The following is a 72,089-nucleotide window of genomic DNA, read 5'->3' as shown; positions in this document are numbered from 1 at the left end:
CAATTAATAATTAATAAATATATATACATAAATAATTAACACTTAATTATTTATTACAAAATTAGAATCATATTCTAAAACATTTCTCTCGTATAACCTAGAGTTTTAATGTACATCTTATGCACATTATTTTTAACATATAGTTTTAATATGAATCTTATTCATATTAATTTTATTTGAATCTCATTCAAATAATATCTCTCATAATATATAGTTTTAATTTACAATTAACTATATATATTATAATGTATCAAAATACATATAATCCCTTAAGTAATTTGAACAATTCAAATTCTTCCAAAAAAAATTTGATTCTCGTTTTACCCGTTATGAGCTAGCAAGGGGACCTAATGGATCTACAGATTCGAAACTCCAACGATGCAAGATTAATCGGTCAAACTCATTGACCGAGTTAATCTAGATTCGTTAACTACGGGTCATTCCACTAAAGACCCGTAGTTGCACTCTTTTCACTGCAGAATGTTTTCGTGTCCAGGGATATACGACCATTAATGACGAGTCAAACCTTCACGAGTGTTCATACCTCAAGTTGGGTCAAATTACCGTTTTACCCCTGAGTTATATCTTACTCCTTAAACACCACTGTTGCTCTAATGAACAACCCGGTTATGGTCCAACCAATAACCGGAAGTCTCTCTCGGCCAATGAGAGGGTGTGGCCCCTTGTTCAAGTCCCGGAGTCAGCATTTAAGGGAACACTCATCTACTCCCCTAAAGTCGGGGAGGAGTGAATTCCATCTTGTGAAATTATGTTCCCAGCTCCCCACTTGGTCTCGTCCCCAAAATGGTAGGAATGTTGAGTCGGCGACTCGGGCCTTTCTCACCCATACAGATCAAAGAACGAGCCTTCACGGGTAGGAGTCCGTAACTCACTCAGGATTGAGAATGAGTTGCCTGGTCATCCTAAGAAATGACAATCTATTAGTTAACGGTGTTACATCTAAAGATTGCCTATTTTGCGGTCCTGTCTTATACAAACTCATTGTATAGGATACCCCCACTCGCATGTCTCCACACGAACGACTTGGATCGAGTCGTCTGTAACCTTTACAGAGCGGGCCGTATCCATAGTGTTGCCAGGATAAGGTACCCAGCCTTATCCATATACTATAAACCCTTTAAGTTATTCACGGGACATTATCCATTCATATATCAGGGGTATATCAAATATATACCCCGTATATCAACTATATACCCAGTATATATACTGTCTGGATTACATCAAAAATAACCTTGGATGTTTAGTTTATTGGATTTTGGACAATGCAAAGCTATGATTCAACAACAAATTTATTGAATAAAACTTTATTAAATAGACATTTGTTTTTACAAAATACAAACTACGAGTTTAGGGCAACACACCCAACAAGTTTTTACTTGGTTATTTGAGAGCCTTTAGGTGTTGTGAGATTTCATTTTCTTATCTACTATTTGAGAGAGTTTTAGTGTGTGAAAAATTCTTATTTCTACGCTTATTTGGGTTTCGTTCTTGAGCTCGGTAAAAAGAACAGAGTGTGGGTTTTGATCTTTATCCCAAAAAAATGTTGGGTTTAGTAAAAAGTGCTGTTTGGTCTTGATCCCGTAAATGAATCGAGTTTGCAATCTTGAATTTGTAAAAGGATCGTATTTAGTGGAAAATCTCGGGTGCTCAGAGAGTGGAGTAGGTTAGGTGTTGGCCGAACCACTATAAATCTCTAGTGTAACGTTTTCTCTACCCGTATACTTTTTATATTTATTGCAATTTATTTTTCAAGTATATTTTCTTTTGTTGCAAATAATTGTTGTGCTCATTTTGTTTATTTGTTTTATCATATTTTGGTTAGTATAAATTATTTTTGTTTAAAAAGTTTACTTAATTATTTGATTTGTGCTTAAATTTGAAAAAGTTTAGTAAATTAATCTGCAATACCATTCATCAATCTAGTGTTGTCATATCGATCCACCAGTGTGCGCGACCACACAACTACGTGCACAAAAACTCGCACAGCTAAACACATCGATCATTAATCGCCCTTTTTATTAGGCAGCTTATACTTGGGCTGATAGCTCAACTTCAAGAGATTAGCTCTGCTCAAGGTTAGCCCATTCATACTACCACCTCTCCTATGAATATAAAGGGCCCACAACCTTTTAAGTTACGTCATTTCCTCTCAAGTCACTGTTTTACTTATTTCCTCTCAAGCTTATATATTGATTTAAGTATGATAGGTCGACATCACGCCAGTATCCACCCACCTTCTCGCTGTGTAAGTCGCCTTCGCCTCAACTTCTCGAGCCAAGATCCTGTGTAGACTATCAACCCCCTCGGTCTTCCAAACAACAAAATCTCGTCCTTTTCAACACCTGTTGAATCACAACTTCTCCCATCCAAGACCTATTGTCTTTTTTGATCATCCGACAACCAATCCACTCCAATTATCCGATTCGGTTGACCTCGACTTTTGGTCTCACCGGGTTCCCAAAAATTGCACCAACCTAACTAATTATTTCAATATGATTATTTGTAACCTAATTTTAAAAATATTGTAATCTTCTCGACGACGACATGATCCTCCACGTAAAGAGCAACCTAGTGTCGAAATATTTATTCATTATTAATTTTCTGATAGGATGTCGTAAAAATAAAAGTTACAATTATTTTTAAAAAATAATATGTAAATAATTAAGGAGTTATATTAGTTCTCAAAAAAAAAAAAAAAAAAAGAAAAAGAAAAAAGAGTAAAATATAATATTAAAAAGGAAATTTCCAGAATCGTGCCGCTTAGGCTTACAAGTAAGGAGAAGCGGAAGGCGGCAAAAATTGCGAGGCTAATCTGGAAGCAGCCGATGCCATGGCCATGAGTTCGAGTTCGAGCTCGAGCAACAACCCTAATCTGTGTTCATATCCTGACGATTTGTTTTCCCAATTCGCATTTCGGGGGAATGGGTGTTCCAGATTCCGCTCTACTCCTGCCAAATCGGATCAACGAAAACCAACGGTGCCGGCGGAGGATTTTACCCAAACTTCAGAACCAAATCATCAAGCCTCAGGGCACGAGATTCCGATTTTGACTCTTGAGGATCTTCAAGATGTTCACCAGTCTTCTAAACCAAACCATGAGATTCCTATATTAACTCTAGAGGATCTCCACAATGCAAAACCATTCCGTCAAACCATACAAAATCCTCGATCGCCTCGTACAATCTTAAATCTTTACCGAAAGTTCGGATTTGATATAAAATTGGTGCAAAAAACTTCACCTCTTGTCCGACATTCAGAAGCAGTTCAACACGGGGTACGTAAAGGAGAACCAATTGTCTCGCGCTACTTCCAGAGCTCGGAGGATGAGGATTTGGATTCCAATGTCACAAACCGCTCAAATAAAAGATTAATGGTGGGAGATTACAGCGGAAGGGGGAGGAATGACGTAGCCCCCACCTCCGGTACTACAAAAGCAAATCAACATTCAGTGGGAACAGATTTACCCTCTTTCCAAAACTCAGGAAAGAATCAAGAAGGAAACTCATTCAAAAATTCCAAACCAAACCAAGAAGGAGAGCGAGTAGTTTCGCGTTTCTTTCAAAAATCAGCAAAACAACAAGCCGTGAACAATCAGGAGGGTGCAGAGGAGTCAAATCAGTGTGCAAGATGTGTTAAAAGAAAACGTAAACGAGCCAAGGAAAGGAAACGGACAAGTAAAAGAAATTCTTCAAGACCTAGGACCACTCTTTCTGCTGCCGAGTTGTTTTTGGAAGCTTATAGAAGGAAATCCTCAGATGACACATGGGACCCTCCTCCCTCTGAAATTCGCCTTCTCCAACAGGATCATGCGTACGACCCTTGGAGGGTTCTACTCATATGTTTGCTTCTTAACCGGACAAGTGGGCGGCAGGTATTTAGTTTACGCTTTTCTTTTTCTTGATCTTCTATGCAATTCACAATTTCCAATTTCGTACCCTGCTATCTTGTCCCCATAGCATATAAACTTGATTTGCTTTCATTACAGTTTTGCCACTCCACGACTATGTAGCATGACTTTCATAACGATATCTTTCATACAAATAAACAAGAAAAGTGGATAAATATCATTTCATTTCAACCAATTCAATTTCCATATTCGCTCTATCCTTTGAAGACGTTTTGTTAGGTATCCCCAGTATTCTTTACGTATGGAAATATATCAAAAGAGTTGCAAGCATGGTACCGAACTCCCAGTCAATTCGAGAGGGCCGGCTGCTCTCTACACTCTTCATACTGGGCAAAAGACACACCATGACTAACTAACGGCTCCCCCAGCCCATATAAACGCGGTATTGCTTCTAACTAACCGTCAGAGGCTACACTACCCATTCTACCCCTCTTCTCATACACCGTACACATTCATAGCAGGGCATCTAAGTCTCAGGATCTCGTTGTTTTATTTGGTAGTTGAAATAATTGGGGATAATTGTGGGGATTTAGCCCGTGCGAATCAGAAAATATTAACATGCCTGACTTCTTGACAGCATGTATTGGAGTAAGGAAATCTTGTGGATTTATCCTAGCCCAAGTAGTGATTGAACATCCAAAAGAAGGAAGAATTGAAGCAAGTGGTGGTGGTCAACCCCTTTAAGATTTCTGGCCAGGAAGTGCTACAATTTTCAAAGTTGCTTTAGGACCATCGTGTAGCTCCCCACATGCCAAAAGCAAAAAAAAACCCGTGTCTACTTCGAGTGCTACTTCTAATGAATTTTTGTTCTTGTTCTTCAATTGTGAATCGTGATTAACTCTTTTTTTCTTGTTTTCATGCAAAATTTTAAAGGAAATTCTTTATATTTGTGTTGTAACTCTTCAAATATCAATGAAAATGTTAGACCTTAGGTGGCAGCCACGTTTTAAATTAACCGTTTTATTTGGTTTCTTTATGTTAGGGAAGTTACAACTTCCTTAGGTAGTTATATGGTTTTTGTTGCTGTTTCTTTATTATGTTGCTTTTGGTAAAGACGGGGTTTATGTATTTTGTGTGTTTTGTTAAAGAAGTGTGGAGAGTTAGATGACCCTCTCGAATTGGTCATCCACTAGTTGATTTGCCTTGTGTTTGTAAGGTTGATTTTGATAGGGAACCCTATTAGAAAACTGTCTTGTGATTAAAAGAAAATCTAAAAAATTGTGGTCCTACATTCTACGAGAGCTAGAGGGCTCAAGTTTCTGATATGTGTATCAATCATACAAATGTAAAAATTTGTAATACCATCGTTGATGCACATGTTCATTGCTTAAAGGGTGAAGTTCCTATACCTGGTATTTGGTCTGCGGTCGTGCCAGTATGTTGGAGCTATTGGCCCTGCATGTATATATAAATGGTGGGGAAATAAAAAAAACGATACAATGAAAATTTAGAGCAAATGTGATTGCTACATTAACTGTTGTCATTTCTTGTTTCTGTTCCAACTTGGTAACTTATAATTGATCATTTAATTTCTGTGGACAACAGACATTTGGGTAGGTCAAATATTTAACTTTTTCTTAATAGTGGGGTGATCTCAATGCAGCCTTTTACTCCGGTCTCAAGCCAAAGAAAAGATGGTTCAAAGATGGCTGCTCTTCCCTCTAGTATCATTGATTTGAGATTTTTTAGGGTATTCCAGAATCTATTGGGGTTTGTGAATGAGTTCTTAAAGGGGATCCATCCCTTTCCTCATGGTATTGTTAATTCAACTAATGATGATGCTATTAAAGGTGTGCTTTCAACAAGGAAAATTTGAATTTGAGTGATGATTCGGATGTTAGTGTCAGTATCATTGATTCAGATTTCAAAAGGATTCTAGATAGTCCGAAGATCTAAGTGAATAATAGGGCTTTTTCATCCTTATTCAAGGGGCAATTCCTCCAGCATAAGTTATGTGCTCAACCCTATGGAAGCTGCAAATGAATTTTTAGATACTATTGAAGACCTGTCACAATTTTTCATGTAGGGGTTTGTTTTCAAATGTTTCTTGTGGTGTTTAGTAGCTTTTTTGAAGGGAGTTGGAGCTGCCTCTGTTACATGTGTTTTCTTGGCTCTCTCTTCCATAGATTTGTTTTTTTGGCAGTGGTTTTAGAGTTCTTGTATTTCGAGGGATATGGTTTTTGCGTCAGTGGCTCTTCAGCTTTGCTGTTTTACTACTGGGATAATTTTGTTTGATTCTCCATTTAGATGCTTTTGCTTAGTTCATCCATGTTTTATTTTGACTTTTGTAATTTTTTGGGACATTTTCTTTATTGGTTTAGTTGCTTGTGATTTTCACTCCTTTCCGTTAGTACCATTGAACTTCTTTCTTCATTTTATCTATAAAAAGAATTGGTAATTTCATCTCTTTGGTTTCTGATTTCGCACTATTTAGTCCTGTAGGTTCCACTTTCCTGAAAACTTTCAGTTCAACTCTTAGTCTGACCTATCATTTTGAAATTTGCAGGCAAAAGATGTGATACCTAAACTCTTCACTTTGTGTCCCAATCCAAAGGCTGCTTTGGAGGTATCACATGAGCAGATAGAAGATATTATTCGACCTCTTGGTCTACAAAGAAAAAGATCACGAACAATTCAGCGTTTGTCTGAGATGTATTTAAAAGAAAGTTGGAGTCATGTCACTCAGCTTCCTGGTGTTGGCAAGTAATTTGGACTATCCTTCTACGCTTTTTGGTTTATTTTTCTGTCTCTTTGGTGCTTATTTTAGTAATATTCCAAAACTCAAATGATGAATCCATCCATCATTAAAGCCTTATGATGGTGGTGAAACACAAACACAAACACCTTCTCAACTTACTATGGATGGCTGCTTGATAATATGTATGCTTTCTCTTAATATGTATGGAAGAGGGTGGTAGTGGTTTTGGATGGCATTCGGTGCTATTCTTTTCCCTTTTGGGTCGAAAAATCGTATTTTTCTTTACGGATACACCAAGACAAAAGTATTCTTTTTTCCTCAGAAACTGAACCAGCCATTAATATTTCCATATTTAAGCCATGTTTCTTTGGAAAAAATGAAAATGTTTGAGTGGTCAACCTTATTTTTTGGAATTGACCACACAAGCAAATTGTGGAAGAACTTGGTGTTAAGCCGCCCATTGTAAGAGTGTCTAAGAGAAAGGGTAAGAAGGAAAATATGGCCTCAGAAATAGCCTTAGAAGTTAGTTAGGGCCTAGGGGAGCATAGACTGATATATAGTTATGAAATGTGCAAGTGAAAGTAGGTTAGTTTTTGTGTGTGGGTGGGAGAGAAGTTAGCACTCTCGATTGGACTAGCCTAGTGGATGTTTTCTGTACTTGTTATCTGTTAAAACATGATATTGAAAATTCTTGTTTGATTCGTACCAATTTGGTATTTGAGCTTGTTACAATTGAGGAGAAGAATGATACTGGAAGTAATGGACAAGGAGACGAGGGAATTGAAGGAGAAACTTCAAAGATAACTTGAACTGGAACTTGCAATGGAACAACTCGCATAAATTGCAACTAGGATGTATGTACTTATAATACTGTGGCTAAAATCATTTTAGAGCCCATCTTTAGAAAGCAAAATCAATTATGGAAATGAAATTGGAGGGATCAGTGTAGAAGAGGAGAACAGTTTGAGGAATGAAGATGGTTGCATAAAGAAGGGAAGATTGTAGAGCAAGAAGTATTACAGATTATATGGTGGAGTCAAATATGTAATATTGCACCGAATACTTGATTGGAGAAAATTCATGAAGGTTGAGCTGCCCTTTATTTCACAAGAGAATTTGAAATTCTGGCTTTTTCGTATGGAGCGCTGTTCTAAATAGGCATGTTAACAAATTTGGAAAAGTCGTTTGTACAATTCATACATGACTAACAATGATCTTAAGGATGCCCCAAAGCTTCACAACATTCTTCAATAACAGTCGAGCTGTCATCTTGATAGAGCATAGCTTGGTCGTGGAAATAAAACTAGTGTACTCCAAAAAGCCGTAGGGATGTGAGTTATGAAATCTAGAGATACAACTCTCCAAAGGCCTTTGATAGAACTGGTAATGGTTCAATGTGATCCACAGTTTTGGTTCATTTAGCTTTATTCGGGTGGAAGACAAGACTGAAGACACACGTCCTTGCATACTGCATCACATAATCACGCATGTTAGGCCAATAACATCCCTTCAACAATGCATAAGTTTGTTACTAACCCTGGACTTGCCCACTAGGTATCATGGCATTCTGACAAGTCTCATGTGAATAGGAGATCCTCTCCCATCCAAATCTTGCACGTTGTTCTCTCAGCTAATTGTACAATGACTTGGATGGTTGGGGTCTCCCTTGAGAAGATCTTTGATGGATTCTTGGATAGCTCATTTTACTTGCTGCATATGAGCTAACATGTCTAGGGCCGCATGGTCTCTTTTGACTCAAGCTCGAGGTTAACTTAGGTTGGTTGGAGAAGTGCCACATACACTATTATTATCTCTTTCCCTATAGTTTTGTATTGAGCTTGGTGAATTACCTCGATTTCTCTATTTCTTATTGTATTTCTCATTGTTCTATAGTTCTTAAGCCATAAAGATATGTATGCAGGGATTTAGTAAACAGAAAGCTTATAGTTATAGGTTAGAAGAAGCTAACTGTGTCGCAAGACCTGTATAGTTTTCTCATTGTTGATAATTTTTCCAAACCAGTTTTATGAGGCTTTCCATCATGACTTTCTACATTGTATCATTGAGCTTATGAGGTGCGTGTTTAAATTGATTTGAGACAGGTATGGAGCTGATGCACATGCAATATTTTGCACTGGGTATTGGGACCAAGTATTACCTAAAGATCACATGCTTAATTATTACTGGGAGTTTCTCCAGAGCATAAAGGAACACCTCTGATCTTATCCTGACTGTAGATGGTTTTGTACGAGAGCACACAAGTTATAAATTTCAGGGCCTACTTGTCCCCATATCTATATATATTTTTGAGTGTTAATATTTTAGAAAACCAAAGTTTTGTGCTCTGGGTTTTGTTTTTTGTTGTTAGAAGGAAGGGAGGGGGATGGGAATCTTGTCTGATTATGGATGATTTTGTTATGGTGACCAGGTCTTGTTTTACTTGTTCACTTGTTGGAAGTTGTTGGTAAATGGCACCAAGCAATTATCTGTTTCAAGCTAATCAACTTTTGAAAACAAATAATGTAATAATTATTCATGATTTCATGTAGAATTTGACATAGGTAAAACATGATTTATCTTGTTAATAATTGATATAGATATAAAATTCTAGAATAATGGTTCCATACAAGAAATGAACTCAAAATCATATAAAGCTATCAATAAGCTTGCTTAATGCGAATAATTTGCAGAAAACTTCTATTAATAGGAATGTTATTTCCCACGGTTTGAATCCATACTTTTATTTAGGAATGTTATTCCCTAGACTCTATATATATATATAATTAAGAAAATACACATATATGAATAAATTTGGGTTGGGTTGGGTTGATCCGATTTTTAAAAGTTGAACTCGAGATCCAACCCGCCCGATCGGGTTGGGAAAATCACGACCCAACCCAACCCGAGGCTTCATCTAACCCAACCCAACCCTTATGGTTTGGGTTTGATTTATCGGGTTCGTCGGGTTTTTTGAACACCCCTAATCTATTTGTTATTGTTTTCTTCATCTCTAGACTCATCATTCACCATTTTATTATCTTCATAAAACTGTGTCATTCTTTTAAAGATTTGATGAATTATTAAAATTCAAATGTCAATAAATGTATATATAATTATTCAACTCAATTATCAAAATTAGAAGGTCAAATTGAAGAATTATGAAATTTAGAAGGGCAATACATATATATATCACTATGTAACTGAATTATTAAAATTAGATGATCAATTCATGTATATAACACAATGCAACTCAATTATCAAAACTAAGAGATCAGTGTGTGTGTGTGTATGTATGTATATATATATATATATATATATATCAATGTAACTCAATTATTATAAATCTATCAATGTAACTCAATTATCAAAATTAGGATGTCAATACATGTATATACTAATTGAAGAAGTATCAAATAAGGAGGTCAATACACGTACCTTGGGTTTGGACCTGGACCTTTCTTTTCCTTTGCAAAAAAAAAAAAAAAAAAAAGAAAAATGAAAAACATGTATACAATATTAATTACCTCACTAACATGTTCTTCCTCCATTACCTTTAATTTGTAAATATTACTGTTCAACACAAAGATCCCTCAAGTTATTGTTTTTTTTTTAGGTTCATGGCTTACTTCTTTCTCCTTACTTGGACAAAAAATTCTTTTGGGGTCAACTTTAGCTTGTTTTCCCTAACCTCCCACTAAGTCTCCCCTAGCTCTCTTTTTTCGGTGACATTCAATTTCTTATTTTTTTTTCTTTTCTGAACATCCTCACACTCTGTAGTATTCATGGTAACCTTCCATTGGGTTCTTGATGATTCAGTATGTATATTTAAAGATAAGACATATATATATATATATATATATATATATATATATATATATATATATATATATATATATATATATATTTGTACTAGCAGCTTTTAATCATTCACTCGATTGTCGAGATGTTCCTCCTCTAAGATTGACCATATTTACTGATTTTACTGGATTTTAATCAATTTAAATATAGAAAATAGTTGGACTTATGTAGATATACTTCTCAGATTTGATTTTAAACAACACATTCATATGATCGGTCCCACATACATTTTTTATTTTAAAATTCTCCCTAAATTACGGGGAGGCAAAAAACAAGTTTTGTTTTGTTATGGGTAAAACCCGAGCAGGACATGCGTCCACTCCTCTGCAGGCTGGGGACCACTAGTGGTTATCTCCCTCAACGGACATCGTCGAGTAGAGGCACATGTTCGCCCCAGAGGGAATAGGGGACCACAGGCGATTACACCCCGTACACAATCGTAGCTAGAAATGTATGTTGTCGGTACGACGAGCATATTCCGCGGCCGAGGGCGACATGCCCAGAGCCGCAAGGGGCGATGCCACTCTGCACATGCTGCTAGCACGTTCCCCTCTAACCAAACATACAGCGCGGTGTCCCTGCCACCTCTAACCGTCGTCCTTCCTGGTCAGCCCATGAGGCTATAAAAGTAGGGAACTTCATCTTCACCAAGCAAGTGGAAAACCTGTCACTAACATCTCTGGTGTCTTATTCCTATTTCTATTCCGATTACTAACTTGATTGTCAGAGTGTTTTAGGCGGAACACCGCACCAGCATGGAGTATTCTGGTTTCAGGTTCACTGGGTTTTAGGTCGGATTGCTTGTCCATGCACCACGTGGCCTTCTACCAAAATTCATCGTCAACAGTTGGCGCCGTCTGTGGGAAGAGACGTTTTCACGCCGAAAAACGAAAACTAGCTTCGCACTAAGACATCATTGGGATGGTTTCTGACAAGGTCGTTGACAAGCCTGCTCCGACTCCCCCCGCACCGCAAAAGGTGAGGGGAACCCGATACATTGTCAACACACTCCACCCGGTGGGACACCTTGACAAGAGGAAGGCGGGACACCCCCACTGGAAGAGTGCCAGATTCTGTAATGAGATGAGAGCGACACACGCCCATATGACTTTCCAGGTGGGAAGGCTGATCGAGATCTTAAGTGATCGAACCCACGAAACCTTCCCCCTTCCAAACAGAAGTGCTGTCGAAGGAGGAATTACTGAATGAGGACTTAGAAACGAGGACCCCCAGACATCTCCAGAACTTCCCTCAGGATCGGAAGATCTTCGGGATAAGCTCAATCGAGGCAGCTCCAAACGCGGTCCGACTATCCCTCGCTTGGACTCGGAGACAAGCACTGAGACGTCGAGCATACTAAGTAATTTCCAAGCCGAGATCGCCCAGGACAAGCTGGATCGAGTCAAGGAGGAGATCCTCAACCGGGGGAAGTCTGAACTAGGGGCCGGGGGCGTCGGCCCCACCACCTAGTACGAACCATCCAAGATCGCTCAAGAACCCTTCATGATCAACATCCTGGCTGTAGAGCTACCCAAAAGGTTCAAGGGACCTTGCCTGGAAAAGTACGATGGCTCAGCGGATCCTGTGGACCAAGCCACATCATACCACGACGCGATGCACCAAGCAAGATATAGAGACGCCGAGTAGTGTCAGGGCTTCTCAGGAACCCTCATCGGGCCTGCCCAGAAATGGTTCCAGGACTTCCCCCACATTCGATCGAGAGCTACCAGGACATGGTCAGTAAGTTCGTGGACCAATTCCATTACTCCTGCATCAACAGGTACACGGAGGCCCACCTCTCGTCGGTCAAATAGAAGCCGTGCGAGGACCTGAAGGCATATGTCACCCGCTTTTCCAATGATCGACTTAGGGTGCCAAATTGCAATGAAAGCGTGGCCCTATGGGCACTCTCCCAAGGAATCAAAGATTGGAAGTTCGTCCGCCAATTCGGCTAGTACCCCGCCAAATCCATGGCCGAACTTATAGTCAGGATCAACGACACATAGCAGGGGAAGAGATGCTCGCGACCCAATCCTTGGATAGGAAGCCGAGCGATGTGACTTGACGCGATAAAGGGAAGTCAACGGAAAAAACGACCCTAAGAAGGGAGTCGGTTGAAAATCTCTTGGGAACCAAGGCCGACTCAATGCAAAAGTATGGTAAGTATTTTCCCACTCGAATCTCACTGCACCGGATACTAGCCCGCATCGATGAAACTCCCATCGACAACCTGTTGCAGTGGTTGGACCACTCTCGTAGCGACACAGCTAAAAAAGGACAAAAGCAAGTACTGCAAGTTTCACCAGGACCATGGGCATGATACTGCTAACTGTAGGGACGTCAAGGATCAAGTCGAGTCTTTGGTCCAGATAGGGTACCTAAAAGAATTTGTGGGAGAAGGCGTTAAGCTCGGATGCAGTAGGCGAAAGTACAACGACGACAAGGCTCAGTCGAAGTCGAAATCCCAGAAGAAAGACGAACACCCGTCGACCGTCCTCACCATAAGTAGGGGCCAGTAAGGGGAGAATCCAGCAACAAGCGAAAAGCTCTGGCTCGGTAAGCCCGAGGAAGACTAGAAGCGCAGGAGATTTTGACCGTGAAGCTAGACAACCCAGGACCAGCGGTGACTTTCACGAACGAGGAGGCGAACACCCATCTCCAACCACACAACGATGCGCTCGTGGTAGTAGTAGGGATCGATCACGTTCCCATACATCGAGCGTTGTTTAGGCATGTTGCCATAAACTTGTAGTTTGTATTTATGTAAAAGTAAATTTATATTCAATAAAGTTATACTCAATCAATTTATTGTTGAATTCATTGGAATTATCTAATCCAATAAACTAAACATCCAAGGTTATTGTCATGTAACAGGGATAGTATATATACCAGGTATATATTTGAAATACACTCGATATACAAGTGGATAATGTCCCGGGAACAACCTAAAGAGTCTATAGTATATGGATAAGGCTGGGTACCTTATCCTGACAACATTATGGATACAACCCACTTTGTAAATGTTACAGACGACTTGATCCATGTCGTTCGTGTGGAGGTATGCGAGTGGGGGTATTCTATACAATGAGTTTGTATAAGACCCGACCACGAAATAACTGATCTTTAGATGTAACGCCGTTGACTAACAAATTGCTATTTCATTAGACGACCAGGCAACTCATTCTCAATCCTGAGTGAGTTATGGACTCCTGCCCGTGAGGGCTCGTTCTTTGATCTGTATGGGTGAGAATGGCTCGAGTCACTGACTCAACATCCCTACCATTTCGGGGACGAGACCGAGTGGGGAGCTGGAAACATAACTACACAAGATGGAATTCACTCCTTCCAGACTTTATGGGAGTAGATGAGTATTCCCTTTAGTACTGACTCCAAGACTTGAACAAGGGGCCCCATCCTCTCACTGGCCCGAGAGGACTACCGGTTATTGGTCGGACCTTAATTGGGCTGTTCATTAGAGAATCAGCGGTACTTAAGGTACAAGATGTAACACAGGGGTAAAATGGTAATTTGACCCATCTATGGTTACGAACACTCGTGAAGGATTGACTTGCCGTCAATGGTTGATATCCGTGGACACAGAAATACTATATAGTGAGAAGAGTTCAACTGCGGGTTTTTAGTGGAGTAACCCGTAGTTAACGTATGTTGATTAAGGTGGTTAATGAGTTTAACCGATTAATCTTGTAACATTGGAGCTTCTGATCTATAGGTCCATTAGGTCCTCTTGCTAGCTCATAAAGGGTAATTACGAACATTAAGTCTTGGAAGGAATTTGAATTGTTCAAATTTAATTAAAGAGAATTTGAGTTAATTGTGTAGGACACGATTTAATATAATGTATGATGATACATTATAAAACTATATATTATGAGAGAATAATATGAATTGGATTCATATTAATACTATAGGTTAAAGTTTAATGTGAATTAGATTCATATTAAATATTCTAGGTTATGAGGGAAATGTATATTCGAATATGATTCAAATATACATTTGTTTAATTAAATAAGATTTAATTAATTAATTAAATTAAATAAATATTAAATTAATTAATTTTATTATTAATTTACTTAATTAATAAAACCCACCACTCCCAAGCAATTTTGCCGGGAAGTGGTGAGGTGGTGAGTGGGAGGTTCCTCTCTCCTCCCTCTTTGAATAAAAACCCAGGGATGAAGGTAAGTCCAGCAGTCTTTTTGTCATGATTTTGGGACTTTGAATGATGGAAACAGACGATAGAAAAGTTTAAAAACTTGTTTGATTGCCTTCTCGTACTTTAGGGATATTTTAAAAAAATAGATGTGGGACCGACCACATGAATGTGTCGTTTAGAATCAAATATGTGGAGTATATCTACTTAAGTCCAACTACTTTCTATATTTAAATAGATTAAATTCTAAACAAAATTAATAGATATGGTCAATGTTAGAGGAGGAACATTTCGATGATCAAGTGAAAAATTAAAAACTGTTGGTATAACATCAAAGCATTAAAAGGAATCATACACAATCACCTTAGAAACGGGACGATGAATTTTGATAATTCTTCAATTAGTATATACATATATACATGTATTGACCTTCTTATTTTGATAAATTTTCAATTAGTACATACATATACTGACTTTCTAATTTTAATAATTGAGTTGAATTGTGATATATACATGTATTGAGCTTCTTATTTTGATAATTATTCAATTGATATATACATGTATTGACCTTCTTCTAATTTTGATAATTGAGTTGCATTTGATATATACATGCATTGACCGTCGAGATCAACATACTTTAATACATGTATTGAGTTGCATTTTGGTATATACATCTGTTGACCCCTAATCTACAATGACGTAGACTCAAAACATACCTTCTCATTTTGACAATTCTTCAATTGGTATGTACATATATTGTCCTTCTAATTTAATTAAAAAACCACACCAATGGAAGTAGAACAATGAGATGAGAGACCTTGACAAATCGTTTAAATTAACTCAAATCCAAAACAAAATAATTAAAATAATTTAATTGGTGGTAGTATATTTAGGAAACAACTTAAAATTGATGATTTCAAATCTAAGTTTGTTAGGTGGTTGAATATGAGAAGTACACAAAATATATGGTCTAAGGGTAAAGTTCTAAAATCATCATATTTTTATAAAACTCCTAAAATATGATTTAGTAATTTGTGCAAAATTAAGAACTAATGACAATTTTTAAAAATGGATACCAAAATTTAGTCACCTACCTAAATTACCCTTGAGTTTACTCATTTAATTTGAGTTAGGTATTCTTTGAGAATTTATAGTAGTTGTCTCTATTTGTTATCCAGTCTTGAAAAATGGCATAATGATCCTTGTGAAAAATATCCATTTGTATTTTTCTAACTATTTTACAGGTTTGATTTTGACCCTTTTACCCTTTCTACTCGGTTATTATTTTTAAAATCAAAATAATTTAACTTCCATTATCTGTCCTAGATTATATCTCTCATTGATTCTAGTTTTTTTTTTCAAACACTATTGCTATAAACTTACTTGATATATATGTGGAGAAAGAACTCACCAAATTCACCAAATTTAAGGAGACATCACAATGAGAGAGACGATCAAAGAGGGAGACGGTCATGGAGGGAAACAATTAGAGCAGAGTTGACGAAGGGAGAGAGGGAGGAGACTGAAGGTATCGCAAAGGATATATAAATCAAGCGAGAGACAGATCTTGTTAGGCGATGCGACAAGTTGACACAATCGAGTGAGGGAACAACGGTGGGGGATGTGGCGGGTGATAGAGCTGGTTGCAAAATGGGATGACAGGTGGTGGATGTTAAAGGAGAAAAGGGCCTATATATTGAGTTTCTATACCTTCTTGATTTGAAGTAGAATGCTTTGTTATTTTGTATTAATTGTTCAAAAAAAATACACATTCTTTGTTCACATTATTTGTTCACTTTATTTGTTCACATTATATGTTCAATGTATTTGTTCATCCATTCATCGCAATATTTGTTCATCTGTTTATCACCGTATGTGTCCCTTTGTTCATTGCTGTATTTCGTTTTTACTCTTACTTGGTGGACTTATAAATATATCCTTATGGAAACCCTATGGGGGTGTTTGGCCCATGGGGTTGGCTTGAGCCTGGCATATTGAGCAAAACCCCACGTTTGGTCCAATGGGTAGAGAAGCCCAAGAATTAATTTTTGAAGCCTAGGGTAAAACACTGTGCAATCCCTTGGTTTGCAACACATGTTTGGTCTTCCTCTTTTCCTCTTCTTTCACCCTCGCATTCTTCATCTGTCTTCTCGCCTTCTTCATACGGATTAGGGTTTCTAGCTTCTCTCTTCTATCTCTCACCTTCCTTTTACGAATTTCTTCTGAATTTTATTACTAATTTCTCGCATTCTTCCTCATGCAAAATCATTGTTCAGAAACCCTCATTGAAATCTCCAACCGCCTCTTCGTTCTGACCATTCACGCCGCATGATTTCAATTTTCTTCATCCTCTCCCCTAACTCCATAACTACGATTTGGGTGTTGTATTTCTTCAGATCTATGATTTCAGTTTTCCATTTCTTTAGATCTATGATTTTGGTTTCGTTTTTCTTCAGATCTATTACCTTTGTGTTCTCAATCTCTTCATCTATTTCCCTCTCTTGCACTACCATCATTTTTCATAGCCACCCTGTAGAAGCCCTAATCCCAATCCCGATCCCTTGCCGCTCAAACTACCCCAACATTTCATCTCTTGCCGCCTCCAATTACCCCAAAAACAGAACATGATTCTTCTCAGATGAAGGCTTGGTAGGACAATTGATGGGGTTGTTGGAGCTTGGTAGGGGAGGGTCTTCAAACAGGTTTGTTTTCTATCCTTTACGACCTATGATGAGAAACCTTTTCTGAAATATTTGTATATTATTGTATCATGTATAATTTTATGCCTCCTTCCCATATTTTCCTGTCTCTCCTTTTTTTTTTGGATTGATGTAATTATTAATCTCCTTTTAAACTTAATATGGAAATTTCTCTGGTTGTAGTTTGAAATTTCATTTGGTTCTCAACTTCCTTCCAAGACTAATTTTGGAGTAGGGTTGCCATTGATGTCCTCTGTTTCTTTTGTTACAATTATTTTTAATTTTCTGAGTACATAGATGATTAGATGTCTGTAATTCACATCATGGACATTGTTATATTCTTGTTGCCTTTGGTTTAAGATGGATCTGGTATAGGGTAATTGAGTGGAACTTCTTTGTTTGCTCTCTCTTCATTTCCTATAGGTGTGAAATTCAAGCTTGGATTTGTATGAAAGAGGAAACGACTCTCTTGTGGTTAAATATTATCTTCATTTTTGTATTATTTTTGTATTGGGGTTTGGTTGTGACAAGTCTTTGTTGTTCCATGTTTTCATGTTCTGCTATGTTCTCTGTAGTTCCATGTATGAGGTTTCTGTTATTCAATAATATTTGATTTTTTATTCGTATTCCCACAACCAATTACATTAAAGATAGCCCTCATATCCATATACTTCTATTGTCAGTTTCAATTTATTCTTCTTCATCCCCATGTAATGGTGGTTTCTATAAAAAATAATGCCTCTAAAAACACAATTAATTGCTTCAACTAATATTTGATTTTTATATTTTTTTATTTGTTTGAAAATCTGAAATATAATTCATTCATTACTTCTATTTTCTGCGAAGTGCAATTTACTTTTCTTTATATTAGTGTAATGGTGGTTAGGGTGTTAATTAACTTGTATGGATGGATAATAAATACCTTCACCTCCTCAACTAACCACATCCCCTATAAATTCACCCTCTTTTCACCCCCCAACACTCGGACTCTTCTTTGTAATTTCTGTTTGCTACCCCTTCTGCCTTTGTTTACGGTAAGTTGTAATATGTATATTTTGTCTTTCAAATTTTCTATTCTTTGTGTTGAATCTCATACTACTTGTTTGATTCACCGTGTACGAGCAATGGTTCAAAACTGAGGTCGAACTTTAAAATTCCTCCTTCGTATACATAGTTTTTTTTTAACACATGCCCTAACTTATTCATTGTTACTGTAATTTCTTTTCTTCCTTAAAACTTACTTGATGATGCTTTGTAAAATGAATTTATCTCTCTGAGCTGTAATGTATCTTTCTGATTTGCAATATTACATTGTTTGAGTACTTGATGTTGGATCTCATACTAGTTTTTATTCAAATGTATGAGCAATGGTACCTGAGGCCAAACTTCAAAACTTTGCTTCTTCTGTTTTATATATTTTATTTTTGTTGCATGACCTAACCTATTTATATATTTTATTTCCCTTATTCTTGTTCTTATTACTTTCTTATTACAAGCATTTCCGATTTAGTAGCATGCATTTCACACTAATCATAGCTTCCTAAGGTACTCTTCTCTCTTTTTATCTATTTTTTCATGCCCCCACTCACCTACTTATTATATTGTTCACGTTCCTTGCAGCTCGTGAGACCATTTGTTACGACATCTCTGCACATCTCGGCCTCACATCTTTGCATGTAATGTTCGATTTCCCAATTTACATTTACGCATTGGTTCATCTGTTATGTTTTGCTATGTGCATATGCCATTATAGTTATTAGTCTTATATGTTGTTCAAACTCATTACTCATTTATGATTGCAATTGCAAATTCAAACCTTTGTTTTTAACTTATTGTATTATGATTCAACTTTAGCTCACATATTTATTGGACATTACTATATTTTAATTTATTATGCCAATTTTATTGTCTTATTTACATATCTTTCATGACAATAAGAGAAATTTAGATGTTCTTTTAAAATGAAATGAATTAGATCCCAATACGAAGTATTCAAGACATGAAATGAATGCTAAGATTATTATTTTTTAATAAATTATGCTAAAACTAGTGGTTAATTAAATTATAATGAATGCTAAGATTATTATTTTTTAATAAATTATGCTAAAACTAGTGGTTAATTAAATTATATTCTTATACGTATAACTTTGATAATATTTTCCAATAATGAATGATAATGATATTTGTAAATGAATGTACAAATGTTTTTGCTAAGATTAGATTGCTACGTATGTTGGGGGGTGACTACGCGTGGCCGACCTGGAGGGGACCCAACCAGAAAAGCCGACCTATTAGGTAGACCCCGATGGCGAGCGGGTAGGGAAGCCGCACGATTGCGTGTATCAGAGCAGGGATCAGACCAGTCACTGCCAACGACCAACGGTCACTCGCCAAGCCCCTCACAGAGCAGGGAAATACCCCGATGGGACGTATACCTGTCCATCTGCCGCTATAAATACGCCACTCCCCCAGGGGTCCAGGTATGAGAAATCTGTCTGATGCTTACCTATTAAGCTCGGCTTGAATACTAACTTGGGCGTCAGAGTGGTTGCCTCCTTGTAGGTACCCCAAAAAACTGCTTAAGTGCTGTCGGTCGACCACCAAGGTCATCTTCCGTACCTCGGCCAAATCTTGCATCAACAGTTGACGTCGTCTTTGGGGACCACTGTCGCAGGCCAAGATCAAACAGATCGCTCAAAGGCTAGCCATGATGGAAGGTTCCGAAACTTCAAGCAACCACCATTCCAAGGATCCAACCAAGGAACCCAAGGTCGGGTGCTTCCAAGCCGCCGCGGGTAGGAAGCCGAAGACCTGCGCTGATTCCCAAAGGTCGAAGTCCCACCTTTAGGTTGAAGTGGTGTTCGACCCACAAAAGGAAATTGACGCCATGAGGGCTCAAGTTGCAGCCCTGACTGAAGCGTTACAAAGGTGGGCGTGCTGTTCCTCGAGCTCCTTGAGCCTGAGGTTCAGCGTGACCCTCGAAGGGGAAAAGCAAAGGCCACGGGGGCTGAGCAGGAGAAATCAAGGAGTGCAACCCGTCGAAGCTCGTCATAGAGGAAACAATCGCCCTCGGAAACCGGAGGACATGCGGACTCGCCTCTCCTCATGGAACGAGCGAGACCTTCGTAACAAGCTGGAGTTCCAGCGTGCCAAGAGGGACGCTCCTCAACGAGATCAGAGTCGGTCAACAACGATGACCTATTACTGCAGTTCGAGCAGCTTCGTAAAGAGCTAAAAAATGACCTCTGAAAGGTCAACCTGTCTCGGATGACGACGAGCCCGACGAGCCACTGTTCACTCAATCAATCCTAACTGCACCGATCTCATCCAAAGGAAAGCTCCCGAGCTTTGACAAGTACGATGGATCGACTGACCCGGTGCACCACGTGGAGACCTCTGAGTCACCGATGGACTTCCACGCCTACCCCGACGCGATGAAGTGCAGAGCCTTCTCTGTGACACTGCAAGGGTCCACGAGGAAATGGTACCGGCAGCTCACGCCCCACTCCATTTCCTCCTGGAAGCAGCTCCGCAAAGCCTTTGTGGCCCAGTTCGCAGCTCAGCAAGAGACTCAACATCCAGCTCAGTACCTGCTTACAGTAAGGCAGAAGGTAGGTGAGAGCTTAAGGGACTACGTTAAGAGATTCCTCGCCGGGCAGATCACAATGACCTGTAACGAGGAGTTCGCCTACTCGACGTTTGCTTTGGGGGTTCAGCATGAACAACTAAAGTGGTCACTCGCCAAGAAGCCCGAGCTCACCATCAAAGCCAGCATAGAGCGAGCCAAAAAATTCATGCAGGCGAGCGAACTCATTCAGTCGAGAGAGGAACAGCCGAAGACCAGTTTTGCGAGTGAAAGAAAAAGCCGGACAATTCTCGGAGGTCACCACCGCGTCAACAACAGTATGACCGTGACTCTCGACAAAAGCAGGACCAGAGGCGTGGTCGACTAGAGCAGTACAACCACTTTACCCCCTTAAACTTACCAATAGCCAAAATCCTCGCCAACATACATGATTCGAAACTCGACTTACTCACTGAGCCTAATCCCATACACCGAGATCCTGAGAAGTGCAATAGGTCTAAGTTCTGCCGTTTACACAAGGATCACGGTCATAACACCTCCGATTGCTACGAGCTGAAGAGACAGATCGAGGGCCTCATTCAGAAGGGATACTTCAAGAAGCACGCGGGGCCGAGCTTCCGTCGGAGTAGGAAACGAAGCAGACGACTCGAGAGGAGAAAGAACAGATAGGGAAAGGACGTGGTTCTCCCAAAAGTGCGCGGATCGACCTTTCGTGATCGACATGATCTTCGGAGGGTCGAGCAGCGGTCATACTGGGAACAAAAGCAAAACGTTGGCGAGAGAAGCCCGCCATGAAGTATGCTCAAGCTAAGAACAACTCATCCCCTATTAGATCTCATTCTCACATGAGGACATGAAACGCCTGCACATCCCTCACAATGACGCCCTGGTCATCAAAGCCCAGATCGATCACGTCATAGTCAAACGTATACTGATCAACGGAGGAGCCTCCGCTAACATTCCATCATTCTCAACCTACGTTGTCCTAAGATGGGAGCAGAGTCAACTTAGGCCGAGCCCCACCCTGCTTGTTGGCTTTGCAGGAGAACTAGTCAGCCTAGAGGGATGTGTAAATCTCCCCGTAACCCTGGGAGAAGGAGAACACCAAGTCCAAAAGATGATAGAGTTCGTGGTTGTTGAAGCCAGGTAGGCTTACAATGCGATATTCGGCCGACCTGTCATCCATAACCTACAAGCCGTGCCATCCACACTTCACCAGGCAATGAAGTACCCAGGGTGGGAACTATGAAGGGCGAGCAGAGAACGTTAAGGGAATGCTACGCAGTAGCCTTTAAACCAACTTGCAACGCCATCACTGGGAGGCCCGAGCTCCATGCGAAGAAACCACCCGACGAGCAAAGTCGTGGCAAGCTCGTAGAAGACTTAGAACTCGTCCCGTTGCTCGGCCCAGAAAAGTGCACATGCATCGACACGAAGTTGGGAGCAGCCAAGCAGGAAGAGCTCGTCCACTTCCTCAAAGATAATGCGAACATGTTCACCTGGTCTCACGAAGACATGCCAGGGATCGACCCCAGTGTCATAGTTCATCGCCTGAATATAGATCCCTCTGTACGACTTGTAAAACAAAATAGACGACTTGTAAACGCTGAAAGAAGTGCGGTAATTGTAGGAAAAGTCCAAAAACTTTTGAAAGCTGAATATATTAAGGAAGTTCACTACCCTGCATGGCTTTCGAACGTAGTGTTAGTCAAAAAGTCGAACAAAAAAAGGAGAATGTGTGTGGACTTTACGAACTTAAATAAAGCATATCCAAAGGACAACTTTCCTCTTCCACGGATCGACCAGCTGGTCGACGCCACGGCCGAGCACGAGCTCCTAAGCTTCATGGACGCCTACTTAGGGTACAACCAAATCAAGATGCACATCCTCGACCAAGAGCACACCTCATTCATCACCGACCAAGGACTATATTGCTACAAAGTCATGCCTTTTGGGCTGCGGAATACGGGGGCGACCTATCAGCGCATAGTCAATAAGATGTTTGCCGACCATATAGGCCGAAACATGGAGGTGTACATGGACGATATGCTCGTTAAGAGCAAATGGACGACCTCCCATGTCGCCGACTTGACAGAGACCTTCGAGGTCCTCCGAAGATACCAAATGAAGCTCAACCTAGAGAAATGCGTGTTTGGAGTCTCCTCTTGGAAATTTTTCGATTGCGTGGTCAATCAGCATGGGATAGAGGCCAACCTTAAAAAGATTCGAGCTGTGCTAGACATGCAGCCACCCTAGAACTTGAAGCAACTCTAGTGCCTCAATGGGAAGATCGCCGCTCTAAATCGCTTCGTGTCGCGTTCCACGGACAAGTGCCTGCCATTCTTCAAGGTGCTGTGTAAGAGAGATCGTTTTGAGTGGACTCCCGAATGCCGAGTTGTGTTCGACGAGCTCAAAAGTTACCTGAGCTCAGCACCGCTACTGTCAAAGCCACTGCCAGGCGACGAGCCCGTGTTATACCTCGTCGTATTCGCGAGTGCGGTGAGCTCGGCGTTGGTGCGGTAGAGTGATGTCCAATAGAGCCCGGTATATTACACAAGCAAGGCCATAACAGACGCTGAAGCACGATACCCTTAGATGGAGAAGTTGGCGTTAGCGTTAGCCGTGGCAGAACGACGTCTTTGACCCAACTTCGAAGCTCACAAAGTAAAGGTGCTTACTAACTTCCCATTAAAACAGGCCTTCTAGAAGCTCGAGACCTCGGGGAGACTAATGAAGTGGGCTCTAGAGCTAAGCGAATATGACATAGGTTCGAGGTAAGGAATGCAATAAAGGGCCAGGCGGTGGCAGACTTCATCGCCGAGCTTGCCCCACTCCTTAGCTCGGGAGGCGACGACCTGAGCTGCCGGGTCCTCCAGGTCGACGGATCCTCTAACGAAAAAGGAAGTGGGACTGGAGTCCTCCTCCAAGCACCTAGTGGAGATCGGTTCGAGTATGCGGTAATAGCGGGATTGAACATGACCGAAGCCATGAAAGCCACGCGCTTGGACATATAGAGCGACTCGCAGCTCGTAGTAAGCTAAATCACTCAGGAGTACCAGGCCAAAGACCGCATGATGGAGAGATACTTACACAAGGAGCATGAGCTGCTGTCCCGCCTTCAGGAGTATACCATAAAACGGATTCCACGAGTAGAGAACGCCAACACCGACGCTCTGGCCAAGCTCGCATCTTCCTACCCAGGTCAGTTCTAGTCGAGGTTTTAGATGATCCTTCCATCCAAGAGCCAGAGGCGGTGAGCATTGAGGCAGTCGGGCCGACCTGGATGCACCACATCAAAGCCTTCCTCAGGGGGGAAGAACTCCCCGAGCTGGCCGACCTCAGGAAGATGCAACGCAAAGCAGCAGATATGTCCTCAGGGGCGACGTGTGGTACAAGCGCGGGTTCCCTCTTCCACTACTGATATGCCTAGACCTGGACGAGGCAAACTACGCTATAAGAGAAATCCACGAGGGGGTGTGCGGCAATCACGCTGGAGGTCGGTCCCTCGTGGCTAAGCTCGTCAGGCAAGGCTATTATTGGCCCACTATGGGGCGCGACGCCATGAAGTTTGCTTGGCGGTGCGTCCGGTGCCAAAGGTTTGCCACATCAATCCACCATCCGCCCAAACTCCTCACACTGATCTCAGCTCCGTGGCCTTTCGCCCAATGGGGGCTAGACCTGATTGGACCCCTGTTGCCTGGGAAGGGCCAAACGAAGTTCGCAGCGGTGGCCGTGGATTATTTTACTAAGTGGGCGGAGGTCAAGCCGTTGGCCGCCATAACCGAGGCTAAAATAACGAGCTTCATATGGACGGACCTAGTCTACAGATTCGGTATACCTCAGGCCATTATATCCGACAACGGGAAGCAATTTGACAACCCCAAGTTTAAGGGCTTTTGCGCACGGCTCGAGATAAAACACTTCTACTCGTCCCTAGCCCATCTGCAAGCCAATGGTCAGGTAGAAGCCATTAACAAGATCATTAAGTGGGGCCTAAAGCTGAGGCTCGAGGATCGAAAGGGAAGATGGGCCGAAAAGCTGCATGAAGTGTTGTGCTCATGTAAGACGACCGCCCGAAACTCCACGGGGGAGATGCCATTCGCCCTAGCCTTTGGCTCAGAGGCTGTGGTGCCAGTTGAGATCGGCCTCCCTATAGCCCAGACGGAAGCCCTTGATGTGCCAACAAACGACGAAAAGTTTCGCTTGAATGTCGACCTCCTGGAAGAGAAAAGAGAAGCATCGCAGCTCGAGCTAGCCGAATATCAGAGGCGAGTAAAGCGGCACTATGACGTGAGAGTCAAGCCATGTCGTTTCCGACCTGGCGACCTCATACTACGTAAGGTATTCCAAAAGGGGGAGCCTTAGAGCCAACCTTGGAAGGCCCATACCAAGTGACCTCGTACTACATAAGGTCTTCAAAAAACGGCCTGAGACATACACTCTGACCAACCTCGAAGGGAAACAGCTCCCCCACCCGTGGAACGCGCAACATTTGCGCATCTATTACCGCTAAGTACAGCTCGACGAGCTGAATAAGTGCATTGTGTAATTACGAACGTGTAAAAGTGACCTTGGTGTAGCTAATACGAGCAATGTTTGAATGAGAACCAAGAACATTTTTATTATGGTTAAACGACGATTGTGTGAGTGAGGTTAAATGCACAAGTAGGAAGGTACAAGCTAAACAGAGCGCACAAGGTCGAAAGAAGAAGGAAAACAACGAGGCAAAAATGAAAGTAAATGCACTGAGGTTTCATTTAAAATTTACCGAGGAGGAGGCCTCGGACCTTAAAACATTAGGAGTACTGGAAAATTAGAGCGAGAAAGGAGAGCGGCAGCGTCACTTGTCAAGCATGTCAGACTTGGCGGCCTTCTCCAGGGGATCGTTCTCCATAGAGGCAACAGGGGCGAGCTCATCCAACTTCTTCATCCCCGCTCGGATAACCTCTTATGAAGCCATGGACCCGTCGGTAGAGACGGTCCATGACTTGACATAGGCGCGCTTGAGGGTGGTGAGGTCTAGCTCGCCGTGATCCCTCTCCAGGTACGCTAGGGCGAACTTGAAGCCATCGTTAGCCAACGGCTTGCTGAACTCGATGTAACTTGACAGCTCTTGGAATTTGGCATCCAGAAAGGCTTCATCTTTCAACTTGACGGCCCTGTCCGCCTCGGCCTGGTGAAGCTTCTCAACCTCTGCTTGGAGACCTTGCTTGGCCAACTTTAGGGCACCGACCTCGGAGTCTGAGCTCGCCAGACGGGCTTGAAGGTCACGAACCTCCTCCCCTTTCGCAGCCAATTCCCTTTCAAGGCCTTCGACCTTCATGCCAAGAGAGGCTACTTTTTTACCTGCCTCCAGCGCCTTGACCCTAGCATCCTTGAGCTTGGCCATGGAGTGGTCCCTTTTCTCGATTGTCCAGGCTTGAGCAGCAGTCTTCTTCTCGGCCCAACGATCGCGACCCAGCAGCTCGACCGGCACGAACGCCATGGACTTGCACATGAGGGCATGGGCCTGAAGAAGGGAAGTATGGTCAGCGGATAATTGGCAAGTAAATGAAGAAGTGCAAGAAGAAAGACTCACCTCGGCGGCGTGGTCAAAGGCATGCTGGACGGTTTCACAGGCGTCCCCACCTTGCGCGCCAGGGCGTTGATGCTCCCTGAAGTAGGGTGGGTCTTGAAGGGCAGCTCGAAGTCCCTCACTTCGCCAATCTTCATGGTGACAGCCAACCTCCAAGAGTCAACCGTTACTGAGGGCGTCCCCTTTTTTCACCTCGCCAGTCGCTTGAGGGCTTGGGCTCGAGCTCTTCTCCACCCTCTTCTTTTTGTTCTTCCTCTTTTTTATGGAGGCATGGACAGTTTGAAGAGGGGAGGCCTCTATTGCAACGTCAGGGCGTGCGGTGGTTGGGGGAGACCCCATTGGGACCTCATTGTCACGAACTTCGATGGGAGACGAGCTGATCCCCACCTTGGTGGCCTTCGTCTTCCTACCCAACAAAATGGCAAGCAACATATATAGGAAAAACCCTCTAGATCAGCGTTCATAAATAATGAGTAATTGACGAAGTAAAAGGAGAACGAGATAGATAAGCTTCGGAACGAACTGGAGAAAAAAGTAGAGACAAAGACCTAGAAGGACTTGGCGTGCGAGGATTCGGGACGTCTTCAGCGACGACGTGCAAGCCTCAGTCGTATAAGTTATCATCGACGAGGAGCGCTAAGTAGTGACGAGCTCCCCTGGGCAACTGCAGAATCCTTTGAAGATACTCGGAGGTCAGCTCATTGATAACTCTCCAAATAGAGAGTAATTTAGGTATAATGTTGGTATAAATTAGCTAAAGATAGCATCCCTTGCACCCTTAGTCACTGATTTTGTTCTAAAAAGATCATAAACACTAGCTTTCTACACTATAGTATTGTCAATTGCAATTGAGCTAATTTTGGTGCATTTTGCTACAACTTTGATGATGCTACAACATCAGATCCAAATTCAGAAAGCAGTAGGACTGCCCAACGGGATTTACCGCAGTAATTGGAGGTTTTAACCAAAAGAGAGAGCTAGGTCCCCCAAGGTTCGTAATGTTGCCCTAATATCTAAAGAGGCGTATAAATACAAACAAGAGGAGAAGCCTTCAAGGACACACACATCAAGAAACATTCTCCTTGTTCATCCTCGGAAGGAATCCACCCTTACTCCAAGAAACTCTCTCTAAGAACCGTTGGAGAAAGAAAGAGAAGCAGCAAACTCTTTAGGGCAGTTGGGAGCTGATCTTCAGCTCCTTTTCTTCATTTTCTAATCTTTGTGTTATTTTCATTCCTACATTTTGTTTGACTCTCCTTATGGCTTTGCATAGCTAACCACTTGTGAGAGGGGGAGATGTTCTAGACTTATTTTCTGGGCTGTAACCGTGCTGTTTGTTTTAATGGAAGTGTGTTTTGAGTTGAAGTAGTGTATCACTCAAATTTCATTGTGCTTGATCACCATTTTGAAATATCTCTTTGACAATGTTTGGAAAAATGTGTTAATGAGCGAAACCCTTCATCTTGAGCTAGAGTCTACTTAAGTTTAGCGTGTGGTGACTTGTGGATAAGCATCACCTAGCTTGGTCATAAAAACTATGTGTATATGCTATTGATGTTTGTCTATGAATGTTAGTAGTAGAAAATCTGGGGTGTTTGGAAGAACATCTTGTCTGTTTGACCATTGTACTGACTCCATTAATGCTACAACATAGTTAAGGTGGCACAATGAGTTGACTTAATCTCCCCCTTACGCATTTATTTTTACAAGATCTTACTGAGTGATTGTGGATGTTTGGTACTTCTAACGAATATACCCTTTGTGTTTGCATTAAGATATTTCTTTCAAAGTTCTATTCTTAGCACTATTTAGTTATTGTTTGGAAGAGAATCCTGTTGCTTGTTGTAGAAATTTTTTGAGCGAATATTGAGTGTTTAAGTATTTAGTCTCTGTGGATTCAAACTTTTATTACTTGCTGCAACGATTGTGTACACATGCACATAGAAGAATTGGTAGCACAATTAGTGGACAACAAGTTTTTAGCGCCGTTGCCGGGGACTAAATTACTTTACACTCTTGTATTTTGCTTAAAGAAACTTTATTCTAGATCTTTGACTACTGTATTGGTGAACTTTGAAGGTGAATGCACGATTTGCAAGGGTTAGAGTACTTGCTTGACAACGAAATTGAGCGCACATTCCACCAACAAAGAAGAGAACATCGTCGTCAGCAAGTGGGAACTAACCCCATCGATCAACCACTAAGACTACCCAATCCAGTTTTGGAAGAACTACATGTAGGAGAAATGGTTGAACCAGCCGCCATGCCCCCTCTAAATGCCATTCTGTTGGCAGACGATGGAGATAGAGCTATTAGGGCTTATGCTGCGCCAGCACTTCATGGTTTTTATCCAGTCATAGCAGGGCCAGGGATAGAAGCTGAGCGATTTGAATTGAAACCTGTGATGTTTCAAATGCTGCAAACAGTGGGCCAGTTCTATGGGAATCCATCTGAAGACCCACATCTTCATCTCAGATACTTCCTTGAAGTGAGTGATTCCTTTAAAATGCAAGAAGTATCAAAGGAAGCGTTAAGGCTGAAATTGTTTCCGTATTCGTTGAGGGACAAGGCAAGAGATTGGTTGAACTCTATCCTAGTAGAATCCATTACCTCATGGAATGACCTTGCTAAAAAATTCCTGATAATGTACTTCCCTCCTAGTAAAAATGGTAAGTACTGGGGAGATATCAATAACTTCCAGCAAAGAGGAGGAGAATCTGTGAGCGAGTCATGGGAGAGGTTTAAGGAGCTACTTAGAAGATGTCCGCACCATGGCTTACCAAAATGCATTCAAATAGAAACATTCTATAATGGGCTGAACAGAGTGACCGGAATGGTGGTTGATGCATCTGCGACTGGAGCATTGCTATTTAAATCATATACCGAATCAGTGGACATCTTGGAGAGAATCTCTTCCAATAACTACCATTGGTCAGATTCCAGAGCTATAAATGACAGAGGAAACTATGGGGCTGCCAGCAACATGAAGATGGCTTCTCTGAAATATCAAATAGTAAACCTAACCAAGATGGTAAAGAACATGAGTGCTGCTGCAGCATCATCCACTAACTCAGGATCAAGCAAGGTAATGGCAGTCTTATGTTCCTACTGTGAAGTTGATCATACTTATGACTCTTGCCCTGGAAACCCTGTATCAGTGTATTATTTGAGAAACCCTGGCAGAAACAACCCGTACTCGAATACCTATAACCTAGGATGGAGGCAACACCCAAATTTTAGTTGGGGAGGAAATCAGGGTGGTCATGGGAATCAGAACGCCGAACAGTACCAACAGAAAACAATGCAGCAGCTAGGATTACTGATACCTAGCCAACCGCAAGGAGCAAGGCCAGCAGCTAACCCCTCAAACTGTATGAAAGCTCTGATGAGAGATTATATGGCCAAGAACGATGCATTGATACAGAGCCGAGCCGCACCTTAAGCAATATGAAAGTTCAACTAGGACAGTTGGCTATTGAAATGAAAAATCGCCCACAAGGTACCCTGCCAAGTAATACTGAGAATCCTCAAAGGGAAGTGAAAAGGCAATGTCAAGCATTGACTCTCCATAGTGGAAAGGCATTACCACACCCCTATCCTGCACTGATGAGAGAGGATAATGTTGTACACCAGGAAGATCTTCAGACAGAGAAGGTGACTGAGAGTGTAGTAGAAAATATGAATACTGAAGAGAACATAGTGAATGATGCTGAAGCATTAGTTTAGCGAACAACGTAACCAGGACCAGTGGCACAACAAGGAATAACGAAGCAGCCTGAGCCAAAAATAAACAAAGAAAAGAGGGCCACGGAGACAGAACTTGTGGAGGAAGTGTCTATGGAGACACCTGTGAAAAAGAAAGTAAAAATTCCAGTGGAACATCAAGTTCCCCCTCCTTACCCTCAGCGGTTGCAAAAGAAAAACCAAGACGTGCAGTTTGATCAATTTTTAGAGGTGCTGAAACAGCTCCATATCAACATACCCTTGTTAGAAGCATTAGAGCAGATGCCAAATTACGTTAAATTCCTCAAGGATATATTGGCAAAGAAAAGAAGGCTAGGGGAATTTGAAATAGTGGCCCTTACAAAAGAATTTAGTGCCATTTTGACAGGAAAGCTCCCTCAGAAAATGGGTGATCCTGGAAGTTTTACCATTCCTGTGTTAATAGGAGGGAAGAATGTAGGGCATGCGTTGTGTGACTTGGGCGCTAGTATCAACCTGATGCCTTTATCAGTGTATCAGAAGCTAGGGATAGGAGAAGCAAGACCAATAACCGTCACCTTACAGTTGGCAGATAGGTCCATTACATATTTGGAAGGTAAGATAGAGGATGTTTTGGTTCAGGTAGATAAATTCATTTTTCCTGCAGATTTCATCATACTGGATTACGAAGCTGACAAGGAAATCCCAATAATTTTGGGAAGACCATTTTTATCCACGGGGAGAGCATTGATCGATGTACACAATGGAGAGCTCACTATAAGAGTTAATGACCAGCAGGTGACATTATCTATTTTTAACTCCATTAAATACCCTATTGATGTGGAAGAATGTTCTTGGTTAAGGATTGCAGATGATTTGATGAGTGATGAAATACAAACAGAAGAGCTGTTGAACCAACTGGAGGACGAGCTAACCAGAATTATCAAGGTAGGAGACAAGGAGGCCAAGTTGATCTAAGGCCAGCCGCATGAACCTACCTCTGATAAAATCTATAAGAAGACATTTGAGCCGCTGGAATTGAAGGATAGGGTGCAAGCGCCACTGCAGCCATCCGTGGTGAAAGCCCCCAAGTTAGAGCTGAAAGTCCTACCATCGCACCTCAAGTATGCTTATCTGGGAGAAGTAGAAACACTGCCAGTCTTCATTGCAGCAGACTTAGCTGAAGAAAAAGAGTGTCGGTTAATAGAGATGTTGAGGAATCACAAGAAGGCCATTGGCTGGACTCTAGCTGATATAAAGGGAATCAGTCCAAGTTACTGCATGCATAAGATCAATCTAGAAGAGGGATGTAAGAACTCGATTGAACACCAGAGGAGGTTGAACCCTGCCATGAAGGAAGTTGTCAAGAAGGAAATCATCAAATGGCTTGATGCTGGGATAATTTACCCAATAGCCGACGGTGATTGTTTGAGTCCAGTCCAATGTGTACCCAAGAAGGGTGGGATCACAGTGGTGCCAAATGACAACAATGAGCTGATTCCCACAAGAACCATAACAGGTTGGCACATTTGTATGGATTATAGGAAGTTGAACAAGGCAACTAAGAAGGACCATTTTCCATTGCCCTTCATTGATCAGATGTTAGATAGTTTGGTTGGGCAAGAATACTACTATTTATTGGATGGGTACAATGGCTACAACCAAATTACCATTGATCCTCAGGACCAGCAAAAGACTACATTCACTTGTCCATATGGTACATTTTCATTTAGAAGAATGCCCTTTGGACTGTGTAATGCTCCAACAACATTCCAGCGATGTATGATGGCAATCTTCTTAGACTTAATAGAGACTGTGGTTGAGGTCTTCATGGATGACTTCTCAGTCTTTAGGAAGGATTTTAGCGAGTTTCTGAGCAACCTGGAGCAAGTGTTGAGGAGGTGTGAAGACACCAATTTAGTTCTCAATTGGGAAAAATGCCACTTTATGGTGATGGAAGGGATAGTGTTGGGCCACAAGGTATCCAAGAATGGAATAGAGGTAGATCGCGCCAAGATTGAAGAATTAGAGAAGCTGCCACCTCCCACATCAGTCAGAGGAATTAGAAATTTCCTTGGGCACGCAGGGTTCTACAGAAAATTCATCAAGGATTTTTCTAAAATCTCTAAACCTTTATGCTTCCTCTTAGAAAATGAACGCATGCTACAAGAATTTGATTAAAAGATTAGAAATAAAAAAGGATCAGAGAACCAAGTAGCAGACCATTTATCGAGAGTAGAGCTAGAAGAAGCAGTGAAAGGACAACAAGCAGCGAACAGAGATGCATTCCCTAATTATCAGTTGCTAGTGGTGACAGAACAGAGAAAAAACTTGGAGCCATGGTTTGATGATATGACCAATTATGTAGCTAGCGGAATTTTGCCATCAGACATGAAAAGGTAGCAGCTTAAACAATTCATCCATGATAGCAAGTTTTACTATTGGGATGATCCTTACCTATACAGACTATGCAAGGATCAAATTATGTGCAGATGTGTTGACAGGGCTGAAGCATCCATAGTGCTGGAGCATTGTCACTCCACCCCTTATGGTGGACATTTTGGAGGACAACGAACGACAGCCAAAATCATCCAAAGTGGATACTATTGGCCAACTGACTTCCAAGATGCACACTCATACGCAAAGAACTGTGACAAATGCCAGAGAGTGGGAAACATCTCAAACAAGTTGGAAATGCCTTTGAATTTTATCCTTGAGGTAGAACTCTTTGATGTTTGGGGGATAGATTTCATGGGACCTTTCCCTCCATCAAATGGTAACCTCTACATTCTGTTGGCAGTGGATTATGTTTCTAAATGGGTGGAAGCAATAGCTTGCTTAACATGCGATGCGAAAACAGTCTTGAAGTTCCTACACAAGAACATATTCACCAGATTTAGAACCCCTAGGGCAGTTATAAGTGACGAGGGGTCCCATTTTTTTTAACAAAGCCATGAGTTCCTTGTTAGCGAAATACAATATCAAGCATAAGGTGTCCATCGCATACCACCCTCAGACGAAAGGGCAAGCATAGGTATAAAATAGAGAAATTAAGGGGATTTTGGAGAAGGTAGTGCATATTAGTAGAAAAGATTGGTCTTACAAGTTGGACGATTCATTGTGGGCATATATGACTGCCTACAAGACTCCAATAGGAACATCCCCTTATAAGCTAGTCTTTGGGAAGGCATGTCATCTCCCACTTGAGCTGGAACAGAAGGCATTTTGGGCTGTGAAGATGTTGAATATGGATCTAGAAGCAGCAGGAGAAGCGAGAAAATTTCAGCTATTGGAGTTGGATGAATTCAAAAAAGAAGCTTACGAGAACGCAAAGGTTTACAAAGAAAAGATCAAAGTGTGGCATGACAGAAGAATAAAGCCAAGAACAATTGAGGAGGGACAGAAGGTGTTGTTATTCAACTCAAGGTTGAAGTTGTTTCCTGGAAAGTTGAAATCAAGGTGGTCAGGACTATTCACAGTGATGAAGGTATATCCTTATCGAGCTATAACCATCAAAGAAGATAACACGGGAAGGGAACTCACAGTGAATGGACAAAGATTGAAGCACTACTGGGGATGAGAAGTGGTGAGGAAGATGGATTCCCACTAGTTGAGGTCAACATAAGGGGTTACCAAGACAGAATAAAAGGGGAAGAATCCTTTATTTCTTCTCTCTCTGTAGTTTAACTCTTGTTAATTCAGTTTAAATTTCTTAGTGTTAGTAGGAAGATTTTAATTAGAAGCATTTCTTGTATTTCGTTTTTTTTTGTTTCAGGCAAGGGAAAAACTCTACCAGTTCACTGCTATCATCGCTAAAGCAGAGTCGGGGGAAGTTGAGAAAGTGTGGTCAACCTCGTCGATGCTGGAACATAAACCAGGAATACGAAAATGAAGATGGAATTTAAAAAGGGGAAAAGCAGTTAAGGAGAGAGAAAAGCAATTTGTGCCTACAGCAAAAAAATCTGTCAGAAAAATCGTGGGTCAGAAGTTTTAAAACCGAATTATTTTAAACATTCTTCTCCCACATTTTTTTAAGAAAAGCAGGGCGCCTTTCTAGGAAAGGTAAAAAGGGAGGTAATTTTTGAATTCCAAATTTTTAAAAGAAAAAGGAGAAAAGGCAATTAGGGGGGTAGTTCGCCCTTTTTCTGAGCATTAATGAGGATAAGGCTGGTAAGTCTATTTAAGAAAAGACAAAGAAGGAGCTTATCATAAAAAAAAACTTTCAAAGCTCTAATTTTGCGCTAGCACCCTTTCCCTCCCTTCCTTTTCCTTCGTCTCTCTCTGTTCTGTCGCTTTCCCTTAACCTTAGGTTCCCAGCAACATTGATAAATCGTCAGCCTCGTCACCCCAGCATGCCTCGAGTTAAAGTGAAAGCAAAGAAAGGTAAGAAAACCATTCCCCCCAAGAGCTGACACCGTCTCATTCGCCGAAAAAGTTGCCAGAACTGTTTCCAACAAAAACCCCACCCCAACCCAACCCGTTACCCGAAAGCACCGCCCCAGAAAGAGAAATCCCTTCCCCGCCTAAAAGGAAACCCGCTGCCAAGAGAGGAAGGAAAGCCGCAAAGGGAAAGAAGCAGCCGCCTGCTCCGCCAGAAGAAGAATAGCAGCTGGGTCAAGATAGCCAAACAGAAGCAGCCGGTCAGAATGCTGAGCACGAAGAAGTACCGCATGTAGAAACATAGGCAGAAAGAGGACCATAGCTACCACCTGAAGCGAGACGAAGAGTCGAGGATTTTATGCAAGAGCTCTTCCAAGCAGACAGTAGCCATGAGCAAGCGGGCAGTGGTGAGGATAATTTGGGAGAAGGCGGCGCAACCAAGGAAACAGTCGAAGAAGGAGGAGCTCTGTCGGACAAAGAGCAAGAAGAAACAGAAGGCAGGGAAGCAGCAGCTCCGGTGCCCACAAGGAAATCGCAGAGAAAGAGGATACTCTCCCCAATTGCTGAGACAGAACAAGGGAAGAGGCCCAAGCAGAAGGTGGACATGTAGGCTAGGAAAAAGGGGAAAAAGAAGGTTGCTGCAGCACCCTCAAAATTTTTGCGCTTCGTCGATGCTGCAGCATCAGAACGGTTTGAAAGCTTCAAGTACCGAAATCTACTAGGAGAAAGGGGCTTTCCATCTGACTCACCCATGCCTTCCTTTGTCTCCACCACCATCAATAAGCATGAGTGGCAAACCTTATGCGCACAGCCCAAGCCTGCGATCGTCCAAATTGTTCAAGAATTCTACGCCAACCTCATCTCGAGTGATCCTTCCAATGTGACGGTGCGGGGTAAGAAAGTCTGCTGGAACGCAGAGGCCATCAACGAGGTATACAATCTCCCCAACTACTCTCATGCAACTTTTAATGAGATGATGGTTGCTCCATCTGAGGAGCAACTAAATAGAGCCATGAAATGTATTGGAGTAGAAGGGTCAAGATGGCATCTATTACCCAGAGGAGCGCAGATTTTCCTCCCAGATTACCTTAAGCCTGAAGCCAACGTCTGGTATCATCTCGTTAAAAGCAAGCTCATGCCCACAATGCATGACACTTCCATCACAAAGGAATGAGTTTGTTGGGTGTGTTGCCCTAAACTCGTAGTTTGTAATTATGTAAAAACCAAATGTATATTCAATAAAGTTTTATTCAATAAATTTTTTGTTGAATTCATAGCATTGCATTATCCAAAATCCAATAAACTAAACATCCAAGGTTATTATCATGTAACCGGGACAATATATATATTGGGTATATATTTGATATACTAGGTATATATTTGATATACCCCTGATATACGAGGTATATATTTGATATACCTCTGATATACGAGTGGATAATATCCCGTGAATAACCTAAAGGGTATATAGTATATGGATAAGGCTGGGTACCTTATACTGACAAGACTATGGATACGGCCCACTTTGTAAATGTTACAGACGACTCGATCCAGGTCGTTCATGTGGAGACATGCGAGTGAGGGTATCCTATACAATGAATTTGTATAAGACCGGACTGCGAAATAGACAATGAATTTGTATAAGACCGGACTGCGAAATAGACAATGAGAGGGTATCATAGGATGAGTGAGTTATGGACTCTTGCCCTTGAGGGCTCGTTCTTTGATCTATATGGGTGAGAGTGGCCCGAGTTTCCGACTCAATATTCCTACCATTTTAGGGACGAGACCGAGTGGGGAGCTGGAAACATAACTTCACAAGATGGAATTCACTCCTCCCTGACTTTAGGGGAGTAGATGAGTGTTCTCTTAAATGCTGACTCCGAGACTTCAACAAGGGGCCCCACCATCTCATTGGCCCGAGAGGGACTTCCGGTTATTGGTCGGACCATAACCGAGTTATTCATTAGAGGAGCAGTGGTATTTAAGGAGTAAGATGTAACTCAGGGGTAAAACGGTAATTTGACCCAACTTGAGTTACGAGAACTCGTGAAGGATTGACTGGTCATTAATGGTCGTATATCCATGGACATGAAAACATTATGCAGTGAGAAGAGTGCAACTGCGGGTCTTTAGTGGAGTGACCCGTAGTTAACGAATGTTGATTAACTTGATCAATGAGTTTGACCGATTAATCTCGTATCGTTGGAGCTTCTGATCTGTAGGTCCATTAGGTCTTTTGCTAGCTCATAATAGGTAAAACGAGGATCAGGTTTTTGGAAGAATTTGAACCGTTCAAATTACTTAAGGGATTATATGTATATTGATACATTATAATATATAGTTAATTCTAAATTAAACCTATATATTATGAGAGAAATTATTTGAATGAGATTCAAATAAAATTAATATGAATAAGATTCATATTAAAACTATAGGTTAAAAATAATGTGCATAAGATGTACATTAGAATTATAGGTTATACGAGAGAAATGCTATAGAATATGATTCTATTTATGTGATAAATAATTAAGTGTTAATTATTTGATATATATATATATATATTAATTATTAATTAGATTAATAATTAATTAACATTTATTAATGAATATGATTAATTATATATATATTAATTATTAATATTAAACTCCCCTGCAAAATTGCAGGGGGGTGGGCAGTTAAGTGACGTGGGGTAACTCCTCACGTCACTGTCTCTTTGTTATCTCTTCCATTTTGCAGTTCTGAAAAGATACAGAATAGGGATAACAAAGAAAGAAGTCCCAACATCTCTCTCACTCAATCTCTCTCAATTCTCCCACTCGTTCCAAAGAAACGCTCCCACAAGCGTGTTCTCGAGGCCCAAGAGGATAGCTCAAACAATTCAGTGGTGGTGTTCGGGTGGAAATCTTTGAAGAAAAGTTCTTCAAATGTAAGTTTCCCCTGTATTTTCTTCTTTGCACGTTTGGTTTTGTTTTCTCAATAAATCATGAACGATGGTCCGCTTCTGCTCTAGGATTCACATCCCATTAGGGTTCTCCTCCTGTTTTGCATTATGGAAGGTCTTAGCATCAATGTTGGGCGACTCATTGAAAGAGAGATTACAGGGGTTGAGAAGAGGAAGTAGGGAAACCTATATTTCCCCAATCTGATCATAGAGCTTTGTATCCTCTCGGGAGTCAAGATGGAAGAGGCAGATCAAATGCTGAAGGATAAGGGTGTCATCAATGAGGTGATAATTGAGAGGTTGAAGGCCGTTGATCACAGCAAGTGTGGAGGAAATGTTATCTTTGCGCTTAAAGAAGTCTCAAACACACAGGCCAGCTTGTATGTAGCAGCTCGGCTCCATTACAGGAGTAGTAACGGCAATGGCGAGAAAACAACAAGCCTACATGCGTTATGCAAAAGAGAGAGACGTCGTGATCCGTAAGGCCCTCATGCGAAATTTCTCCTGCCCTTTTCCTCCTTTCCCAAGATTTCTAGAAGACAGGCCTGACGAAGATGAGGAAGTGGATAGTGTTGGAGCATTTTAGCCTATGGGCGGCCCCAGTGAAGATGATGAAGAAGCTGAACAGGGGAGTTGATTTCCCCGTTTGAAACCTGTTTTACCTTTAATTTCTTCTTTTCAGAAAAATTTACTTTTATGTATTTTTGATTCTAGTTAGGTTTTTATGAAGTTTCAATGTTTAGTTTTTGCATCCTTAAATTTTAGTTTTTAGGTTGTTATGATTTCCATTCAGTCGATTAAATGAAAATTCAAATGAATGAATGATTGTGCAAGATGTTGTTAGATCTGCTAGCTTGTGTATTTTTGGCTGATTGTCTATGTGGTCTAAGATGACTGGTCTATGGACATATTTAGGATGCTTGCTTTGGCTAGGTTTAGAAAGGAAAAATCCAGTCAGTGCCCTTTCTCTAATGTGTTCTTTAGTAGCATTTGATAGCCTAGCCTTGCCTTGCTTAGTATCCCTTGCGACCCCTAGAAACATCACCAAAGCTGAATTTCATGGCTGATTTTCTCTTCCCATGCACTGTTAGCAAGCTAAATTCTTTAGAAAATAAGCCACTACTTACCCCTATATAACCAATTCAGATAGGAAGTCACTCAAATCCAGTTTTCATCCATCCTATCTTCATTATAAGTTTGGGGAACATTGTCCTTAGTTTTTAAATGTCATTCTTTCAGTATTGAGGACAATGCTTCTTTTTAAGTTTGGGGGTGAGAGATTCTCTCTTATAATAGCATCTTGTAAAGCTAGGAAGAATTGTTGGCCCTGTAATTAAGCTTTCTGTTAAAAAAAAAGTGATTCAAAAGAGCTGTAGGGTACGTCATGGCTAGTAGCCCATAGCTATCTTAGAAGACTTTAGTTAGTCAGCGATTTAGGCTAGAAAGTCAGTGTCTTTGGAAGGAGGTTGAAGGGATTTTTCTTAGGTGAGCAAGGGAGAAGGTGAAGTGAGGCATTGAAATGTGAATATAACACCTTAGTTTTATTGAAATAGCTGTTTGTGCCCTTTATGAGGTAATGCTAGAGCAAGCTGAGAAACGCTTACCACAATAAAGAATCTTAGGCACTCGAAAGATTAGCCAGAAGGCATAGTTAGCACGATCTAGCATTCAAAATGATGAATATTAGTGTCGCTTGAGGACAAGCAACAGTTCAAGTTTGGGGGTGTGATAACTCTCGAAATAGAGAGTTATTTGGGTATAATTTTGGTATAAATTAGCTAAAGATAGCATCACTTGCACCCTTAGTCACTGTTTTTGTGCTAAAAAGATCATAAACACTAGCTTTCTACACTGTAGTATTGTCATTGCAATTGAGCTAATTTTGGTGCATTTTACTACAGCTTTGACGAAGATCCAGATTTAGAAAGCACAGAAAACGACAAGCTGACAGTGAAAGGACTGCCCAACAGGATTTACCGCAGTAATTGGAGGTTTTAAACAAAAAAGAGAGCTGGGTCCCCCAAGATCCGTAATGTTGCCCTAATATCTGAAGGGGGGTATAAATACAAACAAAAGGCGAAGCCTCCAAGGACACACACATCAAGAAACATTCCCCTTGTTCATCCTTGGAAGGAATCCACCCTTACTCCAAGAAACTCTATCTAAGAACCGTTGGAGAAAGCAAGAGAAGAAGCAGACTTTTCAGTGGCAGTTGGGAGCTGATCTTCAGCTCATTTTCTTCATTTTCTCATCTTTGTATTATTTTCATTTCTACATTTTGTTTGATTCTCCTTATGGCTTTGCATAGCTAACCACTTGCGTAAGGGGGAGATGTTTTAGACTTATTTTCTGGACCATGCTGTTTGTTTTAATGGAAGTGTGTTTTGAGTTGAAGTAGTGTATCACTCAAATTTCATTGTGCTTGATCACCATTTTGAAATATCTCTTTGAAAATGTTTGGAAAAATGTGTTAAAGAGTGAACCCCTTCATCTTGAGCTAGAGTCTACTTAAGTTTAACGTGTGGTAACTTAGAGATAAGCATCACCTAGCTTGGTCAAAAAAATTGTGTGTATATGCTATTGATGTTTGTCTATGAATGTTAGTAGTAGAAAATCTGGGGTGTTTGGAAGAGCATCTTGTCTGTTTGACCACTGCACTGACTCCATTAATGCTACAGCATAGTTAGGGTGGCCCAGAAGAGTTGGAATAACGGTGGAAAGGAGAATAAAACTGACCCTACTGCTGCTCGAAAGGGAAAGAAAGCCAAGGTTGCAGACAAAGGGAAGTGTTTCCACTGCAACGTTGACGGACACTGGAAGAGGAACTGCCTGAAGTACTTGGCTGAGAATAAGAAAGAAAAAGAAGGTAAATCTGACTTACTTGTTTTAGAAACATGTGAGAATGATGATTCTGCTTCGATAATTGATTCAGGAGCCACTAATCATGTTTGTTATTCTTTCTAGGGAATTAGTTCCTGGAGGCAGCTGGAGGCTAGGGAGATGACTCTCGGAGTTGGAACTGGGGAGGTTGTCTTTGCTGTTGCAGTGGGCAGCATCAAGCTATTTTTTTAGAAATAGATACATGTTATTATATAATGTGTATATAGTTCCTAAAATTAAGAGGAACTTAATTTGTATATCTTATATGGCTGAACAATCATATTCCATTTCTTTTATTATTAATGAAGCATTTATTTCAAGAAATGGTATCGAGATTTGTTCAGCTAAATTAGAAAATAGCTTGCATGTCTTAAGGCCTACTTTAAATTAAATAATTCTAAATACTTAGTTGTTTAAAACTACAACAACACGAGCTAAAAGACAAAAACTTTCTCCTAAAGAAAATGCTCATCTTTGGCACCTTAGGTTGGGCCACATCAATCTCGATAAGATTGAGAAATTGGTTAAGAATGGTCTTCTAAGTGAGTTAGAAGACAATTCTTTACTAGTATGTGAGTCTTGCCTTGAGGGAAAAATGACTAAAAGACCTTTTACAACAAAGGTTCTTAGAGCCAAAGAATCCTTAGAATTTGTGCATTCAGACCTTGGTGGTCCAATGAACGTTCAAGCTAGAAGAGGGTATGAATATTTCATCTCGTTCATATACGGTTATTCAAGATTTGGGTATCTTTACCTAATGCAATGTAAGTCTGATGCTCTTGAAAAGTTCAAGGAGTATAAGACTGATTGAAAATCTATTAGGTTAAACAATTAAAACACTTCAATCAGATCGCGGTGGAGACACTACAAGAAATATAGATTTTTATAGCTTTTGGAGATAGCATTTTAGAAAATAAGCTATATAAAAAAAAAAGGCGGAAAAGATGGGTAAATTAAAATTTTGCCGCCTGTTCTAAAATTTGGGAAATCAGTCGTGGAAAAAAGGAGTCACCCAAAATTGTGAAAACCCTAACATATCTTCAGAAACTCTTCTTCTTCGCACAAAGATTTCTTTGCAACCACCTCAAGTTTGACGCTCCATTCGTCGCTCATTCGTTGCTATGTTCGCCTCTCCGTTCGCTACTACGTTCGCTCCTCCATTCGCTGCTCCATTTGCCGCTCGTTCGTTGCTTCATTTGCCTCTCGTTTGTTGCTTCGTTCTTTCTCTTGTGCAAATCATCTTCCCAATCGTCGTCATCTGTGTCATCGTTGCTTCTTTCTTCCTCTCACACTCGTGGCTGCTACAAATCGTGTTTTCCAACACTTGGTTTCATACGTTCTGGCGGGGCACCCATCACCTAGAAACAAAGGTAAGAGGATAACCTTGCTTATCATTTATTCTCCATTCTTGTTAATTTTGGTTGGATCTTATAGAGACAAACTGTATAGAGTGTCCTCAATAACGTGACTTTTACTTCCTGTGTCTCAAAAAACCATTTAAAAGAATGATTTATTTGGACTTTTAAAAGATCTTTATTGTTTGAACTCCCTATATATGAAGCCTGTAACAGATTGTGTCAATCAATTTACATCGGTTTCATAGCATTCAAGGTGTGCGTTCGCCAATATTACGCTTGGATATGTTTCATTTCATTATTGGATCTCCATGATTTATATCGTGCGTTTATTTTTCGAGGTTTAGAGACAAGACAAAAATGAACAACTTTTTATTTTTTAAATGATTGTACACATATTTAATCAGGTTGTGCTTGCATATGGCGCGAAAAGTGACAAAACTCTCTGTATTCCTAGAGAAGCAAGTTTAGTTAAAACTAGAGATTACTTCTATTTTATTGCCTCTTGGTGGATTGATTCTTCATAGTTAACTGCCTAAATTTCAAATGATAAGTTTGCAACCATAATAATTATAGATTATATTTTTCTTCTCTTTTCTGAATCATTGATGGAACTTGAACTAGTAATTCATAAATCTATTAGTTCAACACATTAACTTTGGATATTATATCCTGTTATAGATTTGTCTGGCATACACTCGGCTAGGGAATTTATTTGGTGCTACAATGGACAGATTTTAGAAATCTAAATCTAGATGTGAAGACTACTAAAGGTAACTCCAAGTTATTGAGTTAAATTTATATTAATAGAAAATTTAGTCAAGCAATTTTTACTTCAACTTCCAAATAAATTGATGTGATATGGAAGATTAAAACTTTCCCCTTGCCTTTGTACAGCCAATTACAACCACGAGACTTGAAACAATTGGGAGGTAAATAATTTCTTATGCCCTTTAGTCCTACATTTTCTACTTTAGTTTAATGTATGGCTGCATCTTTAAAGGGAATTTATTTACAGTCTATATTTGAAGTTCAAATAAAGTTTCGTAATTTCGCCTTGTCAATACCACAGTTTGTTAGGTGTTTCTTTTGTTGCATAAAAATTGCAGTTTTATATGCATTGAGAGCAATTACTATTATACATGTAGCAGGGTGTTGTTTTATATATTTTTGTTTTGAAATAATTAATTTTCTATCATTTAATTGGAATTTTGTAGTAGGTTAAAATTGCCAGCATCATGCTACTATGAGAAGTTTTGCAAGTGAAGTGCATTTTTTTTAACAATTCTTGTTTAATAAAAAAGAACTAGAAGTAAAAAAAAGTGGAAATTTATACTTGATAGGTACTTTTCCTTCACATCTATCATTTCTCTTCTTAAATATGTAATAACTTTTTGGTTAGAGTCGGTATACTAATAAATTTGTTTCCGCCTTCTACTTTGTTTATATATCGTTTTGTTGATTTTGTATTAAATAATTTGAGTTGTTGATAGGTACTTTTGCTTCATATCTAATATATCATTTCCTTTTATCATGTTGCTACTAACAAATTTTAAGAAAATTGATACAATGTATGAATTTGTTAGGGGCCATTTTGTTAATTTCTGCTTCTTTTTCTTCCTATTTTGAGTTTCCTTTTTGAAAGTGGTATATTTACGTTGTTTGTCAGTTTTACTCCAATTGAAGGAACACAGCAACTGCCTATTGATCTGGAAACATTTCGATGATTTTCTTAGGTAAGTTGTGATTTGTCGTCTATTGCCCCAAAATCCTTGATGATCTACCCGTGCCTTCAAAAGCTAGTTGTAGTGTGTGAGTTTATTAGGTGTTATTACATATATTTGACTTCAATTATTTAGTCTGATGTGTTTTTTTCTATTTGCATGCAAATTTTTATATATCATTTCGTCATCTTAGTGCTTTGTCCATCTGTGCAGGATAATAGAGCCTCTTGCTTTCAGGCGTGCAAAATTCAGGTTTAAAGCCACTTTCTGAAGAGGTTATGAGCAAACGTATTTTGCACATTTGTAACGAATAAGGTATATGTTTAGATAGAGAGGTTTGATCATAGTTTCTTAGCATTATTTTGCACATTTGTAATGAAGAAGGTCTAAGTCTAGATGGAAAGGTTTGCTCATAGTTGCTTAGCATTACAAAGTATAGTTTGAAGAAAGTTATTGGCATGGCCAATGTGTTCTGAATTTAAAATTTATATAGGCTCTTTCAACATTAAGTCCAATGTAATGACCCCAATTTTATATGTCATTAATAATATAAGATTGAGATAATTACTCATAAAACATAATTTCATTAAAATAAAATAAGATAAAAACTTGTATTTTTCATCTAAAAATGAAAACGATAACTTAATAAGACTTAACTTATAAATCTTTAGCAGCGGAAATCGCAAAGTTATTATCCTTAAATAAAACAAGTAAAAATGTGGTATAGTCATAATTAAAAGTATAGATTATAGATAAAATTCAACTGTGTCTCATATCTCCTCCTCGTCAATGCCCAGGTCATCCTCGACGTTATTCTCGTCAACTATATAACTATCTGTAGAAAAAATTGAAACAACATTGAATGAGTATAAAAAAATACCCAGTAAGTAGTTCCCATCATAAGGAACCTTTCATGCTCAAAACACACACATCATGCTTATATGCATGCATACCTCAACCTAACATATAAACCAACGAACAACTTAACTTAACATACTTGTGCTTGCTAGCATAAACTTACATATCTAAATCATTAATTTGGCGCCATGCTATACAGAAATACCCCATACCATAACCGTCAATTCCGCATGTAATATTTATAGGGTAATTACCCCCCATAAATATCATTAACATGAACTAATTTGTTTCCTAGGGCCCAGCCTTTAGCAGAAACCATACATGTCATATCATACATCTATCTGCATAACATAACTGCTTAATTTGGATATTTCATGCATAACATTAATCTTACCTAAATCCATGACACATAAGACTACTAACATCACTACAAATGCAATGCATCACACATTATGTCATGTTTTACCTAAACATGATTTGCTATTAAACATACTTAAAATGACATGAGAAAGCCATAGAATCATAACATGCTTTGTAATACATAAAATTTAACCACAATCACCATTCAATAACAAAATATATTTAAGCAACATGAATAACATAATTCAATAACAAAACAATGCAACACATAACATAATTCACTTACAATCAAATAATAATACAACAAAACATACAAGGCGGTAACTAATAACAATTAACACAACTAAAATTAGGACTTAATTACCTAAACTAAGCTTTCTCCAATAAGTTCTCATAACTAGATATGTTCACTATTCTACTAGTAGAAATCCCTTAATAATTAACCTAGTCCATAATAATCATAAAATATATATATAAATTTGTGAAAAGTAATTTTAAATCTTCATATTAGCCTCTGATTTATATACTATAATATCGATAAAAACAATTTACTGATTTTGCAAATTTACAAAAAAACTAGAGAAAACACATAGCACTAGTTTTCACAATTTAAAACCGTAGGTAAAACTAATCATAAAAATTAATTTTAATACATTCAAATACATTTTAGGTTAGTTTAAAGGTGTTGGTCATGGTCTCAAAAATTCAGAATTAACAATCCAAAATTTGATACTAAACAAGCTAAAACTATGAAAATAACATAAACCGTTAAAAACCGTTATGAAGCAATTTTATGAACATTTTTAGGACCTTTTAAATTCTGATTTTCAGATCTCAAATCAACAAAAATAAGGCCTAAACAGTACCTATTTTATCTTAATAATGAACCCTTAAAATAATCTACACAAGGAAGAATGATGCTTACCGTTCGTGCGTTTTCCTCTCTACCGTAAAGAATAAAAAGAGGAAATTTTCCAGCAACTAAGAGAGCTTGAAATGATGATGGAAACCTTAGAAAATGGATACGAACATGCTTAGATTCTATAAAATTATTAGGAAAAATCTACTTACAAAACTAGACTAAAAGAAACCGTTCTTACCGAAAGACAAAACCGCAATGGGCGATCCTTGAAGGGACTTCGAAAAGCAACCACAACTCCTCTAAGGTGTGATTTAAAACATAGGATAGATGATTGAGAGGAAATTTTCAGATTTGTTTAGAAATGTTCTTGGAGGAAAATGAATGAAACAAACATAGGTAACTTAAGGAGAATGACTTGGAAGATGAAACAAACATGAATCTTGGAAGATGGAACAAACTTCTTCCCTCTCCTCATGCATGGCCAATTACTTAATGGGATTGTTAATATTTTTTGGTCTTCCTAACTAACTTAATTACTACATGTGTCTCTGGGGTGGAAGGTGGGTTATATTGCCTAATCGTGGTTAGTGGAATGTGAGTTATATGGTTATGAGTTAAGTAAAACTTTCTATATTCCCTCAATTAAGTTAATTTATTTAAGGTAGAAAAAAATAAAGAGTAAAATAAAGGTAATGGGAGCTTTACTTGGTTAATTACGTTATAATAAAACTTTGGGTAAAATGTGTGAAACTTTATAAATACTCAAATAATGCTAGCATTACAATTACCATATTTCACAACATTTATCTAATTACTAAACTAGTATTGTTAATTTTGTTACTTAAATACAATTATAATCTCGCTAATCTTATTAATCTCTTATGCATATTTATTTTCTATTAACATACATAATTAATTAAACATTGATAAGATGAATCACTAAATTTTGTTGTAAATTTCTTTTTAATAAGTAAATAAAATTAACTTGAGCTTAATTAGTTAGAGTATTAGAAGCCTACAATTATTAACTAGGATTGATTAAAGTTTATTGGCATAAAGCTAATTAGATTTGACTAGCTTACCTAAAAAAACAATAATAATATAAAGTCATGAAAATACCCTTATAGGTAATGCAGAGCATTACATCCAATCTCTCAAGGTGACCTACATCGAGCTATCACATACTTACAAGTATGATTTGCAACATTGCACTCTTTTTGGTCAAGAACTTAGCTTTTGTTATCCATCGTTCTTATGCTGGATAATTAAGAGGACATTCTCATCCTTCAGCTAGGAACTGAATGTTGATATTCGTAATGTAGCTTCTTGTTTTTTTCTTTCCAGTCAGCAGCACGCTTGTTTGGATCATCAATCTCTTCCAAAGATCTGATTAGTGTATTTGGGGTGAGTTATGCAATTTTTTTTTTAAGTCATAGCATCCTTACAATACCAAGAAAGCAAATAGTTAAAAATGGTTATGCTTCAGTTTGCTCCTATGATGAATGTCGATCCTGACCCATAAAAAAAAAGTTTGTATATGCCTTGCCTTTTTGTCCATGGCTTTCAACTTCTTTCAGAACCGAACTTCTTGGCTTGCTAATGGTCCTTTCTGAAATTGTGGCATTGGAGAATTATCATAAGTACTATTTGTGAAATTTATTTTTTTCTTCTGGATGGTTGGATTTTTAACTAGATAATGTTTGGATGAAAACTTTTTGTTTTGGACTCATAAAAACTCGAGCAACCCAAAGATGGTTGTATGAGTTTTGAGTGTTCTATATTCTGCCATCAATTATTTAACTCATACTAGATTTTTCGGCTGTTTGGCAATTTAATAGTGGATGAATTCTCTTATCTTGTTCTCAAAAGTATGGTTAATAATTTATCGGGAAATATTTTGCACGAAATTGTCTTTGGTGATCATATTTTGGGCACTCGTAGTATCCAACTTTTTAACATGTGTAGGTTATCCCTCGAGAGGTTTTCAACGCACTATTTGCCACTTGTAAAAGTGGTACCTTTGATCTTGCGAACAAGGAAGTGAATAACGTAATTGCAGAGGGATATCCAGTGGCTTAGATGCTTGCACAGGTTTATTCTTTCTCAATCTATATAGTGTTCGTGTTCTTAAGGGTGGACGAAGATATGTAACACATTGATGTTTCCTTTAGATATTTGAGGTGGTTGTTGAATCCAATGATTTGTAAGATGAACATAAGGCTAGGATATGCAAGAAGTTGGCTGAAGCAGATAAGGTTATTCTGTTCATTTCCATGTTGACTTACATATTTGCTGCTCTAAAATTCATGTGATTTATGCATTAGGTTGGATGAATGTGTTAGTTGTTTTAGTTTTCATCTACAGTGTATTTGATTTCATGTTGGTCTTATTTTTCCTCTATCGCAATTCCAGGCAACTATTGTCTGTCTGCTAAAAACTTATAGTTTTTTAACACCTGAAGGTAGATGTGGTTCACAAAATCTCCATTCCAAGAGCACACAGATTTATTGGCGAATTCCATTACGAAGGCATTATCGTTTAAAGAACCTTAGAAAGCCAATGCTTGAATTTAGTTAACGATCTTTTTTCTTCTTTTACTTTCGGTGAATTTATGAAACTTCGTTTCTATCGTAAACTACTTTATTTTGCGATGTAATGTGTTATGAAAGTTTCATTTATAAAAGGGATGTGATGATATATTTAATGTGTTTTTTGTATGTTTATTCAACTACAAGCAAGTTCTTAAGTCAATTTGATCAAATTATACAAAGTTTATATAGTAAAAGCTAGATGGTATAAAACTAATTGATCATAATAATTATTGTAATTGGAAAAAGTATAGATATTTATAATAATCTAATATAAAGCTATTTATACAATATAATAGCTTAAATAAAGTTTAAGATAGCACAAAATTTGAGATATAATGAATGATTTGTAGCATGGGAAAAATGCTATTACATTTTAATGATAGCTCAATTCATTAGTTGTATATACCATATAATAGCCCAAAATAATAACTATTATAGGTTTACGATAGCACAAATAAATCGCTATCTAAACCTATAATAACGTCAAATAAAACGCTATTAAATGTTAACATAGCAACATAAATATGCAATAATTTCTTTATTTATAATAGCGTCTGTTATAGCTCTAAAAAAACACTATCAAAAGTCATGGACTGTTAATAGCATCGGCTGTCACGACTCTAAAAAAACACTATAAAAAGTCATTTATAGCGTTTTTCGTGAGCTATTATATCCTGTTTTTCTTGTAGTGAGAGTACATGGATTTGAGATTCAAGGACTATATGATAAAACATGGAATCCGCAACTCACAGCATCTGATACACCGCAGTAAAATGGTGCATTGAAGAGAAGAAATAGAACCCTGTAAGACATGGTTCAGTCAATGATGAGCTATGCTGAGTTACCTAACTCGTTTTGGGGTTATGAAGTAGAGACTGCATTTTATATCTAAAAAACGTTCCATTAAAAAGTATTTTGGAATCACCTTTTGAGCTATAGAGAGGTCGTAAACCTAGTTTAAGACACTTCATAGTTTGGGGATGTCCAGCACATCTGCTTACGACAAACCTAAAGAAACTGGAATCGCGTTCAATAGTATGCCTATTTGTAGGTTATTCCAGAGAGATGAGAGGTGGTTACTTTTTCGACCCTAAACAAAATAAGGTATTTCTATCGACAAATGCCACTTTCTTAGAACAATACCACATAAGGGATCACAAACCACAAAGTAAAATGGTGTGAAATGAAGCTATCAGTACGACAACAAGAATGTTGACACTGTTAGCCAATCAACAAGAGTTGTTGACGAAATTCTTCTCAAAATCAGAGAGGGCCTCGACGTAGTGGGAAAGTTGTAAACCAACTTGATCGTTACATGGGGTTAACGAAATCCCAAGTCGTCATACCTGATGGTGGCATTAAGGATCTATTGTCTTATAAACAGATGGACGTCAAGACTGCTTTTCTGAATGACTATCTTTATGAGAGCATCTACATGACTCAACCAGAAGGATTCATAAAATGGTGGGAAGTGGAGAGGTGGTGAGTGGGGAAGTTGTGACTTCCCCCTCACCCTTCTTTCCTTATAAAATGGAGGTTCTTCCCTTTTTATTTTGGTTGTTGGTGTTGGTGTTTTTTGAGTTTCCAAACTCTACAACAAAAGCATCTCTCTCAATCTCTCTATCTCCCTTTCAATTTAAGAAGGTTTCCACAAACCGAGTTCTTAACATCCAGAGGATAGTGAGGAAAGCTTTTTGGTGGCATACAAATTCGACATCGTCATTCTTGAAGAAGTTTCTTCAAAGGTATGTTTCACTACTTCCGTTTTATAATGCTTATGCCTTTTCTTTGTTGTATGTTTAAAACAAAATCGAAATAGAAGCTTTCACACGCTTCCACTGTGGGATTCGATCCATTCAATTGGTATCAGATCTAGGCTCTGGTTTCGGTCTTGTTTTGAATTATAAAGAAAATTATGGTGGATATTTTCTATACATTTGATCTATGTGGTTTGAAAATTAGTTTTTTCAGTTTTTGACATTAGATTTACAGTTCTTCCGTTAATTCGATCAATGTAAGGGCTTGTTTTTTTTTTGCATTTAATTCTGTAAATGAAGTCTGTAAGTCCATGTTGTTCGTGGCAAGGAGTTGCTGTGAAAGAGTACCAGAAAATTGAAGCAAAACCAGAGGTTCCCCGTGCAACCCGAGATGACAACGCTGCCCGGACCAGAGACAAAGGAGTGGGGCAGCGCCTAGGTGTTGTTCTTATGCTGCCAAAACCCATGGGTGCTGTAGAGTAGCGGTGCCTAGGCGCTGGGAAAAATCCAAAAACCAATCTATTTTGCTATTTAATTATAACTCGCAATAATCACGTGCAATGCACTTGAAATTAAATGTTTGTTCCAAATATATTAAAAATGATGTTTAAAAAACTAAAATATGAATTTACGAAAACTTAAAAGGTAAAATAAGAAACATACATTCTCCTCCATGGATACATCTCTACCATTTGATTGTGATGTTTCATATCATAGTCTGGATCACACCATATGCGGATGATAACACTTTCTTTATGTAACCACATTCAATGGATTAACTTCTCTCAACGAACATATTTACCTGAATAATTTGCTCTTGTCAATAAATTTTTTAAAATTTAAATAGCAAAATAGGAAAACAAAAACCCTTATAATATGAAAACTAATACAATAATCTAATATGTAAATAATTAATTTAACAAATCAAGTAATAAATATTCATGGTTAAGTACTCAAGTTAGTTAATAAAGACATAAACATAAAAATAAACATGAAATAAGGAATTTAAAAGTAGTTAAGACACATACAGTAACAATCAAGAGTCTATATTACCAAGAATACGAACATTAATAAACTAAAATAAATCATTAATATATTAATATAAAAATGTAATTTTATACTCTACCTCATCGTCAAATCAAATAAACTTATGTCAGGTTTGGGCCTCTTACCAGCAACCTTATTCTTCTAAAAAACCTTACTTCCAGAAGAAAAGGGCGTAGACTTAGTTCTAGAGATCGAACCTCGGTGGAACCTTTTGGAGGTGGTTACATTTGCCTCCCCCTTCTGCCCCTTATTTTTAATAAGTGACTGGTAGGTTTGCAGCTCATTCAAGAGCGTGGTAAGAGTGTACTTCGACTTATTCACAACCACATTGCTGCATAATTGCAGGAAACTCTATGGAAGATATTCCAAAATAAAGCTAACCTGATTCTGCTCGTTTATGACGGCCTAGTTCATCTTTGCCACATTAAAGTGGACCATCAGGTTGAGAACGTGTTGTCGCATTGACGAGCCCTCCTTCATGCGGGAGTTATCGATGAACTTAAGGGCTTCATGTTGAGCCTGTGAAGATGGCTGTCCAAACATGCTCTACAGCGAGTCCATGATCTCCTTTGCGGTGACCATGTTCTTGTGCTTCTTACCAAACACATCAGATATGCTCGCCAAGATGAAGACGTTGGCCTTGTCATTGGCCTTGATCCACCGGTCATAGGCGTTGCACACCGCCACGGTGGCGTTAGGCGCAGGAGCTTGAGGACAATCCTCTTTCCAGATGAACCTAAGGTCATCTATCACGAGTATAATGTTTAAGTTCGATTTCCATTGTTTGTAATTCTCGCCATTAAGTTTTTCAGCGGCTAAAAGAGTAATAATGGAAGTCGACATGCTGAAAATAAAAAGAAACCTATATCAGTTTCATGCATTATTCTTTTTTATTCCCAATCAAATTTTAGCAAAAGTAATCAAGCACCCTACCAAAATCGTTTTGCAATGATGCTTCAATGATTTATAGCAACAGTTACCGTATGGCAGACAACTACTTCTTCATTGAATTGAGACGTTCTCAACTAAATCTTACACCATAATAACTCGTATTCTTATAATCATTAGTCACTGTTTATTTGGTTTGGAAATTTCTAACCAACTTAACAATTCCTCGTAAGTGTGACCCACCATGTTTAGAGCTCGAAGATCTGCCCCATTAATCCCGCCGTAGGGAAGGAAAATATTTGAGCATAACCTAAGAAACTCTTATTCATTTATGGAGTTTGTCTTGGTTTTGATTCCATACAATGGACCCTCCGTAGGGATGATCGCACTAGAACGACACGCAGGTCATGTATGAAATCTTACGATGCAAACTAATGGTGGAGACTGTAGGATATGTTGTCACACGTCCTTCTCCCACTTACTATGAATACTATCTCCATTCACCTCGATATTGAACCATGCAAACACCTTCCGTAGGGAGGCCGCGCGCAGGGTGATACGAGGCCGAGCATGGACTCACAGCGTGAACTTTAGGTAGAAACGTGAGAAAAAATGATATGTCATATGTACCTTGTATATCAAAAATATACGCAGTATATTACATATTATGTTTTTTCCCACTTAATATTCCAAGACTAGGGTATATTATTTAGGTAAATTTCAGCTAAGTGAAATTAACTAAGTGAATTTTTAGTCGCCCAAATATAACTATTTATATTGTTAGTTGTACATTAATGTTTTAGTTTATTAAACATATTAATAAACTAATGACATTATTGCATGCATATAACATATTTACTTATTCAACCCCCAGGTCCATTCCTAGGTAGAGGTGCTCTTTGACGGTTAGCTTAAATACCTCAACCTAGACACAACATTCCTTAGACAAGGTTCCCTTATAGCCAATATTTTATATTTATTTTTTTATTATTTCATAAACCTAGTTAAAACAAAATAAAATACTACCCCTAATCATATTAGAAGATATAACCTAAGATCTAATTAATTTTAAACCCCTTTTAAAATTAATTAACTAAGACCTTATATTTGTCTGCAACTCTTTATTATAGATTTTAATTTCTATCAACTAAAATTTTATAACACTTATAAAATTTAAGAAATTAAACCTATAGTCATGCATTGACGACATACATTAATATAACAATTATATTAACTAAAATAATGTCATGCTCAATGCAAATTTATTTTCATCTAATTAATACAAAATTTATATTAATCAACTATGAAAATAAATCATGCTATCATACAATATAACTATTATATACATATGCATGACACGCTTAACCTATGGTGACATTTTAAAACTATATGACATACTTTATGCAACATATAATTCAAAATAAAAATACATTCATAATGCATTAAAATAAATAGCTAAGTAGATATGTTTTTAGCATCTTATGATACAATTAAATTAATCATGATATGGCTCTGATACCAATTGATGGGATCGAATCCCCAGCAGAAGCGGTTGATCGCTTGTGATTCGACTGGATTTAGAAATAATACACTACCGGTTTTTAAAATAGAACTGATTCTATTCTAAAAAGAGGTTAAGCCTCTCAGGAAGAAGAAAACTTACGTTTGAAGATCGTTGGCAAATCTTCTTCCTCAAGCATGGATTCCGTGACAACACGAACAATTTTTCATAAACCGAAGGTTAGACACCACCATGAAGTTACCTTGCTTTTCTCTGGGATTAAGAACCCGGATTGTGGGATCTTGTTTTCTTGGAAACCAAACAACCTCAAGGAATTGAAGGATTTTTGTATTATAATGAGAGAGAGATCGATTTTGTTTGCTGTAGAAATTTGCTAAGACGAACAACCAACCGAACACAGAGAAAAACTCTGTGTTTTAAAAGGGATGAGAGAAGAGGGAGAGAGGGAGAAACTTCCCACTCTCCACATCACTACTTCCAAGCATTATGCTGGGAAGTGGTGTTTTGTTAGTTATGTTAATTAAAATTAACATAATTAACGAATAATTATAATATATTAATTTAATTAGATTTATTTTAATAAATAAATAAATAAATAAATTAATTAATTAAATTAAAACTATTTTAATTTAATTAATAATTAATTAAATCTTATTATAATTTAATTAAATCATATTTAATTAAATAAAATTAAATTTGAATCATATTCAAATATACATTTCCCTCACCACCTATAGTATTTAATATGAATCTCATTCACATCAAACTTTAACCTATAGTTTTAATATGAATCTTATTCACATTATTCTCTCATAATATATAGTTTTGTAATGTATCAGTATAATCATACATCTATACTATATTTAAATGGAGCTATGGAGGAGAATCTTTACCTCCCCATTTTGCCCCCACGTTTTTAAGATATACCAAGTTTACCCTTCATCTATATTATATATTTTTCCATGTACCTCTTGTAGGGGATGCTATTATTTGGATGAGGTGTCTCTTTAGAAGCAGTACGTTAGAGAAGCAGTGCATCCGTTCAATGTAATTGATGAAGAGGTATGACTTTCTTACTTTACAAACAATTTATAGAAGCAGTGCGTCCGTTCGATGAGGTTGATGAAGAGGTATGATTATTGTTCTTCCTTTACAAATCATTTATAAAAGGAAAGAGTAGAAATTAAAAACTCATTATCTTCTTTCTCCCAAAATGTCTACGAAAATCTCTTCTTTTATCAAAGAACTCATACCTTTCCAAAAGGAGTGGAAATTAAAAGCTTTTATTCTTCGTAAGGGAAACATTGAAGTATGCCAAAACCAAGATTTGCGAATACAGAAATTAATTTTACCCGATGAAGAGGTGATTGTTCGTCCGCTAAAAAACCATTGCTGAGATTTCAAAAAAAAAAAATTGTATTTATTAATTTTAATTGTTAGATTTATAAATTGATGTTAATTTTGTAAGTATCTGATCCTATATGTTTCCTAATTTTGATGTAGGTGGTTGTTGTTATCTTAACTAGTTTTAGATTCTATGTTTATATATTTTTAATTTTGTACATACTCACTGATAGCATCTGTTTTCTAAATTCATGTGGAGTGGTTCCCGTTTGTTTTATCTTAACTACTCTTAGATTCTTTATTTTATGTTTATATTTTTTAATTAATTAACTTGAATTTTGAAACTGATGTGGTTAGTTGTGACAAATAAATTTTAACGTGATATGATTGTTGTTGTATTTTGTATTAAATGTTTATATTTTAATGGTTAAATAAATGACTTATTCTACATATTATTTGCAGGGAACAAAAATTCAAGTCGTAATGTTCAACGAAGTTATAGAAAAAATTGGAAACATTCTTTAGAAAAATAAATATTATTTCATTGAAAATGGAAATGTAAAAACTGTTAATGGCAAATATGCAAATGTAAATGAAAAAATTGAAATTAATCTTTTTTTGTCTACGTGATCGAAGAAATTGAAGAATCTTTTCCTCTCCAAATGGTGAGGTGTAATTTGGTTAAATTCTGTGAGATTGAGTCATTTGTGAAGACCGAAAAAATGATAGGTAATTTATATGCAAATAATTTATATATTAAATAATATTATTTATTATTTGTTATATTAAGTCTCTATATCATTGTGCAGATTTGATTGGCATCGTGTTCTCTGTGAGATCAATGGTAGAAATGACAATGAAGAAATCAAACAATAAGAAAATCATGTAGAGAGAAATTTTTCTGATGGATCACAAATAAGTATTATTTAAGTTATTTACAAAAAAAGAAAAACAAAAAAAAAAATACTAGAGTTTTGGTGGAGGATTGCATATGAGATTTTTTATTGTTTTCGTTTTTAGATATTAACATATTCAAATACCTTCATCTTACCGATATTAATTTATTTTGTAGTGGCAAAACAATGAAACTGACATTGTGGAATGATTTGGCAACTAAGGAAGGATCAGAATTAGAAGAGTTAATTTCTGAAAAACCAATCATTTGGGCTTCCAATCTTAAAGTAGACATGTATGAGGGTAAGTTTTGCAAATACAAAATATAACTAACATAATATAAAAATTATCAAATTAAATTTTTTTGGTATTCTTTTTTAGGAGAACTCAGCATGGCAACAACAGTGACAAGTATCATTTTCATTGAACCAGATTTTATAGATCCAAGAGAGTTAAAACAAAGGTATACATCATATATTAAAATTTTTAATTCAATTTTATTGTTAATTTTACACTAATAAAAAATATAATATTTATGTAGGAGGGAAATCATTTTGGATCATGCTCGCATGTCAAATTTAATTCCTCCCTAAAAAAAATGCAAGAAGCAAAAATAGTAAGCATTAAACAGATTATTCAGGGATTGGTTGATGATTTATATTGTTCAACAATTGCATCAATTGTGGAGATAGTTAACAAAGACAACCCATAGTTTGAGAAATGTAAAATTTGCCAGCAAAGAGTCTACCCCAACAAAAGTGAGAAAACAACTCACTCTAACAATTGGAATGATGTTGTACATTTCATCCGAAAATATATGCTAAAGCTTATAATTTCTGATGGCCAAGATACTTGCAAATATAACTGCTTTTGAAGCTACAGAAGTGATAGTTGGATGCAATGTTTCCCATTATGCAATAGAAATTCAACAGTACTCATAAAATGCCACTAAACAATTTTTTCCCCGAAAAAATTTTCTAACGTCTTTTGTTCGTTGAATGCAATTTTCAGATGAAGAAAGAGAATTCCAAAATTTATCGAAATTTCATCCTCACACAAGGAAAAAGTTTTAAATTTCTCATCCACATGGACAAGAAGAATGAAGGAGATCAAGGAAAAGGGCAATTTGTGGTTCAAGAAATACATAGAATAGAAATTGAAGAATCTAACTCAGATGATGCTCTTGAACTTTTACATGTTAAGAAAAAAATTAAAGTAGAAAGTTAGTTTAAAAGAAAAAAGTTATTCACGTTTTGGTTATTTTTCCTGGTTTGACACACTGTAATGTTCACTTTGTAAAATTAAATTTCATATTTTAATTGTTTGATTTATTTTGAATTCAATGGTATATATCTTATTACAATTTATTTTGTCTTTTACAATTAAAGTTTAACAAATTAACATACAAAGAAATTAAAAGAATATATAATATTAATTAGATGTAAATAAAAAAAACTACTAAATATGAAAAATAAGAGTTGATATAAAAAATGTGAGCAAAAAAGTTATAATATGTTTGTAAAAAAAGGTCAAGATGTTATAAAAGAGAAAAGGTAAAAAGGGAAAAACTAGAAGGAAAACAAAAATCCAATACAATATATACTGTACGATTGCCAAAAATCAAATATTTAACTGAATTTTATGTACGGTCTTCCACAATCTTCCACCATTAGAAAAATAAGAATTGTATATACTCTTAATTTCAACAATTATTAAAAGAACAAAAAAATAATAATGTATATTTTCAATCTTTGATGTTTTTTGCATCATATTTTAGCAAGTAGGAATTTGTAAGCACTCTTGGCATGTGATGTTCAATTTTATTATTCAAATTGTGGTACAAGATACGTTTTTTACCTCCCTGAAATCAATTTTTAAAATCATACCTTAAAAAAAGAAAACAAAATCTCAATTTTTAAAAAACATACCTCTCCATCTCCACTTGGCCACCCTCCTGGACTTGTGGACCAACGCAACCGATCCATTTCAACTTGCCACCATCAACGATGACCTGATCCTACCTCACTAGTCCCTCCCTGATATTTTTGTTTATTTGTTAAAAAAAAATTGTTAATGTTTCATTGCTCGAGTTATATTATGTTGAGAATTAAATTACCATTTTAATTTTATATACTTTACTATTTTCAATATGTTGGTAGTGGTATATATTTCGATATTAAAATTATTAAGGTTCATTAGTTAGTTATATATATCATAGATTTTCAACCTCCATGAAGTCAAATTAACCACAATTTTGTAAATCACAACTTTTAAAAGATCTCAATTTTTAAAACCACACCTCTTCAAATCCCTGAATTTTTTTTTTTTTTTTGATACACCTGTTAAATCCCTCCAATTTTTAAACCATAATGATTCGTGAAACAGTTTTTCCATTCAAAGGGGCTCAATGGAAACTAACAAATAGAATTGCAATCATCTTCCAAAAACAAGATTTCAAAATCTTATATCTTTCTTGAAGACCATCAATAATAATCGAAGATCCTACTAACTCTGGAAAGGAAAACCAACAAGAACGTAACGTCATATAAAAATGTAAGTCATACCAACTTGTCATTTTGAAAATTCAATTTTGTTTTTATAATTTTTATAATTTGTCTTTTTAATTTATTTTTCCTTCTAATTCATACAACAACGTCATGTTTATAACTCAAATTTGACCAAACAACTTTACATATTAACTACAAAAATCATGACTTTCACAGTGTTGTTAATTTCAAACATGTTGTTAAAATAACTTTTCTAATGGTACTTCTTTTCAAAATTTATAATAATACGTATATGATTTATTTTTTTATAAAATTGGGAATGATAAAAATTTTATGGTATCATTATTTTAAAAAAGAATAATTTAGAGCCTTTACCTTATTTGAATGGACATATTATGGATAAAATATTATTAAAAAATTTGAAGTATAATAGATAATAATTTAATGAATAAGAAGTATATCCGTATCTTAAAAGTTTTTAGAGAAATAAGAGGCAAATTTGTTTCAAAAACTGAAAAAAAAATTGAAAAAAAAATTAGATTAGAATTTAGGATTTATGGAGCGAATTCAAATTTGTTTAGTCTTTCATTTAATAACTATTTTTCACATGAATTTTTTCTATTAACTTTTTACGTGTACAAAGTTTTGTGTTTGAATTAATAAAAATAAATATTACTCCATCTGTGTACAAAATAAATTATATATTAAATAATTACCCAATCTATAGTATTAAATTTAAAATAACTCACATGTTAAAAAGCCAATGTAATAATAGTCCAATTATTATGCAATTTTTTTTCTTTACAAATCCTTTATTTTTCTTTCCAACATTTTTATTTTCTAAAAATTCTAACTTTTTTTCTTGCAGTCGTGCAGTATATTACTCTTTTAAAATGAAGAGTAATCCAAGTTTTAGTATCAACTATGAACATAAAGAAAATTCTTCAAGAAAAGGTATGATATATATATATATATATGAAAAGTTGGCTTACGTCTGAGAACATATTGTTAAAACATTAGCTTACATTTGCTAACATATGAATATTATTTCTTCTATAGAGAAACGAAAAAGAAGTGCAAATGAAAGAAAAAGGAAAAAATATGCAGTGTGTCAATTGAGGGACACAGAGAAAAAATTCAAAAATCAGCCAATATAAAGAAAATTGCTTTAGCAAAACTGGATTTTCAAAATAAAGATTCGGAAATTAGAAATATACCAAACAGAGGTCATCTAGAAAAACCATAAAAAATAGGTATGATTTTCAACTTTTACATATATTTTATTTTATAGTTTTTATATTTCTATTTATATTACATGTAATTTAAACTATCATGTTTCATATTTTAAATAGGTTTTACTTCAAATAATAAAGACATACTCATTCATGAATTGAAAAAGGTGTCACCATGTACCTATTGTAATGAAAAAAGGTTTCAATACGAAACACCAACATTCTGCTGTTATAATGGATAAATTCAACTTTCTTCAGCAGACATTCCAGATGAATTGCTGAATTTATTTTTGTCGGTAGATGATGATGGAATCATGTTTAGAAAGAATATTAGAATATACAATAGTATTCTTTCTTTCACTTCATTTGGTGTAAAATTGGACAAAAATTTGGCTAGATCAAGAAAAGGTGTATACACATTTAGAGCCCAACGACAAATATATCATGATCTACCAGCTTTACTCCTAGACGACCAAGATACTTTCAATTATATTTTTATGACACTGACAATGAGATTCAAAATAGAATAAATGTGATGCAACATAGAGGTATTAGTGACCGTTTAGTACAAAAGTTGATGAAAATACTACAGTGCAATCCCTACGCACAAGTATTTCGATCATTGAAGGAGTTGGACAATTTTCAAGATATTCATATACAAATTGCAAGAAATGTGAAAGTTGATTAGCGAGTCTATAACATGCCGACCGTAAATCAAGTAGCTGCTATATGGATTGAGGGAAATCAAGATTCTACATCATTTGAAAGAAACATTGTCATCCATGCCCATTCAGGAAATCGTCATAGGATTAAACACTATTTTAGTTTTTATGACTCCCTACAATATCCATTATTATTTCCAAAAGGAGAACCAGGATGGCACCAAGAAATTAAGAGATCTAACATAACAAACGAGAATGAGATGACATCATCTATAAATGGTCAAACTCAACAAAATTGTAGATTCGAGATAGTAGAAGAAATCATTCTAAAGGAACGTCAAGGTAACATATTTTACATATTTCCAGGGAGCTATAGGATTGGTTTTTTTGGGGGATAAGCTTGCTCATATTCCATAATTTTTCTGAATTTTTTTGACATATTTTAAAATTTATGTATAGGTTTATCAAAAAAACAAAATGGAAGAATTTCGTGTAGAGAATATTATTGTTTCAAGTTTCAGATTAGACAACCCACAAAATCCATTCTTCTTTCAGCAGGACGATTGTTTCAACAGTTTGTTGTTGATATGTATATAAAACTTGAGACAACAAGGCTAGATTTTTTTAGAACACAACAATCTCAAATAAGATCTGAGTTATACGATAAGGTTGGAAAACGAGTAGTACTCCCTGGCTCTTTTGTTGGAGGCCCGAGAGATATGCGACGTAGATATTTAGATGCAATGACATTAGTACAACGATTTGGAAAGCCAGATCTTTTTATTACTATGACATGCAATCCTGAGTGGAAAGAAATTAAGGAGGAACTTTTAGACGGACAACAACCACAAGATAGAGTTGATCTTACTTTTCGAATTTTTCGAGCTAAGTTACAAGATCTTAAAGACCAGCTGTTTAAAAAAGAAGTTTTCAGAAAGGTTGGAGCTTATGTATATGTTATTGAATTCCAAAAGAGGGGGTGCCACACGATCACATTTTGATTATTTTTAACAGTGGGTATAAAATAACAAATGGAGATCAATATGATACTTCCGTTTCAGCTGAAATTCCTGATAAGGTGGCAAATCCACTCCTTCATGGTTTGGTTTTCAAACATATGATACATGGATCATGTGGAGAATTAAAAAGAAGCAACCCATGTATGGTTAATGGAATATGCAGATTCCACCATCCTAGGCCATATTCTTCTCACACTCTACAAAGAAAGGATTCATATCCAATATATCGGAGAACAAATGATGGAACACAGGTACGCCGTTAATACAGAATTTACAAATTCTATGTATGATATTGCAATTTTCTTTTTAATTTCATAATCATTAAAATAGTTTGAATATTATATTTTTATTTGCAGATATGCATTAGAAATGTCATGCTAAATAATTCAAGCGATACAACTGTCACATAAATGTTGAAATTTGTTCTGCAATGAAGGCAGTTAAATATTTGTACAAATATATATATAAAGGTCATGATAGAGTAGCGGTTTCAATAGTAAATGATGATGAAAATATTATTGTAAATGAGATTTAGAACTTTCAAGATGCTAGGTGGGTTTCTGCACCAGAAGCATTATGGAGAATTTTTTATTTTAGGTTGAATGAAATATCTCGTTCAGTTATAAATCTGCAATTACATCTTCCTAATCAACAATTGGTTTCTTATTGGGAGAACCAAAATCTAAATAGACTCATTGGATTAGAATGTGTATCTAGAACTATGTTGACAAAGTTTTTTAATACATGCCAAAAAGACGAAGATGCGAGAAAACTATTGTACAAAGATTTTCCAGAATATTATGTTTGGGATAAAAGAATGAAAGAATGGTCACCACGAAAAAAAGGTCATGTTATAGCAAGAATAAATGGAGTGAATCCAACTGAGGGAGAAAGATATTATTTAAGGCTCTTATTGAATAATGTTATAGGTCCAACATCTTTTAATGATTTGTTGACTGCTGATGGGAAAAGATATTGTACATTTAAAGAAGCAGCGCAAATAAGAGGATTACTTGAATCTGATGAAAGTTCGATAGAGTGTTTGAAGGAGGCTGCAATAAGTGAAATGTCGTATGCATTTCGAAGACTATTTGCTACTTTGTTGGTGTACTGTGAACCTACAGAAGTTAGAAAATTATGGAATCTTAATTTAGAAGCCATGACAGAAGACTATAGTCACTCAAATGATTTATCAAATGAGCAAAAAGTTCAGTTGGTTCTGAAAGACATAAACTACTTTATCCAATCCATGGGGAAAAATATTGCACAATTTGATCTCCCTCCAATTCATAAAGAAAACTCTAATGATGACTTGATTTCTATGAGAGATATAAAGGATGAAGAATACATTAAAATAGATGAGGAAGATGTTCGAGCATCAACAAAATTAAATGACGAACAAAAAGTTGCATATGATATTATTATGGAAAGAGTTACTAGCAATAAAAGTTGACTTTTTTTTATCGATGGACCTGGAAGAACTGGGAAAACATTTTTGTATCGATCACTTTTATCTACAGTTAGATCAAATGGAATGATAGCTTTGGCAACAACAACATCAGGTGTATCGGCATCACTTTTACCTGGGGGTCGAACAGCACATTCTAGATTCAATATTCCTTTGCAAGCTACTGATTCAACGATGTGCAATATATCAAAACAAAGTGTTAGATTAGAACTACTCCAGAAAGCAAGACTTATAATATGGGATGAGGCACCTATGGCAAAAAGATATACAATTGAATCTCTGGATCGATCATTCAGAGATATAATGGATTGTCCTCAACCATTTGGAGGAAAGATAATTATTTTTGGAGGAGATTTTCGTCAAGTACTTCCAGTACTTCCAAAAGGGACAAGACAACAAACTGTTGCAATTGGTAAAATGCATCAGTTGCAATTGGTAAAATGCATCAGTTGCAACTGAAAGAGAATATGAGGGTACATAATGATAAAGCATTTGCATATTTTATCTTGAGAATTTGAAATGGAGAAGAATATGCTTTTAATGATGATATCATTACTTTGCCTCAAGAAATTGCAATAATGAATTCTGCAATTAACATGGAGATGGAATTTGTAAAAAAGATGTATCCAGATCTACAACTTCATTCTACATCAATGGAATACATGACACATAGAGTGATTTTGGCTACAACAAATGTTCATGTTGATTATTTGAATGAGCTTTTGATAAATATTTCCAGGAGAGGTTACAACTTTCAAAAGCTTTGACGAGGCAATGGACGATACAAATGCTTACTACCAGGAAGAATTTTTAAATTCTTTACTACCAAATGGAATACCTCCGCACAAACTTACATTAAAGGTTAATTGTCCTATTATGTTATTGAGAAATTTAGACTGATCAAATGGATTGTGCAATGGAACGAGAATGGTATGTCAATCATTTGGGAGAAATATTATACATGTCGAAGTAGCAATGGGACAACATGCAGGGAAACAAGTCTTCATCACACGAATTCCATTAAGTCCACCTAATGATGAAGGGTATCCATTCAAATTTAAAAGGAAGCAATTTCCTGTACGATTTTGTTTTGCCATGAAGATTAACAAAACACAAGGACAAACAGTTCCAAATGTAGGAATATACCTTCCTCAACATGGATTTTCTCATGGGCAACTCTATGTTGCATTATCAAGAGGAGTATCAATGTCAACAACAAAAGTTCTTATTAAATCACCCGAAGATCAAAGTCGTCCCTACAGACATACAAAAAACGTTGTTTATAAAGAGATCCTTCTTTAGTCAAGGTTTGATTTATTATATACTTCTTTTTAAAAAAAAAAATTAACTTATTGAATTATTATTAAATATATTTCTTTCATTTTCTTCAGAAATCAAACTATTCACAAAATATCGAACAATTATCTATGAGGTAACAAATTTACTTCACAACTTTCATTTGATTGCATTATATGTAATTAAATTTAAATTATATATATATTCTCCATCATTTTATTTTTTTTTGTTTGTTTCTTTTTAAATTCATGTCAAAATATTAAATATCTAAATTCAATGAAAAGTATCTTAGAATTTCATTAAAAAAAATTATGTTCCAAAAATTTTAAACAACGTGCAAACGCACGTGATTTTAACTAGTTATATTAAATTGTGTCATACACAATTAAATCAAATTCCCTTTAATTAAATTTGAACAATTCAAATCCCTTCCAAGATTTAATGTTCTTAATTACCCTTTACGAGCTAGCAAGGGGACCTAATAGACCTATAGATCAGAAGCTCCAACGTTACGAGATTAATTGGTTAAACTCATTAACCACTTTAATCAACATATGTTAAATGCATGTTACTCCACTAAAAACCTGCAGCTGCACTCTTCTCACTATACAATATTTATGTGTCCATGGATCTTGACCATTAACAGCAAGTCAATCCTTCACGAGTGTTCATAATCACAGATGGGTCAAATTACCGTTTTACCCCTATGGTACATCTTGTACCCTAAGTATCGTTGATCCCCTAATGAACAATCTGGTTCTAGTCCGACCAATAACCAGAAGTTCCTCTAGGGCTAGTAAGAAGGTGGGCCCCTTGTTAAAGTCCCGGAGTCAGCACTTATGTAACGCCCGACAAGAATGATCCTGAGACCATAGAAAGTATGGTTAAGAAAGCTTAAAAGAAATGATAGACTACCTATACCAACAAGGTGCACCTTCCTTTTCGGTAACTCAATCGTAAGAACTCCAAAGTTAAGCGTGCTTGACCTGGAGAAATCAAATATATACCAAGTATATATACCGTCTCGGTTACATGGTAACAACCTTGGATGTTAAGTTTATTCGATTTCGACAATGCAATAATGCAAATTCAACAACAAATTGATTGAAGAAGAAAAGCAAAACTTTATTGAATATAAATTTGTTTTTACGTAATTACGAACTACGAGTTTAGGGCAACGCACCCAAAAAACTAAACTTATCGCTTTGCTTGCCACCGAAAAACTTAATGGCAAAAATTACACACAATGGAAATGAACTTGAACACAATACTTGTGGTAGATGATCTTAGGTTCATCTTAACTAAGGAGTGTCCTAAGGCTTCCGCGCCTAATGCATCCCAAGCGAGTCGGGATGCCTATGACAGATGGATCAAGGCTAATGACAAGGCAAAAGTCTACATCTTGGCAAGCATGTCTGATGTGTTGGCCAAGAAGCATGAGAGCATGGTCACCGCACGGGAGATTATTGACTCATTGCGGGACATTTTTGGACAATCGTCCATTCAAGCCCAGCACGATGCCCTCATGTTCATTTACAATTCCCGCATGAAATAGGGAACATCAGTGCGAGAACATGTTCTCAATATGATGGTCTATTTTAATATGGCTGAAGTGAACGGGGATGTCATAAATGATGGGAGCCAAGTCAGCTTTATCTAGGAATCTCTTTCGAAGAGTTTCCTAAAGTTCCGCAACAATATTGTGATGAACAAGATAGAGTACAACCTTACCACGCTCTTGAATGAGCTACAGATTTTTCAGTCTCTTATGAGAAATAAGGGACAGGAAGGGGAGACAAACGTTGCCACCTCAAAATTGTTCCATTGAGGTTCAACCCCAGGAACCAAATTTGTGCATTCTTCTTCTGGAAGTAAGACTTTCAAGGAAAAGAATAATAGTGGTAAATGTACTACATCTAACCTTACTGCTCCTGCTGCCAAGAAGGACAATGTCAAATTTGCACACAAAAGAAAATGTTTCCACTGCAACGTGGATGGACACTGGAAAAGAAATTGTCGACATACTTGACTGAAAAGAAGAACACCAAAGAAGGTAAATATAATTTACTTATTCTTGAAACTTGCTTAGTGGAGAATGATTAAGAAAATACTTATCTTTAGCACTTTAGAATAGGTCACAAAAATCTCAATAGATTTGGGAGATTGGTTAAGAGTGAACTTTTAAGTGAGTTGGAATATGACTCCTTACCTCCATGTCAATCTTGTCTTGAAGGCAAGATGACTAAAAGATCTTTTACTGGAAAAGGTTACAGAGCCAAAGAACCCTAATAGCTTGTACATTCAGACCTTTTTGGTCCGATGAATGTTAAAGTAGGGGAAGGTATGAGTATTTCATCTCTTTCATAGATGATTATTCAAGGTATGGATCTCTCTACTTAATGCAACATAAGCTTGAAACCCTTGAAAAGTTTAAGGAGTACAATACTGAAATTGAGAACTAATTACGTAAGACGATAAAGACACTTCGATCTGATCGGAGTGGAGAGTATATAGATTTAAAATTTCAGAACTATATGATAGATTAAGAAATTACATCCCAACTCTGAACACCTAGTACACCTCAATAGAATGATGTATTGGAAAAAAGAAATAGAACCCTGCTAGACATGGTTCGATCTATGATGAGCTATGCTCTTTTACCTGCCTCATTTTGGGGTTATGTAGTGAACACAGTTCCATCAAAAAATGTTTCTGAAACACTTTTTGGACTATGGAGAGGACATAAGACTAGTTTAACGTCACTTCAAAATTTGGGGATGTCCAACACATGTGTTACTAACAAACTCTAAGAAACTGGAATCTAGTTCAAAAGTGTGCCTATTCGTAGGTTACCCCAAGGAAACGAGAGGTGAACTCTTCTTCGATCCAAAAGAAAATAGATTGTTTGTATCGACGAATGCTACATTCTTGGAAGAAGACCATATGAGAGATCATAAACCACGAAGTAAGGTTGTGTTAAATGAGATTTCCGATGAAGCTACAAATACATCAACAAGAGTTGTTGATAAAGCTAGTACTTCAACAAGAGTTGTTGATGGCACTAGTACACGTCAGTCACATCCATCTCAAGAGTTGATAATCCCTCGACGTAGTGGGAGGATTGTATCACAACCTGATCATTACATAGGTTTAACTGAACCCAGGTTGTTATACCCGATGATCGCATTGAGGATCCATGGACCTAAAAAAATGCAATGGAAGATGTTGATAAAGACAAATGGGTCAAAGCTATGGATCTGAAAATGCAGTCTATGTACTTCAATTCCGTCAGGGACCTTGTAGATCAACCTGATGGGGTAAAACCTATAGGTTGTAAATGTATCTACAAGAGAAAACGAGATGCCGAAGGAAAGGTACAAACCTTTAAGGCTAGACTTGTGGTAAAGGGTTACACCCAAAGGGAATGGGTGGATTATAAGGAAACCTTCTCCCCAATTGTCATGCTAAAGTCTATAAGAATACGCTTATCCATTGCCACATTTTATAACTATGAAATTTGGCAAATGGATATCAAGAGAGTATTTATATGTCTCAACCAGAAAGGTTCATTAAACAAGGTCAAGAGCAAAAGGTTTGCAAGCTTAAACGATCAATTTATGGATTAAAACTGGCATCTCGATCTTGGAATATAAGATTTGATACTGCAATCAAGTCTTATGGTTTTGACCAGAACGTTGATGAGCCTTGTGTATATAAGAAGATCATCAACAACACTGTAGTTTTGTTAGTGATGTACGTGGATGATATCCTACTCATTGGGAATGATGTGAGGAGTGATAAGTTGGTTAAGATGTGGGGAGTTACCCCACGTCATCCAAGTTTTCTATTTTGCATTTTTTATACAAAAACAGAGACATTTTTCTTCCCCTAGCATTTGCTCTCTCTTTCTTTTTTATCTCTCTAAAAAACAAGTTGAAAGAATTCCCTTTGATTTTCATAAACTGGTGCTCCCACATGTAACGCCCCAGGATTTTCAATATTTCCAAACGGGGACCGTTGATAAAACTACCTAAAAATTCCACTAAAGCAAGAGAATGAACTTCAACAACAAGACTAAACAATAAAACCACCATGCTTCCTCTGAGCTACTCTAATTTCAACCCTCACGAGAGCTTGAACAAACAAAACAACAACACTAAAGATTTAACAAAAAACTCAAATCCTTATAGACGAACCATTTAATACCAAATTCACCTTATCCAAACTTCTCAAAGAAACCTTTACAAACCATAAACCATCCACTAAACAAATATTAACATCTCGGATGACAATAGTTATTCCTAATAGATTACAACCCCGCAGTTCGAAAAGTTAAACAAAACTGATGACCTCAAAGAGTAATTAACTGACAATCTTAAAGCATCCTTTCAACCAGAAAACTAAACAGAACCAACTACTAACAACTCAACTACAAGATGTAATAACTGCAACTATTCTAACTAAAAGAAAATAAATGCGAACAACACAGCTAATGGTCTTTCCGATCAAGTCTCCTCCTCGCCATCACCATTCCCAAGCGGTATCTCATTACCTACAAAATCTGGAGGGGAAAAAGAAGGGATGAGTACACCCACAGTACCCAGTAAGCAGCCCTTACCTAAAGGGTCACGCACAAACAACATGTTTATCACATAAAGTTCAAGCGACATGCATAACAAATAATCATGCTTTACATAATAGAGATATATACATCACTAAACATGCAACCTACATGCCAAACCGAACCTCGCACCTCAATTCACTAGCTTGTTTTCCTGTTTCTCAAAGACTTACTACTTCGAGTCGTATCGACCCCTGACCTTTGTACGCAGGGCCTCGACACTTCTCTACACTACTTCATGTTCGACCCTTGACCTTTGTACCCAAGACCTCGAACTGTTGCGCCGACCCCTGACTACGCATAACCAAGGTATCAACACTTCTCTAAACTCATTAGTTCTCTTTCCTGATCCTCCAAGATTTATCCCTTCGAGTCGTATCGACCCCTTACCTTTGCACCCAGGGCCTCGACACTTCTCTATGGCATTTGGCGTTCGATTCCTTGAACTTTGTACCCAAGTCCTCGAACTGTTGCATCAACCTTTGACCATCTATTCAAGGCCTCAATGACTTTGCAACGTATTGGTCCTTGTCCTTTCCACTCAAGGCCACAATACTTGTTTTCCCTCTAAGACTCATCGCATTAACCCTCGACCTTAGTACCCAAAGTCTCGACACTCATCTTTGTCCACAGGTTGGCATATCGGACCCTGACCATTGTACTCGATGCGTCGATACCCAACTAGTGACGTATCAGCCCTCTAGACCTGATACTTACCCATTCACTTCATAACAGAGTCAAACTCTCACCAGAGTCCTACTACTTGCTTTCTAAGCCATGACCCATGCATCATTCAGCTCACAAATACAATTCAGCATGCTTCCACAACAAGAAAAACATGCTAACAACGAAACAATATGCCAATCATTCTTTCACAATATATCAATTCTCACAACAACTCAGTATGCTTTTATGAACACGACATTACACTAAGACGACTATCAATAATCCATAAATACATCAAACACACCAAAAGTAAGTTAATAATGCCAATATGTTATCCGAACATAATAATTCTTAACAACAGCTTCACAGTGAGTCATAACAGAGCATAGTCAAACAAATTTTAAACAATTAGAGCCCAGCACAGTTCATCCAGAGCACTTAATATCCAACATTCGTAGAAAAACATCCAGCATCAATATTCAATAAGCATTACTAGATATAATAAAATTCATAAAACACGCCAAACAATTCATGCATATTCAAACAACAAACATCCCCACAAATAAGAACTACTTACAACAAAGTCCTAATGCGCAACTAAGCTTGCCGAACGGTTCCTAAATCCAAAAGCAACCAAACTTGGGTTAGTGTTACTTTTAGAAACACTTAATTTGCATTGAAACTAAGTTTGGGTGATCGTTACCTACAAACCCACACCGAATCACTTGGGTTAGGAGTGGGTCACTTCCGAATAGGTTCTACACGATAGAAACACGCCGAACTGGTTCGGGCTTGCTGGTACAACGCTGAAATGGGGTGGGTAACATTAGTTTGGGTCCGAATAGGGGTGGGTCAACACCAAACGTCATCAGAATGAATGAAACATCACGAAACTCGCTCCCCGACATAGATTTGGACTGTTCAGGTTCGTCTAAGCGCTGCGTCACAGGCCATTGCTGGAGAGGAAGTGCACTGGAGCGGGTCTTTGCTGCAAATCTCATTGGATTTAGTTGGCAGCCACCGGGAACGTCGCAAAAGCGCCACTATCACCGCAAAAATGCCTGAATCGCCATGGGTAGCTGCTGGAATGTCGCCAAGGTTGCATATCTCGCCATAACCACGTCGACAGCCGCAGATAACGTTGCAAACGCACCTTTGCGATTGTAGAATCACCGAAAAAGCCCCAAACACCCAACTGACAAAGAAGTAGCCCATGAGATCACTGTCGCGCCGCCGTTCTCTGGTTTCGTGGGGGTCTACAGCCGCCGCCTTTTAACGAAACACAGCAGTCATCGGGTTGCTACCGAGGAACACCGAACGGCTGCGCAGATCAGATGAGGCTGATGGAAGGGGGGTCGCGATGGCTGTGCTGGTGAAGGAGTCGCCGATCATCGGTGGGTAAGATGTCGTCGTGATGTTGCTGTGGTTCGTCAGCTGCCGCGCTTCGCTGGAGAAGTGAAGACTAGGGGGCGGCTGGACAAGAGAGGAAGAAGGGTAATTTCCTTTTTTTTTTCTTTTTTTTCTTCCAAGCAAAATAATATAACAAAATAATATTTAAGGGCATATAAATAAGGAGAATTTTCTCTAATCTTTCTGAAAAAGAAAACTCACGTTAAAAAGGATTTGAAAATTTTATTTAAGAGATTAACTTGATTTTAAAACCTAAGAATAAAATCCAAAAAGGGAAAATGAAATTTCCAAAACTTTGAATTAAGATTTAATTAAAATCTATTTCCAAAATTCAAAAACTTAATTTATCTTAATCCAACAAAATTAAACTTAAACTATAATTTACCCAAAATTAGAACTTCAAAATTATAAAATACAATAATTTAAATTATTCACTTAGAGGAAAATCCAAAGGTACAAATTCAATCTTATAATAAAACTAACTCGAAAATGCGGGGCGTTACACAAGCAGTCCTCAGTACCCAGAGAATAGCGGAGAAGATTTGGTCGTGGTGTTCGTTTGTGATTTCTTGACGAAAAGTTCTTCAAAAGTGAGTTGTTCTTTTCTCTGTTTTTCCATTTTTGTATTGTGATTTTTGTTCCTGAAAATTCAAGAACAAGATCGTCATTTTCGCTGTGGGATTAACGTCCTTTCAAGTTCTTCCCCTGCAAAAGAAACAGCTTCTCTCTCTCTCTCAACTCTCTCAACTCTCTCAACTCTCTGTTCTGGTTTTGGTTCTCACAAACTATTCCTAGCCGGAGACATAGCAACGAAGATCACATGGAGGTGTTCTTTGGGTTTACACATATGAAAAGTTCTTCATGAAGGGATTGAATCACGCAGCGGAAGCACGTGAACTCTTGTGCTTCGATATTGTTTTAGAAGTACAATAAAGAAAAGAAAGAAACATTATAAAAGGAAAGAATGAGAAGTTGAATAACCTACCTTTGAAGATCGTATGAGAAGTTGAATAACCTACCTTTGAAGATCGTTCTTCACCTAGTTCAACGACACCACCAAAATGTCATCCCGCTATTCTCTTGGCAAGGATCGATTTTTGGAAACTGCCTTTTTGAAAGAGAGGGAATTTGGATTTGAGAGAGAGAGCTAATGGAGAGAAAATGACTTTCTGCCAAAATCACTAAAGGCCATAAAAAAAATCTCAAAATGCAACTCCTTGCATTTTAACGAGAGGGAGAGGAGTGTCGTCCCCCTCCAACTACCCACTTCCTTACCTGGGTTGTTAATTAATTAATAATAATGATAATAATTAAATATCATATATTTAATTAAAGATTTGTTTGAATCATATTTAAATGTATATCTATCTCATAACCTATAGTTTTCATGTGAATCTCATACACATGAATTTTAACCTACAGTTTTAATATGAATGCAATTCATATTAATTATTATTTGAATCTTATTCAAATATAACTTTTATAATATGTAGAGTTTAATTATGAATGTCATTCTTAATTAACTTTATATTATAATGTATGTATATACATTATGTTAATTATATCTTATACAATTAACCTATCA

General features: G+C 37.4%; 3 protein-coding genes across 3 annotated transcripts; all 3 read left to right on the top strand.

Moving 5' to 3' along the window:
* Window positions 1-2,756: 2,756 nt before the first annotated feature.
* Window positions 2,757-9,126, top strand: LOC111023823 (DNA glycosylase superfamily protein). The gene is made up of 3 exons (XM_022301303.2): window positions 2,757-3,892; window positions 6,435-6,631; window positions 8,729-9,126. The coding sequence occupies exons 1-3, from the start codon at window positions 2,852-2,854 to the stop codon at window positions 8,844-8,846; spliced, it is 1,356 nt and encodes a 451-aa protein (XP_022156995.1). The 5' UTR covers window positions 2,757-2,851; the 3' UTR covers window positions 8,847-9,126.
* Window positions 9,127-28,580: 19,454 nt separating this feature from the next.
* On the top strand, window positions 28,581-31,202 carry LOC111023818 (uncharacterized). Its single transcript, XM_022301297.2, has 2 exons — window positions 28,581-29,952; window positions 30,258-31,202. The coding sequence occupies exons 1-2, from the start codon at window positions 28,599-28,601 to the stop codon at window positions 31,193-31,195; spliced, it is 2,292 nt and encodes a 763-aa protein (XP_022156989.2). The 5' UTR covers window positions 28,581-28,598; the 3' UTR covers window positions 31,196-31,202.
* Window positions 31,203-33,347: 2,145 nt separating this feature from the next.
* LOC111023819 (uncharacterized) lies at window positions 33,348-34,109 on the top strand. The gene is made up of 2 exons (XM_022301298.1): window positions 33,348-33,704; window positions 33,993-34,109. Exons 1-2 carry the CDS (start codon window positions 33,348-33,350, stop codon window positions 34,107-34,109), a joined length of 474 nt encoding a protein of 157 aa, XP_022156990.1.
* Window positions 34,110-72,089: the final 37,980 nt, after the last annotated feature.

This window comes from Momordica charantia (genome assembly GCF_013281855.1).
Source record: "Momordica charantia cultivar OHB3-1 chromosome 2 unlocalized genomic scaffold, Mcharantia_2.0 BLBB01000002.1, whole genome shotgun sequence".
NCBI classification, from domain to species: Eukaryota; Viridiplantae; Streptophyta; class Magnoliopsida; order Cucurbitales; family Cucurbitaceae; genus Momordica; species Momordica charantia.
Note: the sequence above shows the minus strand (reverse complement) of the source record. Positions and strands in the feature narration are given on the sequence as shown.

Excerpts from the sequence above, each read along its gene's own strand:
- LOC111023823 (XM_022301303.2), top strand. The coding sequence starts at position 2,852 with ATGGCCATGAGTTCGAGTTCGAGCTCGAGCAACAACCCTAATCTGTGT. Across the intron at positions 3,893-6,434 it reads ACCGGACAAGTGGGCGGCAG|GCAAAAGATGTGATACCTAA; the intron begins GTATTTAGTTTA and ends TGAAATTTGCAG. Across the intron at positions 6,632-8,728 it reads CAGCTTCCTGGTGTTGGCAA|GTATGGAGCTGATGCACATG; the intron begins GTAATTTGGACT and ends GATTTGAGACAG.
- LOC111023818 (XM_022301297.2), top strand. The coding sequence starts at position 28,599 with ATGCACGATTTGCAAGGGTTAGAGTACTTGCTTGACAACGAAATTGAG. Across the intron at positions 29,953-30,257 it reads GATACAGAGCCGAGCCGCAC|GACCAGTGGCACAACAAGGA; the intron begins CTTAAGCAATAT and ends CAACGTAACCAG.
- LOC111023819 (XM_022301298.1), top strand. The coding sequence starts at position 33,348 with ATGACTGCCTACAAGACTCCAATAGGAACATCCCCTTATAAGCTAGTC. Across the intron at positions 33,705-33,992 it reads GACTATTCACAGTGATGAAG|GCAAGGGAAAAACTCTACCA; the intron begins GTATATCCTTAT and ends TTTTTGTTTCAG.